Raw genomic sequence first — 53,083 nt, 5'->3', positions numbered from 1 at the left:
TGGGAGGGGGGCAAGCCTGCCAGACCCTGGGTGGTGAGGGTGGAGGGTTGTGTGCGGACCCCTGGGGTTGAGGACAAGCTGACATCGGGTAGCTGCCACTTGAGCTGCCACTGTGACCCTTACTGAGCAAACTTGGCTCATCCTGCCAGCAAAGCTATTTCCCAGCTTAAAGCGAGAGGTGATACGCTTGCCTCCCCCAGGAGCTATGTCTCCCTTCTCCACTGCAGGAAACCTCCTAGCTGGGCTCTCCTGTCCCTCGAGAGACCCCGGGGGAGCTGGCAGTAACCTGTGTCCACCTGGCCCCTTCTTCCTGGCTAGATCGGTGACCTGGCTTAGAGAGGAGGGGGAGAGCCAGCTGCAAACACACCCGTGTCAAGGAAAAGGCAGGTCGTGCTCTCAGTAAGGTTGGATGACCAGAGCCTCTGGTTGCCCTGGGATGCTGGCAGGCAGGGGACTTCGTGGGAGCCCTCGGGAGGAGACTTTTCTAGCCCTACCCCCTGCTTATCTGTCTCCCTCAGCAGTCTGTTCTAGTGCTCTCTGCTTGTACAGAAGTGGAAGGGGCTGGGGGTACCAGCTCTGGTGTCACCACATCAGCCTCCCCACCAGCTTCCCAGCGGGCTCCCACCTGACCTGGCCACCCAAATTGTTCCTTCTGTCACAATGGCTTCTTTTCTCTGACAGTTCAGCTCAACCCACTTTCAAGGTCCAAATTCACAGTTGCTGTGTGTGTGTGTCTGTACTAAGGTTTGAAATTAAGGCTGGTGCTCTACCACTTGAACCATAGCTACACTTCTGGCTTTGTGCTTGTTAATTGGACATAAGAATCTTCTGGGCCTTCCTGCCTGATCTGGCTTTGAAATGGGATCCTCAGATCTCAGCCTTCTGAGTAGCTAGGATTACAGGTGTGAGTCACCGCACCCTGCCAGAAAGGCCTTGACCAAAAATGACAACCACTGCAGTTCAGAGGACTATAGAGAGGCTTTGGCTGGGGTAGGGAACAGACTTGCGCTGGGTCTGGCTTGGCTTTGGGCCCTTTCTTAGCAAGCTCTGAGCTACCCAACCTGCTTTGCACTCTTGATCTCACTAGAGCTGATATCATAGAGGGCTGGCCGTGTGCTGGGCCCTCTCCCAGGAGCTGGCAGGACCCCAGTTCTCAAATGAGGAGGCAGAAATGGCAAGGTCACACAAGCACACAGCCACCCGGCGGGGTGTGCCGCCAGTCCCCAAGCTCCAGCTCATGGTGACACAAACCATCTCTTTCTGTGCCAAAGGATCATGGAATTTGACCCAGACAGTGGACGGGTGGGTGTGGAAGGCATTCCACGGGTGGAAGGTAATAATGTTCCAGATGTATCCCCTCGCCTCCCCAGGAAATTTCCAGGCTTGGGGGAACTTCTAAGCCTTTAACTCGAGCAGACACTTTGGGCAGAGGCCTGAAGAATCCAGCAATGGATTGAGGGCAGATAAGGCTCACTGTGTGGCCATTTGGCTACGTCCTCTGCCCTGGAGATAAGCACGGGCTGTGTGTAGCACTGTGAGACTCTGAGCTGTCACAGAAGGCAGGGACTCAGACAGTACAGTGAGCAGCACTGGCTTTGTCCCAAGAGAAAGGTCTTGTGTGCAAAGATGAAGCCTCACAGAATAAACTTAGCCATGTTTCTACCCCCAAAGAGCAGGTAGATCTCCGGCATAATAAATAAATTAATACAATAAATAAAACCAATGACACAGCTGTCCTGACTTGGCTTGAAAAGGCCGGGGATTCACTACAAGATAATCTTTTGGAAGGCAGATGCCAGGGGCTCACGCCTGTGATCCCAGCTTCCTAAGAGGCTGAGATCTGAAGATTGTGGCTCAACGACGGCTGGGATAGAAAAGTCTATGAGGGGACCGGGAGTTTGGCCTAGTGGTCGAGTGCTTGCCTAGCATGCATGAAGACCCGGGTTCAATTCCTCAGTACCACAGACATAGAAAAAAGCCGGAAGTGGTGCTGAGGCTCAAGTGGTAGAGTTCTAGCATGAGAAAACCCAAGGACAGTGCTCAGGTCCTGAGCTCAAGCCCAGGAGTGGCAAAAAAAAAAAAAAGAAAGAAAGAAAGAAAGAAAAGTCTATGAGACTCCTATCTCCAATTAACAAGCAAAAAGCCAGACATGAAGCTGTGGCTTAAGTAGCACAGTGCCAGCCTTGAATAACAACAACAACACAAGCTAAGGGGCAGGGAGTTTGGCTCAGTGGTAGAGTGATTGCCTAGCATGTACAAAGACCTGGGTTTGATTCCTTCTGGCAAAAGCCACAAGTGGTTGGTGTTGTGGCTCAAGTGATAGAGTGCTTGCCTTGAGGAAAAAGCCCAAGGACAATGCTCAGGCTCCAAGTTCAAGCCCCAGGACTGGCAAAAACATAGCTAAGGGACCGCACCCTGGTGAATTCAAGCCCCAGTATTGGCAGGAGTGTACACATACAGACTTTCTCACACGCACACACACTCACACACACTCACACATGCTTTGGGCTGGGACGGGGACTGGGCTCAAGTTGAAGAGTGCTTACTTAGTGAGCATGAAGCCCTCGGTTGAATGGCTAGTTTCCCCCCAGTTCCGGGTGAACCCTGAGCAAACCGAATCGGATGAGCTGTTTGTCTTCAAGGCAGGTAGGACTGCCATACTAGTATCTCTCCTTGCGGGTAGATGTGGAATTTTTCACAAACTTTATTGTGGCTCAGTGACAGAGTGCCTGCTTAGCAAGCTCAAGACCTTGAGTACCACCATTTAAAAAAAAAAAAGTATTTTAAGCCACGTGCTGCAGCTCATGCCTGTAACCCTCGCTACTTGGCAGACACAAATTGGGAAGGATCACAGTTGGAAGGCCACCTAGGCCAAAAAGTTTGCAGGACCCCACCCCATCTCAACGAATAAAAAGTTTGCAGGACCCCGCCCCATCTCAACCAATAAAAAGCTGCATCCAGTGATACATGCTGTCATCCCAGCTGCGTGGGATACCTGAAGAGGAGCTCCTGTTCCAGGCTGCTAGGGTAGGCATTGGATCCTAGTGAAAAAATAGGGACAGTGAGAAGGCCTGGGGCAGGGTTCAAGAGGTAGAGCTTAGGGAACAAACGCCCTGAGTTCAAGCCCCAGTGCTGGCCCCAAAGAAAAAGTGTCACCTCACAGTGGCATCAGGATGGGCTAGGCTGCCTCAGCCGTGCGGGCCACCCGGCCTCCCCCAGCGCCCGTGACCAGCCCGACTCCCGCCCATCCTCCAGCTGACTCGTGGGAACCCTGAGCTCTGAGGAGTGACTGCCGCTCGCTGGGAACATGTGTTTCCAATCTTCCCCTCCGAGTGACTCACCGCAGACAGCTGCTGCCAGCCCCAGCCACCCGGGCTCAGGCTCACCTCGGACTGCTGACCACCAGCCCCGCTCTCTCCCACGTGCACAGTGTCTTCCTCCCTCCCCTTCCCACACGCCAGCCCTCCCGCCTCCAACGCAGCCCTCCTCGCCTGCCTCGGCCTCGTTCTCTGGAGGACTTGAGCCCAGTGCCGGCTCTCATCTGAGCTGTCATTTCTCCCAGGCACCCCCTTCCCATGCCTCTGCCGTGGCCCCTGGCACCACCGCCACCATGACATCCATACTCCGTGTTTCCTGGTTTGTGCTATAGGAAGGAGGGGCCCTTTTGTCCCATCCTTTTTTTCTGCTTCTTCAGGGGTTTGGCACATGCTAGTGCCCCAGAAATACTTGTTGAATAACAAGGATAGACAGCCATGCGCCGTGGCTCACACCTATAATCCTAGCTGCTCAAGAGGTTGAGATCTGAGGATCATGGTTCAAAACCAGCCCAGGACTCTTATTGCCAATGAACCACTAGAAAACCAGAAGTGATGCTGTGGCTCAAGTGGTAGGGTGGTAGCCTTGAGCTGAAGAGCTCAGGGATAGCACCCAGGCCAAATGTTCAAGCCCCAGGACAGAGAGAGAAAGAGAGAGAGAGAGAGAGGAGAGAGAGAGAGAGAGAGAGAGAGAGAGAGAGAGAGAGAGAGAGAGAGAGAGAGGAGAGAGAGAGAGAGAGAGAGAGAGAGGAAGGAAGAAAGAATGAAAGAAAGGAAGGAAGGAAGGAAGAGAAAATGTACAATGTAACCAGGCACGGTGGCTCACACCTGTAACCCTAGCTACTTACGAGGCTGAGATCTGAAAATTAAGATTCCAAGCCAGCTGGGACTGGAAAGTCCATGAGATTCGAATCTCCAATTAACCAGTATAAAGCCAGAAGCAGAGCTGTGCCTTGAGTGGTACAACACTAGCCATGGACAAGAATAAGACCCATGGCCTGAGTTCAAGCCCTAGGAACAACATATACAGAGAGAGGAAGGAGCTAGGGAGGGAGAGGGAGGCAAAGAAGGAAGGAAAAGAAGAAAGTGTGTGGCTGGGCATGGTGGCTCATGCTTGTAATCCTAGCTAGCTACTTGGGAGGCAGAGAGCTAGAGGATCATGGGTCAAGGCCAGCTGGTGGGGGAAGTGCGGTGGACGTTATGGAGACCTCATCTCAATGGAAAAACTGGCTGTGGTGGTATGTTCATGGTCCCAGCTGTGCTAGGACTGTAAAGTGCGAGGATGGCAGTCAGGCTAGCTCAGGAAAGAATACCGAGACCCCTACCTGATAAACAAAGCAGAAAGGGCTAAGGTTCAAGTGGCAGGGCACCTGCCTAGCAAGTGAGAGGCCCAGAGTGGTAACCCTGACTCTTGTGGCTGAGGGAAGGGTGGACAGGCTGAGGCAGAGCCCATGAGCTGGGCCCCAAACCCCAGACTCCAGTAGCAGCGATGGACTGAGAAGCCCGGCACCTCCTCTTCTCTCTGGGGCTTCGCTGTCCCTGAGTCCCACGCTGTATTCAGAGCCACCTCAGGCCTGCTCCCATAGCAACTCGGGATCAAGGACAGGGCCTTGGGGTTCTGCGCGCTCTCCCACCCGTGTGCCTCCCTTGAGGACCTCAGCACTCACACGTTGGCCCCCTAAGCTGGCTCCGGAGGGAGGGAGGGAGGCCCGTCTGGAATCAGAAGTGCTGGGAGCTAGGTTGGATGACTGCCCACACAGGGTCCATCTCCTCAGGGGCCTGAAGCATCCCCGGAGACAGAAGAGGGGGTCTCGGGGAGGAGGCAGGACAATGAAGACTAGGCAGGACCAGAGAGAGGAGAATGGCACTGGGGAACGAGTGGGAGTTTCGGGGCCCCGAGCTAATCACAGCCTTGCCCTGAGATGTACTGCTCTGCTCAGCATTGGCTGGCAGCCCGCGGGGCCCAGCCCCCCCTTCCTGTGCTGTGCATTAGGCAATGACGTCACGCCCTTGCCTGTGGTGGCCTGGCACTCCCCAACACCAGAGGAAGCCGGGATGGTGGCTGGAAACCTGAGCCTCGTTGCCAGGTTGGAGGGCAAGGAGACCTGAAACAGTGACAGACAGCCTCTCTGCCCAGAGAAAACAGGATGGCTGGGGCACTGGCTCTTCACTGCTGGCTGGCTCTGGGCTCCAGCCCGCCCATGGAAAGACTCACATGACCACATGGCAGGGGCCAGAAGGAAGTAGCCTGGGCATGAGGAAATGGGAAACAGCTGGCCCAGGACACCCGTTCCCCTGCCTCCTGTGCCTTCCTGTGTGTGTCATGGAACTGGTCTACAAGAAGTTTCTGGAAACTCAGTGTGATGGGGCCGGGTTCAGGAGGCAGACAGGTGAGCAGGGAGGAAGCAGAGGAGGTGGCAGAGCCCAGAGGCGTAACCTCCTGGGAGGTGTGATCCCAGCCCTTCCGCATCTCCGCCCTCACAAAAGGGGGCCAGTAGCCCTTCGAGGCCACCCTGGCAGGGTGAGAGCCCCGTGGGGAGGCAGAGGTAGCCACTGGAGGGAGGGGTATCACCACTATGGGGAGACCCCACCCGCAACTTCGGAGAAAGAGTCTGTGTGTGTTAGGGGAGGGATGCCTGGGCCTCTTAGTGTGGATGTGGAAATGTTTTAGGCTAGACCCCAAATGGCTTCCCGATGCCACCAGGATTGCCACCTCTTCCTCCTCCTCCTTCCCCTCCTCCGCTGAGGAGGTTTCATCCCAGCATGAGTGCAGGGCTATCATGATCATTGCCTGCCTCAAACGAGGGCCCACAGGGGCTGACATCCAGGCAGGCTGCTGAGGTGAATGCCCAGGGCCCTTCAGGGCCAGAGAGGCCTGCCAGGAAGGGGGAGGAGGAGGAGGGCAGGAAACAAGAGTGTGGAAGATGGAAAGTCCTTCTCTTAAAGATACCCTATGGTTGTCAGGCACCAGGGGGTCACAGCTACAATCCTAACTAGCTGCTTGTGAGGCAGTTAGCAGGAGGATCAAGGTTCAAAGCCAGCATACATGTGAGACCCCCCACCTCAATAGCTGGGTGCAGAGTGTGTGTGTGTGTGTGTGTGTGTGTGTGTGTGTGTGTGTGTGTGTGTATGTATCTGTCTGTCATTCTAGCAGTGTGGGAAGCATACGTAGAGCAAGCTCCAGGCTTACCTGGGCATACACTGGAGATGCTATTTTCAAAAATAACCATATGAAAAAGGACAGGGAGTGTGACTCAAGAAGCAGAGTGCCGGCTTAACAAGTACAAAGTACTGAGTTCAGAGCACCCAATATGACTGCATGAAACAGTGCAATGGAATGTCAAAGGAAGCCACAGGCCAAGAATGAGGTCACCTAAAAGCAGACACCTGAGGACCGTGGCCAAGAAGTGCTCCTCAGTCCGAGGCCTGTATCTCACAGGCCAGAGCCCCACTGAACAAGGCTCTGCTGCCCCCATCAAAAGGAACCCCTACAGGACACTGGGGGCAGATATCTCCTGATTCTTGTGGCTATGCCTCAGTTGTCCAGTAGAGTACAGCTCTGAGGGTGTGGCCCAGCTACCTGACCTCCTAGGGGCCATGGACTCTGGCCCCACCACCTTTCCTTGGCATGTGGGGCCACTTTTAGTGGCCATTCTCAGCAAGAATGGCTGACTCTCCCTGGCACCTCCAGGGAGAGACAGGGCTCACCCACATGGGGAGGGTGAGAGCGGGGGTGGGGCAGAACTCCCCTTCTTCTGGGTGGAGCTCCTACTCCACCCAGGGGTGCAGGACGTCCGGGGAGCACCCTGACTCTGTTTACCTGGAAGGAACACCAAGGGAGGCGCTTGGCACTTCCTCGTGGCCTGGACAGTGTTCGCAGGTCCACCCAGAACAGGCTTGCTGGCTGTGCTCAGACGGCGGAGGGATGGGTCACTGGCTTGGCTGCACTCTGGGCTCCCTGCTTCCCGCTGAAAAGCTCTTTTAGGAAGAGAGCCACCAGGCAAGCATGGCCGCGCAGGCGAGGTGTCCTGGGGTCCTGGACGCTTCTTGCCACAAACCCTTCCCCTCTGAAGGCCACAAACCACAGCCCAGTAGGTAGAAACAGGGCTGGGTCTCTCATGTGGCCTCCAGTAGCCCTCAAATCAACATCATGAGGAGAGGTGCCGTGGTACTGACTGGACGTGGAAAATGAACTATACACCTTGAGGATGGGGTGGGCATGAGAGCCTCACACCTCTGAGTCTAGCTGCTCAGAAGGCTGAGATCTGAGGACTGTGATCTGAAATCAGCCTGGGCAGAAAAGTGCCCCTGAGGCTCTTACCTCCCATAAGCCACTCAATAACTGGACAGGGCACTGTGGCTCAAGTGGTAGAGCCCTAGCCTTAAGCATAAAGAGGCTCAGGGACAGTGCCTAGGCCTTGAGTTCAAACCCCACAATCGACAAAAACAAAACAAAACAACAACAACAAAAAAAAAACAACCCTTGTGGGTGGGGACAGGAGGGAAAAATTGGGAGAGATGGAAGAAAGGGATTAAATCATCCAAAATGAAATGTATTCTTTACCTGACTTATGTGTTAAACCCATGTCCATCACCTTGCTAATAGCAGTAAATAAATAAATAAAAAGAAGTACCTAGAGCAAAAAAAAGTCACATACCTTGTAAATTTTTAACATGTATTTAGATGGATTAAAAGAGGTTTATTATGTCTTTAAAAAAAAAAGGAGGAAAGGTGAAGGAGGCTGGATTGGGGCAGAGGAAATAGGGAAGGAGCAGCTTGGGGTCCTCTTACCTCATTCCTCTCTCTGGGGAGATGCGGGGAGGGGGGCCCAGGGTAAACTGATCCATGCTCCCCTTGTGCTGCAGCCTTTTCCCCAGTCTGTGGCCTTGGAGCCTAGAGACAGATGCCAGCAGCAGGTTCAAAGCTCCATCCTGTCTCCGAAACTCCCTGGGTGGGGGTGAGGGGAGTGTCTGGCCCAGGGTTATCAGAGAGGGAGGCTGGGCTGGGAGCTGGGATCCCGGGGTACCAGGCAGCAGCAGGGCAGGCCTGGGCAGCTCTTCCTCTTGCTCCCTCTCCTTCCTGAATGCTTGCTCTTGACCTCCCAACTTTACAACATTAGCTCACCATTCACAGCAGCCTACCCGAAGAACGTGCATATGCTCGAGTGTGTGCACGCGTGAGTGTGCACCAGGGCTCGGAATTTAGGTACTGCTTACTAGATTATTTGCTCAAGGCTAGCCCTCTGCCATTGAGCTGTAGCTGACCTTTGAAGGTTAATTGGAGCTTAGAGTTTCTTTGTGTCTGGGCTGGCTCTGAACCTTCACTCTAGCCCAGCCCTGGAGGTCTTCCCACCTGCATGTCCTGCTCTCCACTACAATGGGTGCTCAAGCAGGTGTTGTTGATGGAGGCGGAGGAGGGAGGGAGGGAAGAAGGGAGAACAGAATGAGAGGGAGGGAGCCATTTGCCTCCAAGATGCCTTCCGACTGTTTGTAGACCATTGTAAACGAGTCCCTGGTAGCAGAATGGGGGGGGGGTGTCACTATTTATTTTTTCTAGGCAAAAGTCAGTCTTTGTGTGCTGGTGGAGATGACCCTAGCAGAGATGGCCACTGGAGGTTTGCCTGCCTCCCACCATCTGCAACCCAGGCTGCTTTGTCCTCCTTTGTCCCCCACATGGGCTCCGCCCTTTTTGTGACAACATCAAGCCAGCTTTAAGGTAGCTATCGCTGTAACGAGTCCTTGGCCGGGGTGTGCACAAGTGACCTAGAAGGCTAAGAGAATTACCCTTGAGTTACCTGCTTCTCTCATCAACCGACAAACTCATGTGAGGCTTTAAGTTTGACGTGCTTTTTCCCGTTGGTGACAGAAAAGGATGGAAGCCCTGTGAAGAGCTTACAGGCCTCTTGGGCCGCAGGAAGTTTCAGAAGCAACTATACTTTTCAAAGTTAGCATCACACATCATTTCACCAATGACACAACTCTATTTTAGGTTGACAAAAGCCCAAAGAGTGACTCTGGATCTGTCAGGGTGCTAAAAATAACTCCCCGTGTCGACTTCACTTTTTCTCTCCACTGTCTAGTTTCAAAGCACACACAAATAGAAAAGGAGCTGTTTTTCCATTCGTTCAGTATTTTCCAAAGTGTTCCATCTCAAGTCCACACCACACAGTCCAGTGGGAAGCTACTCTTTGCCTTGTTTTTCCCAGATGGACGCATCCTGTGGTAAGGACGGGCTCCCTTGGCAGGCAGGCAAAGACACGGCCACCAATTACCATGCTATCCCTGTGCCAAACAGCACCATTATGTTTCCTAGCCTTTTCTGGAATCCAGAACTGTTTTGCAAAAAGTCCTTCAGTGCCCACAGGTGTAGGCAAAGGGCTGGAAAAAAAAAATTAAGTTGCCATTCACAGGTTTCTCCTGGCTCCTGAGCCCACCCAGTTTATAGAAAAATCTTGTTTGGTCCCAGGAATTACCCTCTCCCACCCCACTACCCCATTCCAGCAGGGCCAAGAGCACTTACAATTCTAAGGCCTCAGGTGGGAGGCTTGGTAGTTTGGGGCTCTAATTCCAGCTGCTCAGGAGGCTGAGATCTGAGGATCAAAGTTAGAAGCCAACCTGGGCAATAAAACTCTTCTCTCCACTCAACCAGCAAAAAGATAGAGATGGAGGGTGTGGTTCAGGTGGTAGAGGGCCAGGCTTGAGCAAAAATGCTAAGAGCACCACAGTCCAGAGTTCAGGTCCCAGTACTGGTCCACTGTGTGTGCGTGTGTGTGCGTGTGTACGCACACACACGCACACACACGCACGCACATACACATGCACGCACACATGCACACACAGACACACACATGCACACGCACGCACGCACACATGCACGCACACATGCACACATGTACACACACACACACACACACACACACACACACACACACACACACACACACACACACACACCGCACAGGCAAATTCTGTGGCTTCCCTCTGAAAAAGGGATTTCACCCAGGCCCACCAGGCGTGCCCGGGGGAACCAGGGGACCCTGCCCCAAGCGGTCTACCTTTGGCCCCGAGGCCAGAATCTACCGGGGTGGGAGGAGAACAGCGGGGCAAGAGTCGGCTCAGGCTGGAAGGAAGGGTGGGCGGTGGGCGCCCGATGCCCTGGAGGGCCAGGGCCCACCGGGCGGAGCCCGCCGCGCCCCAGGCCGCTTGCCCGGCGCTGCGCGGCGCACGCGTGGCCAGGGCGCGCGTGGCCAGGCGGTGCGGGAGGCCTGCCGCCGCCGTGCCAGGCCGGGCACAACAAAAGCCCGGGATCGGGGGAGGGCCGGGAGGAGGCGCGGGAGGAGCCGGGGCGCCCGCCCGGCCTGCACTGGCCGCCAGCCACCGGGAGGAGGAGCCGAGGCTCCGCGGAGCGCCATAAAGCGCCGGCTCGGCCGAGCCCGCCGCGAGCGCATCCGTAGGAGGCCGTGGAGTGGCCGCGTCCGGGGCTGCGCCCGCCGCCGCCGCCCGTCCGCCCGCCGCCGCCGCCGCCGCCCCGCAGCCTTTCTTCTCCGCCCCGCGCGCTGCCCCGCGCCCTCGCCTCGTCCACCCCGAGACAAAGAGGAGCAAAGTTTGCGCGGGCGGGCGGCGCGGGTGAGGAGGGCGTGCCCGGCCCGTGCCCGCCGCCCCAGGCGCCCACCGCAGGCGGCAGCGGCCCGGCCCGGCCCGGCCGAGCCCCCAGCGCGCCATGGGCGCCGCGGCCCGCAGCCTGCGGCTGGCGCTCGGCCTCCTGCTGCTGGCGACGCTACCGCGCCCGGCCGACGCCTGCAGCTGCTCCCCGGTGCACCCGCAACAGGCGTTTTGCAATGCGGACGTGGGTAAGCAGCGCCCCCGGCCCCGGCCCCCCGCCAGCCCGCTCGGCCCCGCGCGCCGCCGCCGGCCGGGACCCCGCGCCCTCCCCCGCCGCGGGCGCCGCCGGCCGCCGGAGTCCTGCAAGTGGACGCCCGCACTTTCTTCTCCCCTCGCGCCTCTCCCTTTCTTTCCCTCTCTGCCGAGACGGCGTTGCGACCTCAAAATTCCACCGAAATTCCGCAGCAGCTCCAGCCCCAGAAAAGGGAGCCAGCCAGAAGGCTTGGGTTTTGGCAGGCGGCCTCCCTGCCATGCCAGCGCTGCGGGCGGGGGAGTGGGGGGGAGGTCGAAGGACCAGCCGGGACCCCTCCGCAGGTGAGGTGGGATCTGGGGTTCTCTGTGTGGGGTGCTTCGCCTGCCAGCCATGGGGGTTCACACATTAATCCCAGCAGGATGGAAAGGCCCCCTCGGGGCTGCCCGGGTTCCATGAGCTCAGGGGGGTGGGGGGCAGTGAAGCGAAGCCTGCAGACCCGTTGCTGGCTGTGTAGCCTTGGCCAGGAAGCCCCACAGACAGAGCCAGGTAGGGACCGGGACCCTGAGTATTTCTGCTGCTGGTGAGTTTCACAGGAATGCCCCCCCCCAAAAAAAAAACAATCAAAACTGGAGGCTTGGGGGACGTAGAATTGTCGACACACCTGGATTGCCCATGAAGCATCCACGAATCTCAGGGCATCTTGTGCACGAGAGTGGGCATCAAGGAGCAGGGGCAAGGCCCTGTAGTCTCCCATCCACCAGGGAGGCAGAGCAGTGGTTGGTGGGGATAACACCAACGAATGTGAGTCCACCAGGCCCTCGCAGGCCTCTCCTGTCCCGGCCCTGGGACAAGGTCAGCCAACAGTGTGACCAATTGTACGACCGGGCCTCACTCACCTGCCCAGAGTGGAGCCAGGACATCCCAGCCATGCTCCCTCTGTGCCCCCTCCCACACAGCTGCCCCACCCGTCAGCCCTTTAGGGAATTCTCAGGGCTCCATGTGTGGGACCTCTTGGCTGTGGCCACCTGGGTCTGGGAATCTGCTGAATATGGCTTTGGTTTTCAGCAAAACTGGGGGTGGGGGCAAAGGACAGACTCTTCCCAATGGGATGGGGGTGTCAGGAGTCCGTGGCCTTCCTCTGGGGTCTTCTCTTCAGACAAGTCTGTCACGGCTCCTGTGTGGAAAGGCCATGCTTCTCCCCAAGCACGGCCTGGGGGAGCAGGGTCTTGGTGGTGGGCTCCTAGAAGCCGAGCTGGGGGGGGGGCACTCTCCAGGCGTCCACTTCTGGACTTGCCCTGTTGTCAGTGAGGCACTGCCTACTCTGCCTGGATTTCCTGGCATTGGTGTCCAAATCATTGCGTCAAAATCACTCTAACGCCCCAGCGTTTAACCCTACCCCGTCCGATGCCGAGCCCAGAGCTACACCACAGAGCAGAGCCAGCATATTTGTCTTCTGCAGCCACTGGGACAAATGACCATCATGGGTACCTTAAGACAGTGAGTCTTTATCGTCTCACAGGCAGGAAGCCAGAAGTCTACATCCAGATGTGAACAGGACTGGGACCTCCTGGAGGCCCCAGACTGTTTCCCAGCCTCTGGGAGCTCCTGGCCGTCCTCCCGTTCTTGGGAGATCTCCCTCGGTCTTCACATGACTATCTCCTCAGTGTGTGTTTGCGTCTCAATCTTCCTTTTTTGTGAGGGCCCACCCTCCTGCAGCATGAGCTCATCTTGATGCCATTACGTCAGCAAGACCCTGTCTCCAAGTAGGATTATATTCTCCGATCCAACAGGTGGTGAATTTGGGTGAGGGGAATTGTTGAGCCCAGTATAGCGGGATTGCCCCACCCAGCCATCCTGTGTTGACCAACTAGAGCAAAAAAAAGAGAAGGGATCCCAGAGGAGGACTGTGGAGTGACAGCCACAGCCCATCCTTTTAAGTGGTCAGGTTTGTGACTTGCTCAGCAATGGGCCCCTGTTCTGGCTGGGAACAGAACTGCCTGGTGGCTTCTAAAGATTACTCTGGTGCCTTTGTAGGTACAGAGCGTCTAGCCCAGACCTTGGCTTTTGTAGCTCTAATAACCACTCTGGAGATTTTGTGCCGCCAGGCCTGTGGACACCCCCCCCCACACACACACACATCACACCAGGTTTGTGTGTGCATGAGCACGCACACAGGAGGAATGACTGCTCGTGGCATGCTGGCTTCTTTCACTCTTGGCTGCATACAGCCTGACTCCATGTCTACATGAGGCAATTGGTATCAGAAGCAGGTAGACTTCTCTCTGCCTGTGGAAGGATTTCTGGGAGGGTCTCTCTGACAATAGTAGGATTTGAACTGTGTTTTCCAGAGGAGATTTATTCTGTGGACTTAGCACTAAGAGACGAACTGGCCTGTGTTTGGAAGGCCCCGGTCCCTGTCCCTTCCCAGAAGGTCTTGACAAATAGGAGTATTGGTGTCTTCTTCAATGCGCTGCTTAGAGTTGAAAGCTAGGCCGATTCCCTCTCACCTAAGAAATTCTAAGCTGCCTCCTGAAAGCCCATGTAGCCAAGGAACCTATCTGGAAAGCAGCCCTAGGCTGCTTTCAGGCCACACCATGTGTGGTGGAACCTGGAGTTGCGCAGCCAGCTGAGCCATTTGGCAGACTCTGACTCCTTTGGCTTCTTTCTAAAGTCAAGGGCAAATTCAGGAGCTTCCTGGACCCAGAGAATAAAGTCTGGTGTGGGTGGTGATGACTAAACAACATTACATTCACACTGTGCCAGCTAAGGCTGCTGTCCCCTCTCCAGAATCTGTCTTTGGCAAGCCTCTGGTCTCCGGCCCCAGATCGGGTCCATCTGGAGCCCATAGTCAAGGCCCCCCCATGATTATATGATTGTCCCAGGGCATCCTGACTTCCTGTAGGACCTCTGTGAACAGCAGCAGGAACCACACAGGTAGAAGTGGCTGTGCCAGAAACCATACAGTTAGCCCTCAGTAATGGCTGTGTCTTCACCAGTGCAGGTATGAAGGCCCTTGAGCTGGGCCAGCCCTTCCTGTGTGGGGCCACTTCTGACACAACACGTGTATGTCATCAGCTTTGTGCATCCTGATTTTCATAGTGGCTTACGCATTTCAATAACAAGTCCCGCCATGGCTGGCTCAGCCCTAGGGGACGCAAATGATACTCAGATGTCAGGCATGAGATACTGTGGATGTGGATTTAAGTGGGCAGTTGGGGTGAGTGAGTGCAGGAAGGTGGCCTACCCCTCACTCTCCATCAGCATGTGGTGACTCACCCCTGTAATCCTAGCTAGCTGTTCAGGAGGCTGAGCTCAGAGGATCACAGTTCCAAGCCAGCCCAGACTGTGGGACTCTTACCTCCAATTAACCACCAAAAAAGTAAGAAGTGGAGCCGTGGCTCAAGTGGTGGAGCACTAGCCTTGAGCAAAAGAAGCTCAGGGACAGCGTCTAGGTCTTGAGTTCAAGTTCTAGAACCAAAACAAAATGGAAAATTGAGACCCACTGCTGTTCAGGCAAATGTTGGATAAACTTTAACCAAGATTCAGAGGGTGGCTGTAACAGGTTGAAATATGTTTGTAGTGGTAAGTGGAAGAGAAGGGGTGGGTTAGAGCTCCTTGGCTCAGGTTTGGACAGGGTACCTGGTAGGGTAAATCTTTTGCCAGTGGAGAGATGGTACCTAGGCCCCTGGCAGCTCCCAAGGTACAGCAGGAGGAGGTGTGGCCAGCACTGGAAGGCAGCCCCTCCCCCTCCCCCTCCCCCTCCCCCTTCCGCACACCCCTGTCTGAGGTCAGCACCAGCCTGGGATCAATCAGGTCTCTGGAATGTGCCTGTTCTGGCAGCCCTGGCAGCACAGCCAGTGAGCAGTGCTGGGCTGTGGTCTGGAATCCGTAGAGGGTCTGGGTTCCCATCACCATCTGGGCTAGACTGCCAGGTGGCCAGATCCTTCAGTGACCTTCAACATGTGGAGGAATGGGGTGGGGCTGCCTCCCAGGCTGGAGGGAGGAAGGGCGACGCCATGCTGGGCCAGATGGAAGAACCTCAACTACTCCGCAGAGGCTGCAGCCTTGGGACACCCCAGGAAGCTAGGAAGATGGAAAGACAGCTGGAGAAGGAAAAAGCACCGGAAAGCTAGGCACGGGTGGCTCACACCTGTACCCCAGCCTCTCAGAACACTGAGATCTGAGTACTGGGGCTCCAAGCCATGCCAGGCAGGGAAGTCGGAGGGTAGGGGTTATGTTTGGTGGGGGTTTTCAGGAACGTTCTTAGAGGCTCCGGCAGAGTGGGCATTTGAGAGAGGGCTCACAGCCCGGGTGTGTAGACCCTGTGTTAGTCTGTGGGGTGAGCAGGACCGAGGCATGCGCCCTCCCAAGGCCACAGACAGCTTTTTGGAAACAAGTGTTCTTGTGGGTCGCCTGTTTACTGTGAACATTTGCACAGCTCAGGGCTGGAGCTGGCTTTCTGAGGAAGGAGCTAGGTGGCTAGAGCCACCACAGGGAGAGGAGGCGGCCCGGGCTTAGGGATGGCTCTGGAGGGGTCCCAGCGCCCTGGATGAGGAGCCCCTGGGCTGCAGCTGCACCTCAAACCTTGGTCAGAGCAAAGCAACACCTACTGGGAGGCTGTGAACCCCAAGCTGGTCACTGAGCGGCTTGCTTTCCATGCAGCGTAACAGTTGGGAAATATATGCTTGGTGGTACTGGGGTTTGAACTCAGGGCCTTGAGCTTGCCAGACAGATACTATACCTCTTGGGCCACACCCTCAACCCGTTTTGCTTTCATAAAGCAAATAAAGGCAAAAGTGCAGCATGTGTGTCACTGCACAGTCACATGGCTGGGCCTTGCAGCACAGTCTGGGCAGTGGCCCTGCGATGAGATCTGGTGTAAGATGTGGCCTCTGGGTGGCCTGAGGGGCAGGTGTGTTCACGGGAAGGAGGGACCCTTCAGGCAGAAGGGTCAGGGCCTGGGAGGGGGGCAGGGAGGGAGAGCAGAGCAGAGGGATCTGAGGGAGAATGGCTACCCGGCTGTGGACAGCCTTGAGCCCAGGTAGAAGATCTGGCAGTCTTCTGTGGTCCCCGCGGGGTGCCCTGGGGGAGACCAGCTGTTTGCTCTGCAAGATGGGAACAGCAGAGGTTGACCCAGGGCAGGGAGGCGGCCTTGCAGTTGACATACAGGGCTCAAGAGGAACCTAGAATGGGATACGTCAGTGTGGTAGCCACGTGTCCCCGAGTCAGGCAGGAAGGGGGCTCGTGAGTTCAGCTGAGACTTGGTGACAACTGCATGCAGACAGAAAGCACTGAATCAGCATGTCAGCTGACAGTGGGGATGGGGGTGGGACCTGGGCTGGCCAAGGAGGAATCAGCAGGGAAGGGTGCCCACATTTACAGCATGTCCAGAGGCGCACAGAACCTGGCCTAGTCCAGCAGTGACCGTGGACATGGGGCCTGCCTGTCCAGTTCCATCTGTGAATCAGAGAAGCCGGGCACTGGTGGCTTGTGTCTGTAATCCTAGCTACTCAGGAGGCTGAGATCTGAGGATTCTCAGATCTGAGGGTCTGTAGCCCAGGCTGGGAAGTCTGTGAGACTTTTATCTCCATTTAACCACCAAAAAGCCGGAAGTGGAGCTGTGGCTCAAGTGGTAGACCGCCAGCTTTGAGTGAAAAACCTTAGGGGCCTGATCCCCAGGCTTTCCCAACCCAAGGCATTTGAAAGGAAATGGAAGAGGAGGATGTTGCAGGCTGGGCAGTGGGGGATGGGCTGGCCCGGGACAGAACTCTCCAGGCCTCCATGGAGTGGTAGATTAAACCCTACCACTCTGTACTGGGGATTGAACCAAGAGCCTTGCACGCATGCTAGGCAAAGCACACTACCCCTGAGCTGCATTCCAAGTGCTGTTATTTTTCTAATTTGTTTCTGAGATAGGATCTTGCTAACTTTGCCTGGGCTGGCCTTGAACACGCAATCCTCCTGCCTCTGCCTCCCTAAGTAGTTGAGATGCAGCCAAGGCTTGCTTCTCATAAGCTGTATTGAGATGTAACTCCGAGCCCAAAAGGAACGCAGTGTGCATTCAGTGGAAATAAATGCTGCCGTCACCACATATGGGTTTGCCTGGAGTGTCTATGGTAGTTATTTTGCCAGAGGCACCGGGTCCCTCCCTAAGTGGCACCCTGCAGCAGGGTGTGCTGCAACTCTACTAGTGTGATTGGTTCCCATAGAAGGCAGAGGCCAGCTTCTTTCAGGAATTGGCAAACTATACCCAATGTCAGGCCAGTCACAAGCTGTTATAAATAAAGTTTTATTGGGACACAGCCATGCCTGCTGGGAATGCATTGTGCATGGCTGCTCTGGACTACAATAGCTGTGTGTGTGTGTGTGTGTGTGTGTGTGTGTGTGTGTGTGTGTCTGTGTCTGTGTCTGTGTCTGTGTCTGTGTGTGTGTCTGTGTGTCATACAGACCTGTATGAGCCTCACAGCCAATGTCATTTTACTGTAGCCCTCTGCAGGCATCCTTTGTGACCCTGGCCTGCATCACTGAGGCCTGGCAGCATTGATGTGGGCCTGCTTTGCTCATGGCTGGCGTAGATCTTGCCTGGTTACCTGCTGTTACTTTCCAGAAGCAAGCAGGAAGACTCGAGAAGAAAGGGTATCTGCAAGGGCCAGCCTTTAAACTGACTGAACCTGTCACCCATTCTGAGCCCCCAGTCCATGAGGGAACAAGGGACAGGGGAAATGGCCCCCAAGGTAAAAGGCTGGCTTTCTACTGTGGCATGTTCCATGAATGGGAGCCTGAGGAATCTTGTCCCACAGATTCAGAGACAGCATCTGACTTGGGTGGAGACTGCTTGGCCCTTTCTCTCCTGTAGTCTGGGAGGCTAGTTCTGAGTCCTGTGTCTTTCTGAGTCTCTTCCTCCTCTTCCTCATCGTCTTCTTCCTCCTCCTCCTCCTCTTCCTCTTCTTGTCTTAGGGTTGTAGAGTAGTGGAATAAGTTTTAGTGTACAAGTGAGGTAAGCCTTACCATATGCATCACCCCCACTACCACTTCTGGAATTTCTGAGGCACCCAATGGGCCTAACTACTCAGGTGGCTGAGATCTGAGGATCGAAATTCAAAGCCAACCCAAGCAGGAAAGGGTGAGACTCTTAAATCTCCAGTGAACCACCAGGCAACCAGAAATGACACTGTGGCACAAAGTGGTAGAGTGCTAGCTTGGGGCCAAAAGAGCTCAGGGACAGTGCCTAGGCTCCAAATTCAAGCCCTATGACTAACAAAAAGGAAAGAAGGGAGGAAAGGAAGGAAGGAAGGAAGGAAGGCAGGCAGGCAGGCAGGCAGGCAGTGGGAAAGGACCTCTTCCCTCTGTAAAAGCCCAGGAGCCAGCAGTGCACGATGTCCTGTGTTTTTTCCTGAGTGCCACGTGATTCCAGTCTCTGTGGCTCTGTGGCTCCTCTGTCCAAGCTTGTGTCTATCGCCCTCTTTCCCTCCACCCAGACCTAGGGCCCTGGGAACAGGAGGATGGGTGTGAGAGCAGGTCAGCCGAGGCTCAATCGGAGGGTCCTGGGTGTTTCTTCATCCTTCCCCGTGCTGGCCCCCGAGGTGAGGAGTAGCCTCTCTCTGATGACCTGCTCCTCCAGACCGTGCCCAGAGCCCTCTGCACAGGCCCAGGTCCTCACCACCAGGGTTCAGAGATGTGGAAGGGGAGGGGCACAAGAGCATTTGAAGACAGCCAGGAAGGACCATGGGCCATGGAGCCCTGACGTGATGCCTCTGCTCAGTGTGTGTCCTGTGTCTGCGGCATTTTCACAGCCCTGGTGAGTTGGGAGCCTCCACGCACCCTGCTGGGTGACAGGCATGCAATCCACCAGCCCCTTCCACCCTAGGAAGACCACAGGATGATGGGCCCAGGACTGCTGGGGGTCCCAGGGCAAGCGCAGCCAGGCTCGGCCGTCACACATAGATAGGGCTGAGGGCCTCAGTGACTTTGATGCACACTAGGGAGAAAGGATCTAAGCGCCCTTTTGTGTTGCAGGTTCCTGGTGGACTGCTGTGTTCAGGTTTGCTGAAGCTGTGGCAGAGGCTTTGGGGACATAAGGGAGGCAGGCTTCACACGTGCCTTCTCCTGGTCCCTGTCCAGCCAGTATTTCTGGGATTCCTTCCTTCCTTCCCTCCCTCCTTTCCCCTCTTTCCTCCCTTCTCTCCTCTCCCTTTCCCTTCCCTTCCCTTCCCTTCTCTTCCCTTCCCTTCCCTTCCCTTCTCTTCCCTTCGCCTTGCTTCCTTTCTGTCTGGTCCTGTGGCTTGAGCTCAGGGTCTGGGCACTGTCGCTGACCCTCTTTGCTCAAGGCTAGCACTCTACCGCATGAGCCACACTTCCACTTTCTTGGTGGTTAGTTGGAGATAAGAGTCTCCTAGGTTTTCCTGCTTTGACTGTCTTTGCACCTTGATCCTCAGGTCTCAGCCTCGCAAGTAGTAGCAAGGCTTACAGGTGTGAACCACCAGTACTCAGCTCTGGGGTTTCTTTCTTGCTTCCTGGCAATTGCCCTTCAACCCTCACACATCCTGAGAGCAATGAGTATGTTGGCATGGAGTTAGAGTGAGTATCACTGCTCCCCTGTCCTCAGCTGTGGCCAAGGAGTTGGCCCAATGGGCCGACTAGCGTGGCGTTTGCTTTCCTTGTACTGGTTCTGGAAGGCAGGTCTAGGACACCAGGGCAGGCCATCCAAATCAATCACTGAGAGCCTTCTGGGGTCAAGTTGCTTGCTGGCTCCCTTTGCGAGGACTGTCCTGGGGTGATGAGGCAGATGCAGTTGGTATCTGTCTCGGGTGGGAGGAAACTGTGACTTGCCCAAGGTCACCAGTTGGAGTGGCAGTGCCAGGATCCCACTGAGACAATCCTGGCTCAGGTCTCTGGAACAGGACTCAGCTCCACGGCCTCAGACGCCAGTGTACTGGGTCGCTAGCGGCAGGGAAGCTGGCCATCCTCTCAGATGATTGAGGAAATGGAGATTTTGTGCTAATGTGAGCTGTGTGGAATCTCAGAGGGGCCTTGCAGCCAAAGCTGTCAAGGACGTTGCAAATAAGCTTTCATTCTGAAGAGGCAGCCCTGGATCTAGGAATTTTTCAGAAGGAATAAATAGTTAAGGACATCCTTAAGCACAAGGCTGTTCAACCCCAGCTTGCTTGTCCTTAGGGCGATCTTAGAAGTCATATGTGTGCATACATAGCAGGGGCATGATCAGGTAGATGCTATCAGCATGTAGGCAACAAAGGTATGAGTTGTGAGTGTATGTGTCGGGGGGAGAAAGAGAGCGGGGAGAGAATGTGTGGTTCTGGGATATGAACCCAGATCTAAGCGTGGCAGGCAAGCTGACCTTGGCACAGATTTTTAAAAACAGAGATATAAGGGGCCAGGAGTTTGGCCTAGTGGTAGAGTGCTTGCCTAGCATGCACGAAGACCAGGGTTCAATTCCTAGGTACCACATACATAGAAAAAAGCTGGAAGTGGTGCTGAGGCTCCAGTGGTAGAGCTCTAGCCTTGAGAAAGTCCAAGGACAGTGCTCAGGCCCTGAGCTCAAATCCAGGACTGGCAAAAAAAAACAACAACAACACAAAAAAAACCCAGAGATATAAAAGTGTAGATACATGGGTAGAGTCAGGCTTCCTGTAATGAACTTGAATTATATATGCTTTTTGGATTCTGGGTCTCACCCTTCATTTTCTCTCTCTCTTTTTTTTAACCTGGCTTTACTTTAGCAATACTTCTACTTCTGTCTTTTCACTGATTTGTTAGAGGTAAGAGTCTCATAGACATTCCTGCCACAGCTCATTTCAAACCAGGACACTCAATCTCAGCCTCCTGAGTAGCTGGGATGACAAATATGAGTCACTAATGCCTGGCAATTATTATTATTGTTGTTGTTGTCAATCCTAGGGCTTGAACTCGGAGCCTGGGTACTATCTCTGAGCTTCTTTTTTGCTCAAGGCTAGCAATCTACCAAACTGAACCAGAGTGCCACTTCTGGCATTTTCTCTATAGGTGGTACTGAGGAATAGAATCCAGGGCTTCATGCATGCTAGGCAAGCACTCCACCACTGAGCCACAATCCCAGCCTGTAATTGTTTTTGTTGTTGTTGTTGTTTTTTGGTTTTTTGGTTGGCATTTGCCAGAGTGTGGGTCCTACCGCAGTCTGCAGAGCCAAGGACCCAGCCATCAAGGCCACCTACCCTGGGCATTGATGGGTCCCCCCCAGGACACACAGTGCCTGGTGGTTTGACACTAAAGGGTGTACAGTGAGGTGGCCTCAGAAGGGTGGGGCTTGAGGGAACCTTCCAGAACAGACCTGGAGCAGGTGGTGTTGGGAAGGCCTACCCGTCATTCTGATAGGGCCATGGAGAGGGCTTAGGCTATGGCTGTGGGCCACCACCTCCCCATTCATCAGGATTCTCCAGAAACATGGACAGGGAGGAAGAAGGGGGGGGAGGGCATTTATTATGGGGACTGGCTCACATAGCGCTAGAGGCTAAGAAATCCTACAATCTGTTGTCTGCAAGCTGGAGAGCTGGGCACACTGGTAGTGTAGTTAAGTCAGTACCCAAGGGCTAGAAGACAAGGGAGTGGATGGTAGGAGCTCTGGTGACCAAAGGCCTGGACCCATGGGCTCCGCCTGCAGGGGCTGTGGGTTCTTGACCCCTGACCTTTCCTCCTTCTTCTAGGCCCCCAGTAGGTAGGATGGCAGCCACGTCTGAATCATGGAGGATGTCTGTTTAACTTAAATCCTTTACAGAAACACCTCTCCGATACCCTTGAAAACAGATAAGCAGCTAGCTGGGCATTCCTTAGCCCAGGCAAATTGACATAGAAAAGCAGCCATGACCAAAAGAAAAACTGAAAGGATTAAAAAAAAATCTATCTATCTATCTATCTATCTATCTATCTATCTATCTATCTATCTATGATAGAGAACTTTCCTGTGAGGAGAACCATCATGCAGTTCGGGGTCAGAGCCCGTGGCCTCTCCCAGGCCCAGCCCAGCCTGGGTCCAGAATGCACTCTCCTGAGACTTGAACCCTCCAAGATTCCCATGCCTTGGCCAATCCCAGTTGGTTGCTTTATTTCCCAAACATGGTTTCTCAGCGATTTGCTCTGTAGAGGTTGTCTCAAGAAACAGGTTGTGTGTGTCCAGCTTCTCGTTCTAGGTGGGCAAGCAGACTCCCGAGCTATTCGAAAGCGTGTATGTATTTGTACATAGTAATATCTATTCCCCCGCTGCCTGAGCCAGGCTCCTTGCTGTCCCTCCAGAGAAGGTGAGGAGTGTTCGGGAGGAGCCCGGACCTTATAGCCCAACCACTTGGTGTTCTGACAGCTGGGAGAACAGCTTGGTCCCTGGGAAGTCACTATGCTTCCAGGCTCGGGGGAGGGGGTGGGGGGAGGGGGAGGGCTTCCTCCCGCCCACCCCCCAATATCTGTTTGCCATGACGCTGTTTGAGACAGACCTCTGTGACTGGTCCTCTGGCCCACGCCTGGGTTTGTCCTGGGGGCTGGCTGGCTGCTGTTCTTGACCTCACCCCGGAAGTGATGTCACAGCCCAACAGCTCCGCTGTTCCCATGGCAACAGGCTGCCATAGTTAACCAGCCGAGGCACAGCGGGGCTGCTGCTGCTTTGGAGGTGGGAAGCCATTCCAGCAGCCTGAATTCCAGCAGCCTGAATTCCAGCAGCCATCCAGGGTCAGTGGCCCCTGAGACTCCCTGCGGACCTCCTGGAGGCCAGGTTCTAACCTGTTGGTGGGGTTCAGTTCTTCCTGTGCCCAGCTGGTCTGTGAGGCCCCAGGCCGGATGTCCAGAGGCTGACTTGAAGGCCGCTGCCCAAGGGGTTTCCCAGAGGCAGAACAAGCTGGAGGGACAGGTGGGGAGGGGCCCCCCCCAGGGATGGGGCGAGGGATGTTTGGAGGCCCCTGATCTGGTGAGAAGCTCTGCGGATACATTTAGGAAGGCGCCAGGCCTATCTGCCCTGCCGTGAACGGCAGTGTAAGTTCGGGGATCCGTCTGTCTTGACGGACACCCCAGTCCTCTAGAGACACCCCAACCCTAGTGGGGCATTGGAGAAGTAAAATGTGAATTCATACGTTTCCGCCCCAAGGCTGGGGTGAAAATGGATGCTGTGAGGCCTGGCCAGGACTTTTGACACCTCCCCTTCAGGGGATTCGGACACTGCCAGTTCAAAACCCAGCCCAGGGCTCTAGAAAACCCCCACTACTCAGCTCAGTCAGGAAGTGTTAGAAACCAGACGCTGGGCAGCAGCATGCTCGTTAGAGGCTAGGAGTCAGAGAGACATGGAGTTAAAAGCAAACGTGTGTCTGATGTTTATTTTATCCGGGCTTGGCTTGGATGCCTCCAGTGATGGGTGTCTCACTACCTACCCAATGATTTCAAGACAGCCTTCTAGACAGTGCTTCCTTCCACCTGGCCAGCCTCTGCCTTCCTGTAATGTGTCCTCCTCAGTGGTCTAGCTCAGCCATCTGGAGTCGAACACAGTAAGTACCGCCCCGTCCCCAAGCACGGACCCCGCACTGGGTGGTCCTCACCGTGAGGGGTCAAGGCAGCAGAGCCCCGTCCCCCTCCCCCTTCCTCCGCCTCCCCTTCTTCCTCTAGAACTCTCCAGGAACACTCACCTCTCTCCACCAGGTTCTCCCTTGTCCTCCGCAGGCCTCACTCTGTTCTTGTTGGTTGACAGTTCTACTGTGATTTTTGAAGCGACTATCCTGTGATGTCACATTGACCATTTCTGGGGGGCAGGCAGTTCTCACTTTGTTGAAGGGAGCTCTGCCACACGCCTGCCTGCCAGCTCCCAGAGGGGGGAGCCACCACTGCCTTTTCCTTTCCATGTTGCTCCGGGTATCCGCTTGGAGCCCCTGCGAGCCAGTGCCATTCTCAGAACCACCCTGTCTTGTCTGGCTCTGCAGTATTGAGCTCAGGCGACTGCTGAATACTGTGGAAGGGTCCTGGGCTTCCCTAGCAGAGGTGAGCCCTCTTCCCCCCAGGTCCGGAGCCTTCAGGTGAGCACTGGCCAGGGCAGGGCTTGGAGAGTTGGGGGTCTATTCTATAACAATTTGCCCTACAGTTATGTAAACAGTTTTTACAAGTTTTTTGAGCTGGGTTCAGTGGTACTGTGGAAGTATCATCATAAGCTTGGGGTGAGTGCCTGTCTTAGGGGGAAATAAAAAGTCTCCAGAGCCCAAGGCTCGTGGTGGATCCAGGCCTCCCACAAGGTTCCACATCATCGATGAAGATCAGGTCCTCGAGGCCCATTGGCACCTCAGCCTGTCGGTCCCACCCAACCGTCTCCAAATTGTGCTTTGGGGTGCCAGGACACAGCAGTTAAGAAAAACAGGCTGCTGGCAGAGAGACGGACAGGAAGTTACAACCAGCATGGAGGACGCAGGCTGCTCTGTGAAGCTGGTCTGAAGCCCACAGCGCAGTGTGTGTGTGTTGGGGGGGGGGGGTCCTCTGTCCTGTGACTCTGAAACGCCCCAAGGAATTTCTTGATTTGTTGGAAAGGACAAATTGTATGTATTCTGATGACAGAGAAACCTCGAACTTGACAGGAGCTGGTGAGCTTTAACCATACGGAAGCATTTCTCTGCCTAGCTGATGCTTCTGTCCAAAGAGGCTGCGTGAACCAGGCTTCCTGGGTCCTGTCTGCAGCTCATGTGTATATGTGTATGAGTGCATATTCACCTGTGTGTGTGTGTGTGTGTGTGTGTGTGTGTGTGTGTGTGTGCGCACGCGTGTGCGTGCCAATGCTAGTCCTGGGGCTTGAACTCAGAGCCTGGGCCCTGTCCCTGAGCTTTGTTTGCTCTTGAGTCACAGCATCACTGGTGTGTGTGTGTATGCGTGTATGCACGCAGGTGCCAGTGTCAGACCTAGGGCTTGAACTCAGAGCCTGGGCCCTGTCCCTGAGCTTTGTTTGCTCTTGAGTTCTAGCACCACTGGACCACTTCTGACTTATTGGAGATAAGAGTGTCATGGACTTTCGTGCCTGGGGTGACTTCTAACAGTGATCCCAGCTTTCAGCCTCCTGAGTAGCTAAGATTAGGCTGGGAGCCACCAGCACCCAGCTCAACGTCTGCAGCGTCTGGGGAAGGCCAAGACTTCCTGTGTGTGGTCGTTACTTTTGAGGCCTGGATGGGGCTGGAGGTATGGGTGGAATGTTGGGCTGATCTGAGGCATTGAAGGACAGAGCCTGGCATCCGTGAGCTGCTGTCGGAGGCTAGGTTCTCGGAGTCACAGGAGGCCCAGGGAGGCCAGAGGTCCGATGAAGACAGATGCAACCAGAATCCATTCGTGCCACACGCAGTGGCCTCCAGCTCTGCTCATCCAGAAGGCTGAGAGCCTGGCTGGGGCGGCTTGGCTCCGGGCTCCCAGGCTGTGTGGCCTCAGGCAAGTTTCCTAACCTCTCCAGGCCTCAGCCTTCCTCACCAGCAAGTGGAGCTAGGACTGACATCACCCCTGGGTGTGGGGTACAGGAGGTTTGGGATATCATGCAGTTCTGGGTGGGCGGAGCTGGGCTCCCTGTCTCCTCCACTCCGTTACCTGGCTGGCTTAAACTGTGATAACTTGTCCTACAATCCCAAGGCCATGCCAGAGGCCTTCGGAGGCCCAAGCAGGGGCAGTAGAGTGATGTCGGCCTTGGGGGTGGGGGGACAGTGACCTCGGATGCGCTCAGGCTGGCCTGTGTTGTTGGGCCTGTGTCAGGGGCAATATGTGGTTGGAGTGAATGTCCACACATGAGGGGTGTAAGACCGGATACATGGTCAGCCCCAAGGGGTGGGTGGATTCCTGGAGACCAGGGGGCTCTGTGGTGGGGCCCTGGGGGTGGGGATTAGGGGAGAGACCTGGACTGCCTCTGTGGTCTGGAGCCATCTGAGCAGCTCCCTGGGTGTGACAGTTCCATCCATCCTTCCACCTCTGTCAGGAGAGGGGAAGGGAGATGGTCCCGGTGGAGGACATGCCGAGCATGGGGGCAGGCATTTAGCCCCCGCTTCCAGTTTGGGTTCTGCAATTGACTGGAGCTCTGTCTTCAGCCCTTGTTTTTGAGGTAGGCCTTTTGACTGGCCTTGAACTGTCCATCCTCCTTGTCCCTGCCTCCTGAGGAGCTGGAATTATAGGCGTAGGCTCTCCATCTGTTGTTAATTGCCGTTATCTTACAGGTGTGAAGTGGTCTCTCACGCACACACAGCAGCCCTTCCTTGTGTTTCCTTGGTGAACGCTGGGGCTGGATGTGGTTTTATGTGCTATATTAACCGTGCATCTGTTGTCTTTGTTGAGTGGTCTATTTAAGTCTTTTGCCCATTTTTATATTAGATGGCTTGTTTTCTTATTGAGTTGAAAGAGTTGTTTAAATTTTCTGGGTCAGAGTCTTTTATTGGAGGTGTGGTCTTCAAATATTTTCTTCTGGAAGATGATTTAATGTGTTTATTAATGGTGACTTTCAACACAAGCAGGTCTTAACTTGGATGACATCTGGTTTAACAACTTCTTTTATTGCCAGTTGTTGTTTTTTGTGTGTGTGTGTGTGTGTGTGTGTGTGTGTGTGTGTGTGTGTGTGCTGCACCTTAGAAATCTTTGCGTAAGCCAAAGTTATGAATATATATCTTCCTTCTAAGCATTTCTACTTGTGTTCCTTCCATGAAGGTCCAGGAGCTAGTATGAACTAATTTTTGGATGAGAGGTAAGGAAAAGATCTGGATTCCTGTGTATTCCAACTGACTTAGCCCAATTTGTTATTTCAAAACAGAAAAAAGAACAAGAAACAAAAGACCATTCTTCCTCCCATTGCATCCTGGGTAACCTTCCTCCTAAGCCACCATCCCTGTGTGAAATGTTTCTGTTTTCTTTCCTCTCTTCCTGCCCATCATGGAAGCTGGCAGACTGGGGAGAAGAACAATAACCATGGTAACACTGAACCTCATCAAAGCCAGTGACAGGGTGATCTCCCGTGGTTTATATGCCTTTTGCCAGCTGTGTGATTTTAGATCAAGTACCCTCAACTCTACCTGCCTTAGTTTCCTCATCTGTGAACCAAGGGTGATAATAGCATCTGATCTCTCAGAGTTATTATACAAAACATAGTGGTACATGCCTGTAATTTCAGCACTAAGACAGGAAGACCTCAAGTTCAAGGCCAGCCTGGGCTGTCTCACATACATGAATAAATATCAAAGGAGCAGCAGGTATGTGGGTGCTGAGTGCCCAGAGGTGGGCCAGCACAGTACCCACTGGCTGTTTTCTGAATGCTGCTGCTACTTTTGCTCAGATTGGTCAGCCTGGTTCCCCAAGGATGAGGGAAAGGGCTCTTCCAATGAATTATAGTGCTGGAAGCCGCTGCTTCTGGCATCAATTCTGATGGCTGCAGACTCTGAGCTCCATTAGGGAAGTCCTGCCTGCATGCGCCTCCAAACCAGAGGCCTGCAGGAGTCCCTGAGAATGAGGGAAAGAGAAGCCACACCTCCTCTCAGTTTGCTTTATATTGGACTCAAGCACGAAAAATGTATGCCGAGCCTGGCACCAGTGGTTCACGCCTGCAACCCTAGCTGCTCAGGAGGCTGAGATCTGAGGATCTGTGTTTTGAAGCCAGCCTGAGCAGACAAATCTGTGAGACTCTTATCTCCACTTAACAATGGAGGTGTGGCTCAAGTGGTAGAGTAACAGCCTCGAATAATAGCTCAGGGACAGTGCCCAGGCCCTGAGTTCAAGCCCCAGGACAGGGCATGCACACACACGCACACACACACACACACACACACACACACACACGCGCACACACACACACACACTCTGACCTTTCCTCTTTTCGTCTGTGAACAGCTTCTCCCCTCCCTTCCTTTCGTCTGGCCCTACCCTGAGTCTGTGCACAGGTGCTTTGATTCATACCCTCCCACACCACCTGAGCACGAGGCACCCAGTGGGTGAGGCCTGTCCCTCTGCCTACATATTGCCAATGTCCCCTGGGAAGCAGACCTGGACCCCCACGGAACACACCTGCCACATAGGCTTTGGTCAAAGGTGTATGGGCCAGAAACTAGAACTTGGACTGGGCCCTGGTAGGCAGAGGCTGGGGAAGAGAGCTGGAGAGCCTGCTCTTGGGTGGGTCCCTGCACTAAGACCCCATGTGCACTGTCTCCAGGGCCTCGTACATTCTCCTTGGACTGCTACGAGGCGCAGCGTGTGTCGTCCTGCCCCTCATAGGCCTCTGTGGACTAGATCTGGTCCCTGCTTACCCTTGGCCCCAGACTCTCCCACCTTCCACTCCGATCAGAAGCCACCTTGCCTAAGAAGATCACCGAGATGCAGAGAGGCGGGGAAGAAACCATCGAGTCAGGCACAGAGGACGAAGCCTCCCTTCCAAGGCAAAAGGCCCTGTTGCTGCAAGTGAGAGACAAAGGCGACGAACCTTTGCCCAGAAGACCCGAGTCACAGCAATGGCGGAACCGCCAGCTACAGCGCCTGGCAGAGGAGCTGAAGGCGGAGTGGCAGGAGACCCAGCTCCAACAGATCAAAGACCTGGAACGGCTCTACCTGGCCCGGCTGCTGGGCGGGGTGACAGAGCAGGCAGTGGGGAGCCAGGCCGGCTTGGAGGAGTTCATTCCCAGAGAGAGGAGGAGAGCCCCAAGATCCAGGAACAAGTCCAAAGTCACCCTTAGAGAGAGGAAGAATCGCAGGGAAGAGCCACCCCGACAGCAAGTCTGGCACCCCAAGTCTCGAAAGAAAACAGCAGGGTCGGAAAGGCGGCGGCCTGCCCGAGCCCCAGGGCTGAGCTCCCCGGAGAAGGGCAAGGCAAAGCGGTCGCCTTCGAGCAAGAGCAGCAGCAGCCACCGCTCTGTGAGCTCCCGGCTCAGCCGAGGGATGGACTTGGCCAGGCTTTGCCCACTCTTGACCCCCGTAGAGGAAATCGAGGAACCCGAGGTCGAAACAGCCTGGAGGGAGAGGAAGCAGGAAGGGACGAGGACCCCTGTCTCCGTTCAAGGCCTGAAACACATCTCCCGGGAGCACAGCCCCGAAGACAAGCTGAGTGACCTAGAGCAGCCGTGGGCAGGCAGCGTGGCCTACAGTAAAAGGAGCGACCTGTCCGCCAGCTCTTCGCTCAAGAGCAGCGACAAGAGCAGATGGCAGAGGGAGCTGGAGAGTGCCTTCGAGGAACTGTTCAACACCAACCGAAAGCTCAGGAAACAGTTAAATTCCCACCTTAACTCCCGGGGGGACCCAGACCCCGAGGTCGAGCGGGCTTTCACAGACTCCCGCAGCCACAGTGGCCGCAGCCACAGTGGCTCGCAGAGGCAGCGAGAAGAGAGACTCGAGGAGACAGACGAAGCTTCGGAGACGTCGTCTGAGATCACTTTGAAGCAGTTTCTGAGCAAGGCCCAGAGCCTCAAATACCTTCAGATGACCAAGCCCGAGTTAAAGGAGATGTCCTTTTCTGGGACCAGAATATCCAAGAGTGAGGACTCGCCCTCACCGAACTTGGAATCAGAACTGGAGCCCGCCCTAGAGACGGAGCTGGGGGAGCATCACACCCACACTGCCCTGCAGGAAGAGGATGGCAGAGCCACCTGGGCGGCGCTGAAGCAAAAGCAGAAAGTGGAGATGGAGCAGAGAAGGAAAATGGCCTTCCTGGGGCAGACGGAACACCCGGACATGAGCTTGGAGATTCACTACAAGGCTGAGCTGGAGGAGGAGCGGAGGGAGCGGAGGAAAACCCGCCTGGCCCTGCTGAAGGCTTACTCCACAGGGGCCCCGTCTATGGGTCGAGGAGCCGAGTTCAGAAGCCCATCTCTCTCCGGCACCAGCCTCTTGGACGAGGACAGGCACAATCAGATGCTCCATGACCTTCAGCAGCAGATTTTCGAGCAAAACAAGTTACACAAGCAGTTTCTGGACAAAGCCAGGAAACGCTTGCAAGACTTTCAGAAAACTTGTTAAGGTCCAGGCCCACCCATGATAAATACAATCACTGGTGACCATTTGCCTGCACTGTCTCAGAGTCTGTGAGTGTGTATGTGTGTGTGTGTGTGTGTGTGTGTGTGTGTGTGTGTGTGTGTGTGTGTGTGTGGCCTTAGAAAGTTCTAGGCCATTGCACCACCTGCCTCGCAGGCTCCTTTGTGCAAAAACAAAACCCCAAACCCCACAAAAAACAGAAGGCCATGTGAGATTGAGGAAATGAGTCCGTCCAGCGCTCACCCGCAGGCCTGCCTCCCCTCCCAGAGGCGCATCTGATTTTACATGGCGTAGCCACCCATGGAAATTGCAGGTAAAAATCATCTCTTCAGATGTTTTAGATGAATAAACACTGGACGTCTGGGGGGCATCCAGGGTCAAACAGGCACAGATTCAAAAGATACATTATCTGTTGCTCAGCCACTGGCTGAGATAGCCACCGATTGCACTAACACTTCCTTGAGACGACACAGCCTGCCCTGTTAGAACTGTAACAGGACTCGTGGAGGAGGGGCTGGTCCCCTCTGGGGCTGGCCCTGTGGTGGTGGGGGGTGGGAGGCCTGGGTGTTTGGTCAGTGGTCTGCAGCCACAGCAGCTGTGGACACACAGCGGGTAAGCTTTGTGATTTAGGGACCTGGACGGGGTCGACAATTTTTTTCTTTCCATCAGGAGCCAGATAGGAAATGTTTTTAGCCTGTGGTCACTGCTTGGCTCTACTCTTGCTGTTCAAAAACACCCACGGGTGGATGCAGAAATGAGGTGTGGCCAGGTGTTGCATTCTTAGGCCTGTAATCTTAGCTAGTCAGGAGGCTGAGATCTGAGGATCCTGGTTCAAAGCCAGCCTGGACAGCCTGGCTCTTAGTGCTAATTAACCAGAAAAAAGCCGAGGCTTAAGTGGTAGAACCAGCAGTCTTGAGAGAAAAAGCCAAGCAAGAGCCAGAGCACTGAGTTCAATCTGTTATACTAGCACAAAAAAAGAGGAGCGGGGGTGGGAGTGTGGCCTAGCGGTAGAGTGCTTGCCTAGTATGCACAAAGCCTTGGGCTCCATTCCTCAGTACCAGTTACACAGAAAAAGCTGGAAGTGATGCTGTGGCTCAAGGGTACAGTTCTAGCCTTGAGAAAGCCCAAGGACAGTGCCCTGGCTCTGAGTTCAAACCCCAGGACTGACAAAAAAAAAAAGGGATCAAAATAGTTCCTGAGCCTCCCCTCCTCTCCTCTGCTCTCCTTTCTCCTTTCCATCTCTATCCATCACTCCTCCATCATTTTCTTTAAAATTTTATTATAAAGATGACATATGCAGGGCCGGGAGTTTGGCCTAGTGGTAGAGTGCTTGCCTAGCATGCACAAAGACCCGGGTTCGATTCCTTGGTACCACATACATGGAAAAAGCCAGAAATGGTGCTGTGGCTCAAGTGGTAGAGGTCTAGCCTTGAGAAATCCCAAGTACAGTGCCCAGGCCCTGAGTTCAAAGACCAGGACTAGCAAAAAAAAATGACATATGCAGAGTTTACAGTTATGTAAGTCAGGTGGGTAAAGGGTACCTTTATTTTTTTGTCAGTTGTGGATCTTGAACTCAGGGCCTGGGTGATGTCTGTGAGCTCTCTTGCTCAAGGCTAATGCTCTACCACTTTGAGCCATAGCATCACTTCCGGTATTTGGATGGTTAATTGGAGGTAAGAGTTTCACAGAGATTTTTCTTCCCAAGCTGACTTTGAACCATGATCCTCAGATCTAGCCCCCTGAGTAGCCAAGGGTGCCTGGCTGACATTTCTTTTTGTACAGTGTTCTCTCTCTCCCCCCCCCCCAGTTTTTACCTCCCTTCCCCACCCACAAGTTGTGTAGTTCACTTTCAATATAGTATCCAGTGCATACCACTGCTGCATTTATTTGTTTACCCTTCGTCTCTCCATTTCTGTGGCTCCCCTTACACTCGCATAGACATGTACATTAACAAACAAAAAGAATACAAAAACAGCAAATAAGGAAAAAAAACCCTAAAACCTCTTGATTTCACTTCCTGGTCCCCCTCCTTTTTTACTTCATTCTCCCTGTCCCACCTCTCCGCCCTCCTTCCCTCCTCCTCTCCCCCCACCCCTCCTGTCGTCCATCTCCCCTTTTCATCCTCCTCGCCTTTTTTCCTCTCCACCTCCACTCATTTTCCCCTCAGCATGTCCTCACCCGTGGCTCTCACCTTCTTTCCAAGACCATGACTGTTTTTATTCTGTGCCCGTTTCTGAAAGGAGCACTAATATCCCTTGTGCATTTCTCCAGAAGTCTGGGTGCCAACACAGGATTGGGATTGGGCACTAGCTTTCGTTTAAAGAGCTTTTGGAGGTTGTAAACTGAGCTCCACAGCTGGGATGGGAAAGATCGCAGCCATTACTGTGCTCTTCTAATATTTTTTTTTTTTTTTGCCAGTCCTGGGCCTAAGCTCAGGGCCTGAGCACTGTCCTTGGACTTTCTCAAGGCTAGAGCTCTACCACTTGAGCCTCAGCACCACTTCTGGCTTTTTTCTATGTATGTGGTACCAAGGAATCGAACCCAGGTCTTCATGCATGCTAGGCAAGCACTTTAACCACTAGGCCAAACTCCCGGCCCATCTTCTAATATTTTTTGTTTACAAAATAATACCAGACCTCCTCCCGGAGGCTGTCCCAGAGGTGAGGGGTGAGTGGCACCCAGGGGGCCAAGACTCAGGTGGAATGCTAGCTAGTGAATGAAGGAGGAGGCCCACAGTGAGGTGAGGTGCTGGCTTCTGAGACACCTGAGCCAGACCCTCCGTGGGGACCTCAACCCTCAGGACAGCACAGTTGGCTCCTTTCAGGGGGGCCTGAATCACACCCTGCAGGGTTTTTTGGTTTTGGGGGATTTTTTGGTCATATCTGTACTGACATGGTGCCTGGCTTTTCATGGACCTGGAAAGGCACGAAAGGTTCTATAGGCTCCCTGGGCTTAGAGCCGCAGCCACCACAGAACCCAGCACAGAACCAGCCTTCCCGTGTAGCCTGGAAGCCGTGGCCCCGGGAGGGGTTGAGGCTTCCTTGGTGTGGTTATTTTTGTTTCCGTTGCAAAGGTGGTGTTTGTGGCCTGCGTGTGCTAGGTGAGGGCCCGCCCCCTCCCCAGCCACACTGGAGCTAAAAGAAGGCGTGGGGATGGGCTGTGAGACGCAGTGGAGGGACTCCTCCCCGCGGGATAGCCACATCGGCCCTGTCCCCCGACACCCTGCCCTCTCCCACCTGTGTGAGAGAGGGCTGCAGGGAGGCAGGCCCGCCTTGGCCCTGGCCAGTGCTGTGGGTAGTAAATTGGCTTCCCAGGATCCGCCCCTCCCCTGTAGAGGGTCCCCCAGCGGGCTCTACAGAGACGCCAGGGACGCCTTCTCACACTGCCGCCTCTGCCACCCACCTTGAACTATCTGGAAGGTGGTTCAGTGCTCAGGGACAGCCTAAAGTCCCCCATGTCCCCAGGGCCTCTGCCAGGAGCCAGTCTCCTGTGCCAGTCCCATCACCTGGACAACCCTGCCCGGGCCCTGTTTGGCATTCTAAGCTCTCCTTGAAGAGCCCAGGTCTTCTAGATGGTGGGCCTGGTGTCCAGCCTGAGTGTACGGCTGGGCCCTGCGAGCTGCCCAGCCTGGCCAGCCTAGCCCTCTGCACAGTGGCGATCTGTCACCAGCAGAAGTACCCAGAGCCCTGGAAGGTTTATGCACACACTGCTGGGGGACTTCAGACATGCAGGCTATGTCTTTCTACAGCGTTTCTGAGTGGATTTCCTTGCAGTACTGGGTGTTCTAGAACCTTCTGCCATCTTTGTTCTGTACTTACATTTAAGATATTATGTCCTTGCTGTGTGCATCCTTCCTTCTCCCCAAAGCACAGGAACTAGAAGAAACCTCTGGGCTGCCCCGAGAATGGATGGGCACCCTGTCTGCCCAAGAGGTTTCCAGGGCAGCAGTGAGGGGGCTGTGGGGCTTGCTCGGGTCAGCTGTCCACAGGCTGGGGACAGGCGTGCAGTGCCCCACAAAAGTTGGGGTGAGAGACATAGGCCTCATTCCCCTAGATGGCATGACTCACTCCTACACTGGCTGACCCCATGTACCCCATGTGGGGCAGTCTTCAGTGCTCACATTCTCCCTCCCCATCTAGACCAGGGTGCAGCCAGGGCCCCTGCATTAACCAGGACCTCAGAGATGGGTTTGTGAGGCGGGGTGGGGGTGGGGTGAGGTGGTTGGAAGAGTGGGAGCCCTAACGCCCAGCGCTGGTGGAAGCTTGGTGATGTGGCCTGGCAGTCCAGTCTTCTCAGCCCTGTGTTGGAAACACACATTGAATTAGATTCAGCCCACCAGTCACATGCTTCAGGATCCCACGCCTGGGACAGGGCTCACAGACAGTGTCAGCACCCGAAATGAAGGTCCAAGGGTTCAGCCCGCTCCCAGAAAGTGAGTCAGCCCATGAGGAATGGGGCCGCCCACAGTCCCATGGCCTTAGGGACCAAGAGGTCCCTGGTCTGCTGCCACTCCTTCTGCATGGTCCCAGGCTGTCCCCATCCTCAGCCTGTAGGCAGGGTGGGTGGGTGGGGTGCTCCAGGCACCTCTCCACGCTCCTGCCCTGCCTGGGCTCTGGCTCCACTCTGCAGGGCTGAGCTTGGCTTTCCTGCCTGGGCTCTTGGCGGAGAAATTGCAGAACAGCAATTCCCTCCACAAAGCCGCACTGTTCTCGGCAAACCCTCCCAGGAGCGACATTGTGTGTGTGTGTGTGTGTGTGTGTGTGTGTGTGTGTGTGTGTGTGAAAGGATTCAGCAGCACGTGAATGGAAAGAGCTGAGCCCAAAGCTCTGGCATAAGGTCTCCCGGCAGGACCTGAGTCAGGCCGCTCCAGGGGCTAGAAGGCAGGGCAGGGTACTTGGGTGGGGTTAAGGGAGCCAGCTGGAAGGCTTGTCCCCCAGAAAACCGCCACACTCTCCTGCTTGTTCTTCTAAATGTTTCCTTGCCTTCCCTAAGAGGAGCCAAAGCTATGGGCAGGAAGTGGAGATGGGAGAGCTGGTCTCCATGGAAACAGGCATCCAGTGGACAGTGCATACTGAATGCTCGCGAATCTTGAGTGATCCCTAGGCAGGGAGCCTGCCACGGGTAGGCCTGGCATATCCCCAAGGGCCAGCCTATGAATGGTGTGGCCCAGGGACACACTGCTTTCTCCCCGTACCCCTTACCTTGCACCCCCAGTTCCCTCCCTCTCCTCAGCACCACTTCCCCAAACCCCTTTGCTCTGAGGAGTTCCATGCCAGGCCTGCCTTTCCCTGGCCTGAGTCACAGTGACCCAGTGTCATTTCTGCCAGCCACAAGGCCTGGATACCATATGGAGTTTGGGGGGAGAAGGGGGAGGGGAGGCAAGCTATCTGTTCACTTTCCAACACCTAAAAGTCAGGTTGCTAGATCCTGGGGGTTGGAGCTGTTTGTGGGTCTCTGAAAGGGAGTCTGGTCTGTCTCAGCTGTGCTGGGAGCAGAGAATCCTGGCTCCGCCCACCACCACAGGGCTGCTTTTAATTACCCAGTGACAGCCCCCTTTCCCTCTCACTGCCCTAAAAGGAGCTGACTTAGATGTCTGTTCTACCACTGACCCAAAGGGGCTGGGCATGGAGGGGCCAGGGCAGAGGAGCGCTCCAGGAAAGTTGCCAGCTGTCCACTGAGGACACAGTGTGGCAGGGACCATGAGGCCAAAGGTGCCAGGTGGAGCTGAAACACACCTGTGAGTTTTATGGGTGCCAAACCTAAGCTTGGTGACCTGACACCTCCAGCTGCTAGACCACACCTGTGTCCACATACCAGCTGCTCTGTAGGGAGGGGTGTGGCCTGGACGCCTGGCAAGCCAGAGCCTGATCACCATCTGCCACTCCTGTCAGGTTGTGGCCATCTCTGCCACTCACTGCCAGGTCAGCTCGTCCTGCTGGCAGAAGTGCATGCTGTCCCACAGTCTTTCCTAGAACCTCCAGAACTCCACTCACACCCTACAGCCTTCAGGGGCTGAGTCGGGGCAGAACACGGTCACTGTGTTACAGCTGTTCAAGAGCAAGGCCCAGAGCCAGGTGGCCTGACTTTGGTGAAGGTGTGGAGAACAGGAGTGAGAAGTGAGAGGTCACCTCCCTTCTCCTCACAGGTCCACCCTCCATAAGAAAGACCTGGAGCTTCGGGCAAATCCATCCAAGTTCAAAGGCAGCCTCAGCCTTTGATGTCCTACTGTCCCCCAGAAAGAACAAGAGACCTCCCCAAGTGGCAGCCACAGCTTACTCCTGGATTTTGCTAACCCCGAGTGACTGGAGGGTGTTTAGACCATCAGATCCTCACTAGGAGTTGGTGGGGGCTGGGTTTGCCCTGGGAGAGAACATTGCTTTTCGTGTGTGTATGCACATATGTGCATAGGTCCTGGGCACCATATCTGAGCTGTTCTTTGCTCTAAGCTAGTGCTCTACCACCTGAGCCACAGCACTTCTTTAGGCTTTTTGGTGGTGGAGATAAGTCTCATGGACTTTCCTGGCTGGGCTGGCTTTGAACCTTGACCCTCAGATCTCAGCCTCCTGAGTACCAGGATTGCAGGTGTGAGCCATCTCGTGTGCGTTTAAAATTCTGCTGGACTCGCTGGCAAGTAGTTCTACCAGGCGACTAGGACATGAACCCAGGCCCTGTAGGCCCTGGCCTACAGTTGTTGCATTTGAGTGTAAGAAATGGGGCATCCCACAGAGCTGGCCTCTGGACTCCCAGCCAGCTCAACCGAGACACCATATCTGCACATCCGCTCCCACGGCGGTTTGCACAACAGGGCCTTGGTGAATGTGTTGGGGCATTGAAGGGGCCACCTGGCATTTCCCACAGGGCTAAGCGCAGGTGGATGCGGGTGCCGGTCCTTACGGGTGCCTCTTTCAGATCACAGCTGAATCCCGCAGACCAGGGTGGGCTGGGGGCAACACCCTCTGACGACCTTGAGCAACACCCTCCAGCCTCAATTTAGACTTCTGTGCTGGATTTTGACTTTGTGTGTGGATAAATCTGTGCTTTGCCAAGGCCTGGAGATGCCAGCATCTTCCCAGACAGACAGGTCAAGTTGAGGGTCTGAAGGCCACTGTCCTGTGGTCTCAGCTGGTGTCACATGGAGAGCAGGGAGTACACTGAGGAGGGGTTTATAGGTCTGGAAATTAGGTGTTAATACCTATAGGTTTACCTGCACTCCGGGGTGGAAAGCCCACACCCTGACAGAGGTGTGTCCCAAGAGGGAGCTGTCCCACGAGATGTGTGTTTACACCTGGTGTGTATACAGTTTCCCAGAGAATAGCATGTTTTTCTTTACCACTGGAGCTATGGTTGTATTCCTAAAGGTAGGGGTGTGTGTGTGTGTGTGTTAGAGAGAGAGAGGGTGTCTTGACAGTGCTCTGTATTGGTGGCAGAGGGGATCGACAGAACACAGGAGGAAGGCACATGACATTGTTGGCCAGGCCTGCTCATGGGTGGAGTTTTTTGAGGGAGGCAGGCAGTCACCAGCCGTCCTTGGCCTTTGCATGAGCTGGAGACCCCTAGGTTTCCAGCACGTCCCCTCACTCCACTGTGTGAGGATACCTCGGCCGGCCCAGGATCCCTGGGTGGTGGTGATTCGGAGCACGGCCACAGCCTGGACTTTCCACCCAGCCGTTCTTTTCCGTCCGCGTCCTGGCCTGGCGCGCTGGGGTTGTTTGTGCAGGCTCCTCGTGAGGGGAAGTGACATCATGTGTCCGCAGCCTGGGGGCCGGGGGAGGGCAGGGGCTCTGTGGTTGCGTGTGCTTTGAATTAAGTTGACGGTTGTGCATTCCAGTAGCCAGTATCTGGCAGAGAACCCGCCAGCCAGTGTGTTACCCTTGATCTCAAACCCAGATGTTGTGTTCATAGCAGAAGGGAAAGAAGGAAAAGCAGAATCCGAGCCACTGGGGCGAGGACGGGAGGGGGGCTGAGGGCACAGAGCCTCCCTCCTACTGTCCCCAGTTCCCTGGGTGGGTGGTGGGACAGGGCAGGCCACTCTGGGCAGGGGGCCTGGACAGGACATGGGCTGCCCCTGCCTGGGTGTTTTAACCCAGGCCTGGCACACAGTGGGCGTCCTGACCACATGTCCTCATGCCCTGGCTTTTATACTTCTTTCCAGACCCTGGAATCTTGCCCTTCCCCAGCTCTTGCCTGTGAATGGCCTGGGACTCAGGGAGGCCAGCCTTCCTGTGAAGCAGCATCCTTTCTTCTCTGTCTCCTTCCCTGTCCTGTTCTCCCCTGTGATGGAAACAGTGCCGCTCTGTTCTCTCATCCATCCGTCTGTCTGAGCCCAAGCCTCAGTGGGTAACATGCGCCCTGTACCCCCTTTCTACCTGCTGTTCCACGGCAGGCAGGGCCACGCGCCTACTGCTGAGGCCCCAGCTGCTCTTCCTTCCCAGGGCGGAGGCTTTGGGGAAGGTTTTCTCTTTGTCTCTCTCAGCCCCCATTTTCTTTCCTTTCACATCATCTATTTTGCAAAGTAGGGAAGGCGGGCCTATCCAGAATTCATCCACACGCCAAAGAATCTGTGTTCTGGGTCCCAGCTGGAAATGGAGATTCTGCCCATGTCTTCCCCTCCCTCCCCTCCCACCTTTCTCCCTCTCGCCCCCCACCCTCCTCTCCACGGTTCCTCTCTCCATTTCCTTGTGAGCTGCGCTGCCTCGTATGAACCCCACGAGTAAACCCCTTAGGGGTTTCTGTAAAGCCTCAGCGCTTGAACCCCACTGCATGGGAGACAAGATGTCCCTGTGGCCGGAGCCGGCCGGGGCACAGGTGTTTACAGATCCTGGGGCTTGAAGGGCAGACAGCAGGCATGGAGAGAAAGATGGCATTTTGGACAGAAGAAACTTGCCGTTCTGCGGTGTGGGCCTACTTGGACATGTTTGTGTAAAGTGGGGGGCCAGCATGGGCCGGGAGGGGATGCCATTCTGGGGTAGGCAGCCCGGTGGTTTCCCCCAGCCACAGCTCAGCCTGGGAAACAGGGATGGGTCCTTGACTGACTTAGCATGGGAGAAATGGGAATGGGGGTCGGGCCTGGGTGGGGCTGTGGGCTGTGGTGGGGGACAGCGGGGGCCCGAGGGCTGAAGGCAGATGTGGCTTGCTCTCACGTGCTGCGGTGGGAAAGACAACCCGGGCCAGGAGTTTCCAAGAAACTGGAGCTGAACCCTCCTTTTGTCTCTGTTGAGATGAGTGGCTGGTGGCAGAACCCTCACCTCACGTGACCCCGTCCTGCTGCCTGTGGAGGGCTTTTAAAGCCATTGATTGAGACAGAATGTGCCACCAGCTGTTAACCCTGACATGAGGCACAGAAGGGCTCTACCCGAGTGGTATGAAACACTGGTTTTCCTTCTTCTTTAGCGTCAGACTCTTATGTTTGTCAGCCACCATTCCTTAACCTAATCGGTGCCCTGATTGTGACATTCCCAGCCCACCCCACAGGGCTCCTCCTACACTGTTTGTTCCTCCATACAGCCTTTTCTGGGGGAACGTGTGTGTGTGTGTGTGTGTGTGTGTGTGTGTGTGTGTGTGTGTGTGTGTGTGTGTGTATTCTGATCCTGGACCCCATCATGTCACACATACTAGGCAGGCTTTGCCCCACTGAGCTGAGGGGCTTGGAAGCCCCTCAGGGAAACTTTAGGGGCGACAGGACAGCAGCTGGGTAGACATGGAGCAGGACTGCAGAGCAGGCTATTTGTATCTCAGCCTCACCAGCCATCAACAAATGTGCATCAGAGTAAATGACAAAGAGCCCCGCTTGCCCAAGCAGAAGAGCCTTGCTCAGATCCATAGCTGTGCCCGCAGCGGCGAGGGAGTCTGAGCTGCTTCTGGGTGGGGCACTGGGCAGCAAAGGATCCTTGCTGAGGAATTACAGAATGAGAAAAGGCCTTTATCTGGGCACTGGTGGCTCACGCCTGTAACCCTAACTACTCAGGAGGCTGAGATCTAAGGATCACTATTGGAAACCAGTGGGGCAGGAAAGTCCACGAGACTCTTATCTCCAGTTAACCACCAGAAAGCTGAACATGGAGATGTAGCCCCAATGGTAGAGTGCTAGATGTGAGCAAAGTAGCTCAGGGACAATGCCCAGACCCCAAGTTCAAGCCCTATAACAGGTACACACACACACACACACACACACACAGCTTTTGAGCTATGGTGGGGGGGTCTCATGCTGTCCTGGGGTCACTTTGGAGGGCACGGGCTCTCCTCTTTTCAGCACCTCCTGTAGTCCAGGGTGCTTTGTTCATTGGTCAGAGCCTCCATCATATTTGTGGATCCTGATGTCTTTTTTTTCCAGTGATCAGGGCCAAAGCGGTCAGCGAGAAGGAAGTGGACTCCGGGAATGACATCTACGGCAACCCCATCAAGAGGATCCAGTATGAGATCAAGCAGATCAAGGTAACCTCACTGGGGGAATCCTGCGGGGAGGAGGGGTCCCCTAAGCAAGTCTGATTCCCTTCATCCAGAAGTTCCTGAAAAGCAGGGCAGAAATGATGCGTTCCTAGGGTTTTTCAGTTATTTAAGAAGTCCGTTCCTTTTGTATTGCTGGGTGATAAATCAGAGGCCCAGCCTCTTCCTCAGTCACTTAGGTCACGTCACGCTGTGGAATGTCCTCGGAGTCCCTCTGTGGCTGTGCTGTTGTGGGGTTCAGCAGCCATGAGGACGTGGCCTTGTTGGCTGGGAACCTCCAGCTGATGTGAGAGGAGTTGCCCAGGGGCCCAGCTGCAGTGCCCAGCCTTGCCTGGCCTGGCGGGCTCCAGGTCAAGAGGAGGAGGGGTGTGGACATGTCTTTGTGATTGTTGTTTGAGACAGTTCAGGGTGTAGCCGACTCCTGCCTTGGTCTCCCGGAGACTGGGATTACAGGATGAGCAAAACAGCCGTGTGAGTCCAGAAGGTGTGGTCGGGGACAGCTTCGTTGTGAGACTATGTGGGCTGCTTGCAGAGTCAGAGTTGCTGCAGGCCCGAGGTGTGCGTGTGTGTGTCTGGGGCAGGGAGGGGGAGTCGTTAGTTTTTCAGAGACTCATCTGGGGCCAGAAACATCAGGAAAAAAATAAATAAATATACTTTTGAGAGAGAGAGAGAGAGAGAAATATAGAGAGAGAGCGAAAGCAGATGAGGACCCAATGGCTTAAGGCCCAGTGCTATTTTGATTAACATTTACTAGGTGTTTTAGAGAGAAAAGAATTCTAGCTATGGGCAGAGAGAGACAACTTTGCAACCTGGAAATGGTTGTAGGCATCTCTGTTGCATTCATGGTAGCAGAAGGCCATCCTGCCTCTGGCCTGCATCTATTGGTGATTCCAGAAGGAGAAGCAGAGATGCTTCAGGGTCTGGCAGATTCGTCCTGGCTCCTTTCTGTTGGGTTTGCCTATCAAAACTCTCAAAGAAAAAGTCACAGTAGCCCCTCCCCATCCCGGGGTACTGATGGGTGCCCACCTTCACCTGGGCACCGGGCTGTTCCTACCTAGCTACCTTGGCCTACCGCAGCTTCTTGTTCTTGGGCTTTGGCCCCCCTCTCCCCGCTCTGCGCTGGGCCAGGGGCTGGGCTCACACTCTGCACCTTGGGGCTGGATTCCAGCTGGAAAGGAGTTCTTGAGATTGCTGCCAAAGCATTGTGCCAGAGGATAGGCTGGCACGCATCTGTGCCACTTTCCTTGTCTTTGCAGATGTTCAAAGGACCTGAGAAAGACATAGAGTTTATCTACACGGCCCCGTCCTCGGCCGTGTGCGGGGTCTCGCTGGACGTTGGAGGGAAGAAGGAATATCTCATTGCAGGTGTGTCTCCTCTGGGTGAGCTGGGCGTTGGGCGCAGGGAACTTGGTGCCCTAACAAACCACTTGTTTCCAGGTCTCCCCCTCCTCCCTTTTTGCCTCCTCCCTGGTCCCTGAGGAACCAGCTCCTCATGCTGCCCTCTAGAGGCCATTTGGCCAAACTGCAGCGCTGCCCAAGCCCAAGAAAGCAACAACACAGCCTCAGTCTGCTTCCAGACATGCACACCGCTCAGACTCCCATTTTACAAACGAGAAAAACTGAGGTGCTTAGGAACAAGCAGTCTGGATGAGCAGATCACCTGAGAGAGCCCTGGGTCATTGTTCCTGTTTACTTTGGTACACTGTATTGTATACATAGTTCTGTGGACATCACTGTGCCTCTTTTGTGGGACCTCTCTTCCCCACTCTCACAGCCCAAGGTATGCTGTACTGTGCCTCCTGTACAGGCCCCACTGGGCCCATTAACTCCTCAGCCTCAGCAAGAAGACAGCCAAGCAACACAGCCTGTACCTTATAGGCATGCACGCATGCAGTGGTAGAGCCGTGTCCAGGAGCTAAAGCACTTTCCCATGGGTAGTGGCTCCAGGGTGCAGAGGTGTCTCTGGGAGAGGCTTGGCATGGGCAGAGGTGCTGCCATGGGCAGAGGCCTATCCATGGATAGAAATATCTGCTTTGGCAAATTGTTCTCTGTTGCTCGAGGTTCCTTTTCATCTCTCCCCTGGACATCCTGGAGAACCATTCTTGGGGATGACTTAGTGGTGTTGACTGCCTGCCTGGGAAGCCAGCTGCTCTGCCAACGAGGGTACACTGTCTCATGGCAGGGTAGGGGTAGGAGGTAGGAGCAGGGGTGAGGCCAGTGAGGGCGCTTTGTCTCATCCTGGGGGTGGGGAGCAGGGATGAGGGCACTGAGAAGGCGTATTGTCTCATTCTGGGAGAGCAGGGGTGAGGCCAGTGAGTGAGGGTGCATTGTCTCATGGGGGGGAGTGGGGGAAGCAGGCAGGGGTGAAGTCAATGAGAGGGCATTGTTTTATCATGTTGGGATGGAGAGTAGGGGTGAGATAGTCCAACTGTCACCTAACTGGACTTTCCTGGCAGGTTTGGATCTGGCCTTTGCCCCTTTCTGACTCAGGCCTGGACTACTTTCAGTTCACTGGAGTCAGGATGGGCCCTTTAGCCAGGGGTTAGTAAGAAATCACAGGGCCTAGCAAACAGCTCAGCCTTTACCGACTGTGACCCCATGAGTGACTACAGCGCCCCGAGGCAGATAGTGTCCTCTCAGGCTGGTGACTCAGCTTCACATCTCCAGTGCAGCAGCAGAGCGCCATGTTGAAAGGCTTGCAGAATTGGCCCTGTAATTTCCTTCTCCTGTCTTCTCTGAAAAGAAGAGTAAACATACAGCCCTTAGTTGCACATTTTAATTATTTCCTGTCTTTCTGGATCCAAGACTCAATGCTTTGCATTGTTTCTTTTTTCTTTTGAGACAGACATAAGTAGACAGCTGCCACGGTTGCGTTTGTCATGTGACAAACTCGAGTCTAAGGACTTGAGTCTTAAGTCCTCCTGCAGCACTCTCATGCCACACCATTTGGGTTCAACATCCAGGAGCCCGGCCAGGGAAAAGTTTCAATCTGTATTTCATCTCCACTTCTTGCCCTTGTCAGCCTTTTGGGAGAAGCTTAAATTGGTGACAAAGACCAAAAGGGACTCTGCGGGAAGAGGAAGCATAGGAAGAAAATTGTCAGAACAAGCACACTTGCATGTCACCAGTTAGTGTTTATTGAGTAATTACTGTGCACAGGGAGCTGTGTATAAACTTGTGATGACAGAACCCTTTGCTCTTTATATATACCATCGGTTAAGGGGCCGAGGCACAAGAAGGGCAATGACAGCATAAAGTGGGATGGGAATGCTAGTAAAGTGACATGAATAGAAATCACGGGCGCCAGCCTGAAGATGATAATGGCACCTGGCAGGCTGGAATATACCTGAGCAGGTAGGAAATGCCCGAAGACACCGGCATACTGAAAATAATGACTACCTTTCTATTTCATTTCTTTCTTCTCTGCTCTGAGCCCACAGAAAATGCCCAGGGGTCCAGAGAATAAAAAGCTAAGTATCACCAGGTCCTGGTGGCTCACACCTGTAACTCTAGCTACTTAAGAAGCGGGGGACTGAAGCCTGTAGATCAAAACTAGCCAGGCAATGGCTGGGAATGTGGTTTAGGGGTAGAGTGCTGGCCTAGCATGCAGGAAGCCTTGGGTTCCATTCCTTAGTACCACATACACAGAAAAAAGCCCAAGTGGCTTGATGGCTCAAGTAGTAGAGTGTTAGCCCTGAACAGGGTGGGGGGGCGGGGGAGGCGGGGGAAGCTCAGGAACAGTTCCCAGGCTCTGAGTTCAAGCCCCAGGACTGGCAAAAAAAAATGGTTCAGAGATTTTTGGCCAGGCATAGTAGCTCACACCTGTAATCCTAGCTACTCAGAAGGCTGAGATCTAAGGATCAAGGTTCAAAGCCAGCCCAGGCACTAAAAAACATGAGACTCTTATCTCCAACTAATCACAAGAAAAGGGGAAGTGTTTTGTGGCTCAAAAGGTAGGGCGGTAGCCTTGAGCTGAAGAGCTCAGGGACAACACCCAGGCCCAGAGTTCAAGCCTCCTAATACACACACACACACACACACACACACACACACACACACACACACACACACACACACACACAAAACTAGCCGAGGCAGACAAATGTGAGGATTAACAAGCAGAAAGCCAGAAATGTAGGTGTAGCTAAGAGACAGTGCTTTACCCTGAGTTCAAGCCAGAGTATCAGCATGTGCACATGCACGCGCACACACACACACACACATACACACACGCATGCCAAGCATTAAACTTTATTGTCAAGGTGATGTACAGAGGGGTTACAGTTACACACATAAGATAATGAATACATTACTTGTCAGACACTGTTACCTCCCCTTCAGTTTTCTCCCACTTTCCCTCCTCCCACGCATTTATCTTCAAAGTGTTAAGGTGACCTAAATACAACTTGTACAATTCAGAATAAATGCCACCGTAATGCCCTGCTTCTTGATTCTTTCCTTGCTACAAGGTCTTACACATCGAAACGTATTCAAGGACAAATTGAGGTGAATTTGAAGCCAGGGTGCTTGCTCGGGCAGCTTGCCCAGCAGTGACACTGTGTGTCAGTAGTACCTGCTCCATGCCAACCATACTTTCCAGGCCCGTGGGTCCAAGGGTCTTTATTCAAGATGGGGGAGCACCGCTCTGTTAGTAGATTCTCTCTTCAGCCTGTGCCGGGCCTGGCATCATGAAGACTTCATGTGCTGACATTAGTTAAGCTGAGGGGCCTGGGGGCCGGCTCAGGACTCGCCCATCTGTTTCCATCTCCTTGGTCTCTGACAGCTGGGGGGGTGAGCTTTTAAATATCACCCTGCAGCACCATTCCCTGGCATGGGCTTCCTTCTCTTTCACTCCTGCTTGGTGAGCATGTGACATCAGCGGCAAGAGGCAATGCCCTGTGTACTGGGAGGAGAATTAAGAGCAAATCCCTAATGTTTAAAAGTTCTAGGTGTGGGCTGGGAGTGTGGCCTAGTGGTAGAGTTGCCTAGGATGTATGAAGACCTAGGTTCTATTCCTCTGGACCACATACATAGAAAAAGCCAGAAGTGGTGCTGAGGCTCAAGTGGTAGAGCTCTAGCCTTGAGAAAGTCCAAGGACAGTGCTCAGGCCCTGACCTCAAGCCTCAGAACTGGCAAAAAAAAAAAGTTCTAGATGTTTGCAGTATTCAGAGAAAAAAATGTACCATCTAGTGAGAAAAATGCACCATCTAGTGGGGAAAAGTCTCCACAGGAATAAATATTCCGTGTGAAATAAAACAAAAAACAAGCCAGGTGTCAGTGGCTCCTGTCCATAATCTTATCATTCAGGAAGCTGAGACCTGAAGATTGCAGTTCAAAGCCAGCCCAGGTAGGAAAGTTCCTGAGACTCATCTAATTACCCAGTGAAAATCCCGGACTGGAGGTAAGGCTCAAGTGGTAGATCAGCAGCCACGAGCGAGCGAGCCAAGCGAGAGTGCAGAAACCCTGAGTTCAAACCCTTGTACTGGGTTTGAACACACACAGAAAAACAAGATACAGGAAATGATACGATGTATATGCCATATGGCTTTCTTTTTTTTTTTTTTTTTTGCTAGTCCTGGGCTTAGGCTCAGGGCCTGAGCACTGTCCTTGGACTTTTTCAAGGCTAGAGCTCTACCACTTGAGCCTCAGCACCACTTCTGGCTCTTTCTAAGTATGTGGTACCATGGAACTGAACCCGGGTCTTCATGCATGCTAGGAAGCACTCTACCACTAGGCCACACTCCCGGCCCACATGGTTTTCTTTTGTTTCTTGAATATTTGCTTCTACAGCAAACATGATATGTACATATATACATGTGAACACATACATATATGCATAAACATCCTGTATGTACGTATATGCACAGATGTATATATGTGTGTATGTACATACACACACGTATGCATTGGTCTCCCCATGCAGTCCAGGCTGCCCTTAAACTTGCCATCCTCCTTCTTCAGCCTCCTGACTACCAGGATTACAGACCTGTGCCCCCACACCCAGCAAACATGCATTTTTCTAAAACTCAGAATAAACAGTCACAGGGTGAGGTTAGCATTTGTCTTAGCAGCCCCTAGTCGCACCCAGAGGTGGGGGAACGCAGGAGGAAAACTCAACCTGGCCCTGAGCTAAGAGAGTCACCTCTCTCCACAGGAAAGGCTGAGGGGGATGGCAAGATGCACATCACCCTCTGTGACTTCATTGTGTCCTGGGATACCCTGAGCACCACGCAGAAGAAGAGCCTGAACCACAGGTACCAGATGGGCTGTGAGTGCAAGGTGAGCACCCCTGAGTCCATCAGGGCTTGGTGGACAGCTGGGCTTCACTCCTCCGGGAAGGGAAGTCCCCCCCAGACCCGAGGCCTCAGCACTGAGGTTTCTAGCTCCCTGGCTAGAACCTTGCAAACCTCGAGCAGCAGCTGCATCTGTGGCCGGGGGTATTTGGAAGGTGTGGGAAGTTACCAGTCACGTGACTAGGAAGAAAAGCCTTTCTGAGAAAAGAGAGTTTGAAGGGAGAACATAGTTCCATGAGTTTCCCTCCCAACCCCCCCCCACCCCGCTACAAATGTACACGTGGAAACATTTGTGTTACGTGAGTGTGGATCCTAGGCATTAGACTACCAACACTCCAGATATTTCCCTGCCTGAGCTCTGTGTGTTAGGAACAGCAGAAGCGCCTTCCTCTCTTCCTGCAGTCTGCCTGGTGATGGAGCTGAGTGGCGCTGGGGTAGTACAGGCATTCAGTGTGGGCGGGGGGAGGGGTGAGACCCCCTGTCAGGCCAGGGCACTGCCCTATACCACCCATCTCCAAGGGAGGAAGCACCGCCGGGTACTTGATAACCCTCTATATCACCAGAGTCAGTGTTGCCAGGGAGCTGGAGTTGCCAGGGAGAGTTGCCCTGTGCTATGGGACGCTGTTTGAGAAATCTCCTCCCCTTCTCTCCGGCATTTGCCCAACTCTCAGCTCATAGGAGCCATGAATTCCCAGGCCTGGGTATGCAGTCAGACCTATCTAACTGTGCTTGGCCATTAAAATGGCTGCTTTGCTCATTACCTTAGAGTTCACCCCTGAAAACAAAATCCTGGCAGTCTCCCTCAGCTCAGCTGTGTCTCTTGGAAACACCGGGGTAGCTGTTGTTTCTCTAGGAGGCAGGCCACCCTCTTAACTCTTAGAGCAGGTAGACCAGATTCCAAAAGCAGAGTGACCCACTAAGGCCGAACGCCTTTGGCTGGCCCAGATGGGTTCTGGAGATGGCCCAGGAGTCGCCGTGGCCCTTGCGTATGCCTTGGTCCTCAACTAATCCACCTCTATGTCCTCTCCACAGATCACACGCTGTCCCATGATCCCCTGCTACATCTCCTCCCCGGACGAGTGTCTCTGGATGGACTGGGTCACAGAGAAGAGCATCAACGGGCTCCAGGCCAAGTTCTTTGCCTGCATCAAGAGAAGCGATGGCTCGTGCGCCTGGTACCGTGGGGCGGCGCCCCCTAAGCAGGAGTTTCTCGACATTGAGGACCCATAATTGGTCCCCTGTGGCCGATTGAAAAGCCTCCAAGGGTTTCAACTGGTCCAGCTCTGACATCTCCTCCTGCAATCAGCATGAGTAAAACCATCCTCCAAGCAGATCCTTCCCCAAACACGGCCATGGTCTGGGGGGACAGGTCCCTCCTCCACTGCCTCCATCCTCAAACCTGGGCACCGTGTGTCTCAGCCTTCTATCCTTGGGTTCAGCCCTCCTTGGCACCTCCTAGATGCCAGGCAGGCAATATTTGAAGTCCCCCCAAGTCTAGTTAGGGCAGAGCCTGGAAATGTGCATTTTTGCAGAAACGTTTGAGGGTCGTTGCAAGACTGTGTAGCAGGCCTACCAGGTCCTTCTCCTCCTGAGAGGGGCGTGGCCCTTGTTTTCTGCCACTACCACCCCTTTGGCCTAGGATGGCAGTCCCAGCACCGGTGACTCCCTCAAGCCAGGAGTAACCCCGGAAGCAGGGCGCCCCACCTAGCTCCCTCGGCTCCGGAGGAGACTAGAGGCCTCACTAACCAGGTTTCCCCTGCAGCCAAGTCATTTTAGTCCCATTCCTCCCATGAGTCACCAGCTCCTGGAGGGGAACCGCGGCCTCCCTGGCATTGGCAGGGGGCCGGGGGAGGGGCTAACTGTCCTTGTAGCTCACTGGGAGCATCTCAAGTCACTCAAGCCCCACTTCCCTCTATCATCAGGTGGAGGCATTGAGCCACATGGCTCTGCCATCCCCAGGGGGTATGCAGCCATCCACCCAGGCTGGCTGTGTCCCCAACCTGTGTAAACTGCCCTAAGAGGCTTGATGATACCTCCTTTTAAGCCTCATGGTCTCTGTTCTGGGGTGACTTTCTGCCAGTGTCTTAGTGAAGTGTATTAGGTCCTGCCCAGGCGGGGAAGACTTTGCCCCCACCGGGGTTTGTCTCTGAGCCCCGGGGTTTGTCTCTGTGGCCTGTTACAAGAGACATCTAAGGGTGAATTTTCAGAGAGCATGAGAATTTGAGTTGCAGGGGACCCACAGCTCCCCTAAAGACAGTTCTTTTGATGCCAGACCCACGGGAGCTCGCTCGATAACAATTCCAATCATATCTTTATGCCTCCAACTGGGGTCGAAAAGACAAATTGTTCCAAGGACCCCCACATGCACGGCGTTGACATCCAGGCAGATACCCAGGCACGTGGAAGCGATGGTGGATTGCCTGGGACTGGTCTTTCTGCGAAATGCTTGCAAAGACCCCATCTTGAGATCATCCCCGCCCCCCAGCAACTAACACTAAGACTCCTGACTCCCCCCAGGGGGCACACAGCCCCCACACCACGGGACCTGGTCAGCTTAGAAATAAATGACTTCCCCTCACAGGAGACTGGGAAAAAAAATCTAGGAATCACCCCCCCCACCCCCAACCCCAGGGAGTTTTCATGCTGTACAGAGACCTAGAGTTGGTAAGATGTCGTAATGGATCAGTCCATGTGATTTCAGTATATAGACCACACCGACCCTCCCGACAATATTAACACCCCACTCCATTCACTTCCCGTACGGTGATCATATAACACTTGCTCCTGTTTCTGCTGACTTCTCCAATGTTTTGGTTTGTTTTTGAAATTGCTGTAATCATTCCTGTGCTGTTTTATTTTTTTAAATTACCTTTGGTAGGTGTTAGACTTGCACTTTTTAAAAAGGGTCTCTGCATCATGGAAGCATTTGACCCACAGTGGACAGCATGGCGTGTGGTCACTGGCCTGTGACAATGGACCCCCTTCCCATCCTTTTCTTTAGTTCTTTGAGCATTTGCTCTTCTTATCTCCCTGACTTTTGTTCTCTTGTTCAGAGTATAACAAAGGAGTCAGCTGGTTCATGAACATGGCCTTTCTATTTGATCCATGCACCTTGGTTTTCGAACCATGCTGAGCAGAAAGTAAACACAAGACACAGCGGTGGAGGCAGGCCATACCAGACCTTCACAACAACAAACAATTGTAATATATATAGTCTTAAGAAGCAGTCTCCATTTGGCAATGTTTAATTTATACATTCTAAGCACTCTTTCTCTATTTTTTATCATGCAAGCAACTCAAAATATTTAAAATGAAGTTTACATTGTAGTTGTTTCCAAATCTTTGCTTGATAAGTATTAAGAAGTATCTGTGAGCTTCCTGCCATAATTTAAAGCTTTGTTGATTTTGTTTGTTTTTGTTTGGATTTTTTTCTGTTGGTGGGGGGGACAATGTATTCATGCTGGAATATGAAGTTTAAGACCCCCCCACCTGTGCTGGGAACATGTAAGAATTGTTCAGAGTCAACAAGCACACTGCGCTTGTCTCTCATGCTTTGTATCATTTTTGAGTGATCGCTGTCAATCGACAATAAACAATATTATCAATGAGAAGCTGGGCTCAGTGTGACTGTTGCGACCTACTACGTTCTAGCTGAGGAATGAGGGGCAGACACCAGCAAGAGAGATGCAGCCAGGCCTTGCCCAGCAGAGGCACCCACGGTGAGACTTCCTCTTCTGCCCACACCTACTCCCTCAGCCACCTGCTGCAGGCAGGTCCCCTGTGTACTATCCTCAAAGGAGACGTCGTCCCTCAAGGACAGTTCCAAAAGTACCTTGCCAACCCCTGACAGTTGAGGGTACGTGGAAAGAAACTTCCTGGTGTGTAAACCCACAGCTACAAGGCCAAGGTGCCTAAAAAGCAGCATTTCAAAAACCAACCCAAATTGGGCTGACAACTAAGTTCTTTGTGGAGAAGGGGGTCCCAACCCAGTGACTCCTGGGGAAAGACCCAAGTGGCCTTGAGCTGAAGGTGGTACCAAGGCCCTCAGCCGATGAGCCCAGGCCAACAGCTGGCACCTCGGAGCAGTTCCTCAGAACCTGGACAAGCCCTAGCTGTGTCCTGATCCATCTCAAAAAGGGGAGGCAAACGCAAATGACTATGGTTTGCCATTTCCAAATTAGGAAGGCAAAGCAAATTACAAAACAAGGAACTATCTCATGTTTGACTCTTGCAGCTCCTGCGCTGGCCTGGGGGATGCGCCTGGCATGTGGCACCCCCTCCTGGCCACCACCAGCCTTGCCAAGCCCCTTCTGATGTAGAAAAATGTGAGCCATCACGCCTGAGATTCCTTTGGGGACTACACAAAACCAAAGGTAGGAAAACTGCTGGGTGACAGGTCTTTGTTTTGGTACCAGTGGTGTGAAGGCCTTGATCTGCTGGGCCCATCTGCTTCAGCCAGGCTTCTGGGCCAACACTGACAAACAGATGGCACACATACCTGTCTGTTCTCCTGATGACGGTGTGTCTGGTGAATCTGGCAACCCAGGCCCACATAGGTGCCTACCACAGGACTGTTATGCACTAGGTATGGCCAGACCAGGGACTAGATCTCAACTTGGAGTTTCTAGAAAATGGAAACTGCTCGGAGTGAGGAGGCTTAACAAGAGCAAACTCCATAGGGACCAAAGGCCAGGATGGATGGAGAAGTCCCAGGATGGGAGGGGTTTATAATCAGAAATGCAACAAAGTTCTTCCCAGAGATCACCACAGTCTTCTGCCAATCACAGAGGCTATGAAATTGGAGGAAGGGCTGAATCCATTTTACCTGGGCCCTCCTGGCTAGTAGTCAATGAAGCAACTTCTGGGTGGCCATGATATTACTGTGCTAACACACCTTTTTCTCAAGGTACGTTCTAATTCAGCTAATTTTGGTTAGAGGATTTTGTTTGACACAAGGTCTAGCTGCATAGCCCAGACTAGCCTTCAACTTAAGGTCTTCCTGCCTGAGATTCTGGAGAGGGGGGTCCACAGCAGTACACTGCCCTGCCAGGCCTCACTGTGGCTCTCATATGCAACTTTCCAGTGGCCTTTGGAGCTGAGCACCTTAGAAGACTTTAGGTTGGCCCTGTGGACAGGTTGAGGACATTCTCTCTGGGGGCTTCTGTGAAGGAGGAAGACAGGGAGGTAGGTTAGTCAAGGCCTCTCCCATCCTAATTCTAGGTCTCAGGTCATATTCCAACAATTCCTGGTCTTTCCCCCCAAATAAGTAGCTGAATATCTCTAAGGGTCTCAGCTCAAAGTGTAAACGTGGAATCTGGCACACCTAGGTCTTGCACACTGTTTTTTCATCTGTACAACACCCTCTGTAAAATGAACCCTTTGGTGGGGCTGCCATGAAGATGAAATTTCACTGGCCAGCTTGGAATATGATACCCATGGTAGCAAATGTCAGTTTTGTTCTGGGAAGAAGTAGAGAGATGTAGATCTTCATCCCAGATAAGGAAACCAATGCTTGGGTAAATTAAATCTCCAAAGCAACAGGCTATTTAGGGAAGAGCTAGGATTAAAAATCAAAACAAAACAGCCCAGGTTTATTCTCCTGCCAGCTGCCCCCTCTCAAGTGGAAACACAGTTCTGATCTGGGAAGGAACAGTGGTCAGAGAACATACATGATTAATCAGTCCAACGCTTAAGAGCCAGGTGCTGGTGGTTCAGGCCTGTGATCCTGGATACTCGTGAGAATTGAGGATTGGAGTTTGAAGGCGGCCTGGCAGGACGGAATGTGTGAGCCTCTTATCTCCCCACCAAAAAAGCCAGAAATAGAGCTAAGGCTCAAGAGGTGGAGTGCCAGGGGTGAACAAGAGCTTTATTTTTGCTTGCCTTCTTGTTCAAAAAGACACCTGCAGGGAGTGTGGCCTAGGGGTAGAGTGCCTGCCTAGCGTGCATGAAGACCCGGGTTCGATTCCTCGGTACCACATACATAGAAAAAGCCGGAAGTGGTGCTGAGGCTCAAGTGGTAGAGCTCTAGCCTTGAGAAAGTCCAAGGACAGGGCTCAGGCCCTGAGCTCAAGCCCAGGACTGGGGGAAAAAAGGAAAAAAAGAGACCCGCGACTGGGGCGAGGTGGTGCGCGCCTGTCATTCCAGCTTCCCGCGAGGCAGAAGCGGGAGGATGGCGAGCCGGAGGTCAGAGAAGGCACAGGGGA

The 53,083-nt window shown here is 53.9% G+C and overlaps 2 protein-coding genes across 4 annotated transcripts; both read left to right on the top strand.

Moving 5' to 3' along the window:
• Positions 1-10,787: 10,787 nt before the first annotated feature.
• On the top strand, positions 10,788-50,491 carry Timp2 (TIMP metallopeptidase inhibitor 2). Of its 2 annotated transcripts, none has more exons than XM_090351303.1 (5): positions 10,788-11,164; positions 40,475-40,575; positions 41,844-41,952; positions 46,742-46,866; positions 47,913-50,491. In XM_090351303.1, the coding sequence occupies exons 1-5, from the start codon at positions 11,035-11,037 to the stop codon at positions 48,108-48,110; spliced, it is 663 nt and encodes a 220-aa protein (XP_090207429.1). In that variant the 5' UTR covers positions 10,788-11,034; the 3' UTR covers positions 48,111-50,491. The 2 variants fall into 2 exon arrangements, with proteins under 2 accessions (XP_090207429.1, XP_090207430.1); XM_090351304.1 differs by lacking the exon at positions 10,788-11,164 and adding an exon at positions 23,603-23,684.
• Positions 23,595-30,172, top strand: Cep295nl (CEP295 N-terminal like). Of its 2 annotated transcripts, none has more exons than XM_090351301.1 (2): positions 23,595-23,684; positions 28,337-30,172. In XM_090351301.1, exon 2 carries the CDS (start codon positions 28,498-28,500, stop codon positions 30,127-30,129), a length of 1,632 nt encoding a protein of 543 aa, XP_090207427.1. In that variant the 5' UTR covers positions 23,595-23,684; positions 28,337-28,497; the 3' UTR covers positions 30,130-30,172. The 2 variants fall into 2 exon arrangements, with proteins under 2 accessions (XP_090207427.1, XP_090207428.1); XM_090351302.1 differs by lacking the exon at positions 23,595-23,684 and adding an exon at positions 24,005-24,206.
• Positions 50,492-53,083: the final 2,592 nt, after the last annotated feature.

The sequence above is a fragment of the Megascapheus bottae genome, chromosome 17 (assembly GCF_031878675.1).
Source record: "Megascapheus bottae isolate mThoBot1 chromosome 17, mThoBot2.hap1, whole genome shotgun sequence".
NCBI lineage: Eukaryota > Metazoa > Chordata > Mammalia > Rodentia > Geomyidae > Megascapheus > Megascapheus bottae.
This window is presented reverse-complemented; position numbering and strand designations above follow the sequence as displayed.

Excerpts from the sequence above, each read along its gene's own strand:
- Timp2 (XM_090351303.1), top strand. The coding sequence starts at position 11,035 with ATGGGCGCCGCGGCCCGCAGCCTGCGGCTGGCGCTCGGCCTCCTGCTG. Across the intron at positions 11,165-40,474 it reads GTTTTGCAATGCGGACGTGG|TGATCAGGGCCAAAGCGGTC; the intron begins GTAAGCAGCGCC and ends TTTTTTTTCCAG. Across the intron at positions 40,576-41,843 it reads ATGAGATCAAGCAGATCAAG|ATGTTCAAAGGACCTGAGAA; the intron begins GTAACCTCACTG and ends TTGTCTTTGCAG.
- Cep295nl (XM_090351301.1), top strand. The coding sequence starts at position 28,498 with ATGCAGAGAGGCGGGGAAGAAACCATCGAGTCAGGCACAGAGGACGAA.